Source organism: Euprymna scolopes, chromosome 3 (assembly GCF_053919585.1).
Source record: "Euprymna scolopes isolate OS-2025 chromosome 3, ASM5391958v1, whole genome shotgun sequence".
Taxonomy (NCBI): Eukaryota; Metazoa; Mollusca; class Cephalopoda; order Sepiida; family Sepiolidae; genus Euprymna; species Euprymna scolopes.
Window position 1 is genome coordinate 74,929,013 of NC_136484.1, and position 72,089 is coordinate 75,001,101.

The following is a 72,089-nucleotide window of genomic DNA, read 5'->3' on the forward strand; positions in this document are numbered from 1 at the left end:
CTGCCTAATCACTAACCGTTTCAATGTATTTATGTATTAATTTAAAAAATCCTGATGATATATATCAAAAAAAGAAACCCAGTAGTGCTGAAATTTAATGGTGAAGTAAGGATTGTCTAATCATTATCCGTGCCAATGAATGTATGTAATTATTTGGAAAACTTGTTGAATGCTGTTTCAGAAATAATATATTTGCAATTAAAATGATGGTGTCGGTAGTTGAGAGGGAAAACACACAGTGATGTTGAATTTAATGAAGAAGCAAGGGTTGCCTAATAACTAAGCTCCTCAATGTATTTATGTATTAATTTCTAAAACCTGTTGAGTAATCAGATATTAAAAAAAATCCTCTATCCTAAGAAAACAGGTATGTTTAAAATCAATTCATTTTTCTCATTGTTTTATACTGTCCCGAGCTACGCCGGGTAACCCTGCTAGTTACAAAAAATAAAATCAATAAAAGTCGTTAGGTCAAAAAATTTAACACAATTTATTATACGAAAATTGATACATTGTGACATGCCTACTAATGTAAAAGCACGTGGCAATAACAGAGTTTATCTCACTGGATATGTTTTAGCATAGCGAGATAATAATTTGAGAATATCATCTCACGACTCTATCATCTTCTTTGGGAAAGCTTTAATTTATAATGTATTGAAAAAACAAGACGGCCAGAAAAAACTCTCCGAGTCAGTGTCTTATATGTCATGCTTTTATCTAATCTAAATCCGTTTTTTGTTCGGCTATTTCAAGGAGTTTCCTGATCTAACCGTCTTTCCAACAACCAACAGGTAATTAACAGCTTTCATCGTAACTTTGTATTGTCTAGCGTTGATTCATATAAATGTTAATATTATTCTCTTTCTTAAGAAATTCTCTTACAAATCTAAAACTGATGTGTATTTCAGTTTTTAACCAGTGTTAACTGTTTAAAAAAGTTATCTATGTAGTGAATAAGACAATATAAAAGAAATGACAAAATCTAGACATATATGAATATATAAATTTTATTAACGATGAAAACTAAAATATTAGTAGGTAATTACAGTTTAAACCATCTAAGAACATTTTAGGTGAAGAATTGATTTTGCATATAAGAAGAATTCAACTAGTTATGTTTGTTTCGACTAACATTGTATGAATTTGCATGTTATAGCGTGTAGAGTGGTGCGGAATTATAGATACTTGTGTATATTACGTTACCTCTGTTTTGTCTGTGATAGAATGCGTGTATACGTTGCCGTCATTCATACATTAGTTTGTGAATATTCCGTTGTGTCTTACCCTGGCGTTCACGCTCAAAGCTCTAGGTTATTTTGCGACGTACACGCGTGTTGAATATAAAATGTCCTATTTGTATAAATCTTTATCATTTGACGTTGGAGAGATCAAAATTAAGACGTCTATTCGACTGGTAGATTTACCAAGCGTTGCTAGATATATACAGAAATTATAACTAAAATAATTACAAATGTAGTAATCTCGGTATTTCTAGCTGAAATAACGCGACTATTGTTCTTCTAACAACTCGTTTACAAAGTAAAACATATGTTTAGAAAGTTGATTCTTAGCATCAAATTACCGAAAATGATGATATGCCGTTAAACAAAATAATTATACTTTAGTTTAATAGAAAAAAAATCGTCAGTAATTAATGAAAACCAGACTAAAACATCTACAGAAACTGATGATTCTAAATGTACTATTAGTTTTGAATATGCGTCAAATCTATCTATATATCTATAAAAACAGAGATGTGTGTGCCACAGACGATTTCTGATTGGTTAATCCAATAATCACATCTCCTAAAAAACAATCGTTTCTACGCTCTTACCTTTACCATAAAATATTATGGCTTTATTTATTGTCCATCTTGGAAGGGTTTAATTTTTTAATAACTTGTTATTTACAAATTAAAAAAATACGAAACTATTATGCGAAACTAAACTACACGAAATACGCGCACACACGCACACACACACGTTCACTACCGTCACGTTATTATGGCAACCAAACCCGCTGACTTCTTTTTCTCATTTCACTCGTGGTCTTAAATTAGGTTCGAATAAGTTGCCAAAAAACAAATATATAACAAATAAATGTTATCAAAGGCAAGTTATTAAAAAATTAAACCCTTCCAAGATGGACAATAAATAAAGCCATAATATTTTATGGTAAAGGTAAGAGCGTAGCAACGATTGTTTTTTAGGAGATGTGATTATTGGATTAACCAATCAGAAATCGTCTGTGGCACACACATCTCTGTTTTTATAGATATATAGATAGATAGATATAGATAGATATATAGTTTAATTTTTTAATAACTTGTTATTTACAAATTAAAAAAATACGAAACTATTATGCGAAACTAAACTACACGAAATACGCGCACACACGCACACACACACGTTCACTACCGTCACGTTGTTATGGCAACCAAACCCGCTGACTTCTTTTTCTTATTTCACTCGTGGTCTTAAATTAGATTCGAATAAGTTGCCAAAAAACAAATATATAACAAATAAATGTTATCAAAGGCAAATTTTTCGTGTTTTTATTCAATTTAACATGTTTAATCAGCTCGAAAAGCATACAGTGTTTACCGATGTATTGGAAAATTCAAGATGGCGGCCGATTCTCTCTTTAACACGGTAAGTTTGGAAAAAGGTGTAATAAATAAAAAACCGGTTAAAATACTGTTAAAAACTCGCTCAATATATGTTACCGTGACATAGGTTGACATATATTCGGCGGGTTTTTAATAGTATTTTGTATAGTTTTTTATTTATAACACCTTTTCCCAAACTTACGGTGTTAAAGAATGTGTGAGACGCCATCTTGAATTTTCCAACACATCGGTAAACACTGTATTCTTTTCGAGCTGAATAAACATGTTAAATTGAATAAAAACACGAAAAATATATCCAGTTTTTATCGGTTTTTTACCTTCTCTGCAGAAGTACAAAAAAAAAAAACAAAAAAAAAAAAAAACGGAAGGTACTTTTACAGAATGTTAAACTAACCCTAACCGATGTTTTATGTTTAGTTTAGGAAAAGTCAGAAGAAATAAAAGTCATTATTGCATGAAATATACGTATTTAGTTGAAGTATTGTTTATGTCAATTCTTTCGAAGAAATTTAGCAAGAATACCTGTAAACCAGGAAATCGGTAAAATGTCATCAGGGATGAATACTTGTCTATTATAATTTCTACCCTTGACAAAAACTTAGCCATAACAAAAGAGATTTATTGTTCAGATTGTTTTTGAGATTGATTTCTAAAAAGATATTTTATAAATAAAATCGACTTTAAAATTAAAGACTTAAATTACAATAATTGAATTTAAACATTCTTATTTCAATATTTGGCACATAACACCTGCAAAAATGATCACAATGTCAGGATTTCATTTTATTTCAGAATCGATGGCAAATACTAATATTTAACATTAGTTTATCATTTAAGCCGATAAAAAGCCCTTTTTTTTTTCGAGTCATAAAAGGATTTGGAGTTTCCTAATCAACCTTTCGGGTGCAGTTGCACGCTCTCAAAATAACTAAAGTGTTGGCTTTAAAAAAATTGGTTCATTAAAACTAAACAGGTTTAGTTTTAATAAAAAAAAAAAATTTAAAAAAAATCGCTTTGGTAATTAGATATGTCGTATGGTTATCCCTAATCGCTGAATAAAACCGCTAACGAGTTGAATGATTACGACATAAAATTAAACTCGGGTTCCTGAAACGGAAACTTCGTTTGTTTTTGTTTTTTTCTTATCAATATATTTACATTGTTATTTTGTTTTCATTTTCAATCATTCGAACAGTTTTCTTTTTCAAGTAATCCAAGTTACAAAATTCCCACTGTTTACTATGCTAAAATCACAATGACTAATGTATACCTATTAACCCTTATCCTTGAGTGGCCTCTGGGCCTTGATAAGTGGTGACACCCATGTAAAATAAAAAAAAATAAAAAATCACTCGAACAGTTTTCTTTTTATAATGTACAGTTTTAAAAGTTTAAAAACTATATAGTTTTTACTTCAGGAAAATTAATGGGTCAGTTTTTACGATGTGCCCTGTTAAAATACTGTTAAAAACTCGCTCAATATATGTTACCGTGACATAGGTTGACATATATTCGGCGGGTTTTTAATAGTATTTTGTATAGTTTTTTATTTATAACACCTTTTCCCAAACTTACGGTGTTAAAGAGGGTGTGAGACGCCATCTTGAATTTTCCAACACATCGGTAAACACTGTATGTTTTTCGCGCTGAATAAATATATTACATTGAATAAAAACACAAAAAAGATATCCAGTTAGGTAGAAAAGTAACTTATCTTGCCTTTGATAACATTTATTTATATATTTGTTTTTGACTATTTTTTCGAATCTATGTGTACAGTAATCTTGCCAGGATGCGGAGGAAAATGAATGAAGGGGGAGGGGAATAAAATAAAAACATTTTGGAAACAGAGTAAGTTTGAAAGAATTGCTTTGCACAGAAAGAAATTAATGAAAAAATAAAATTAAATTTCTTTTCTTTCTTGATTTTTTTTTTAGTTTTTTATGAAAAAGGAAGTCAAAATTAAGACTATAAAAAACAATTTTTATTAAGAGCGAACCTCAGTCGTCAGGTCTGTAAAAAAAAGACGTGGAATAATAAATGTTTTCTAATACAAATTGTTTTTACTTATGTGTTCATTTGTCTCTTTGAAGTTCGTTTGTTTAATATATCGGTTTGCAATATAATTTTGTCATTCTGTCAGACTCAAATTTTAAATCTATATATCTATAAAAGTTAAAGTGTGTGTGTGTGTGTGTGTGTGTGTCTGTGTACATTTCCCTACGAAATAACTCTGTCAATTTTTAGTCTACAGACTCGAAATTTGATATACAGGGTACTGAGATTTGGAAAAATCTATGTGATCGGTTTTTAGCCAGAAATTTGGCGATTAAGGGGTCAAAGTTCAACGATTTGAGCTTTGAGAACTCTACCAAACTTCTCCGACAATTTTGGGTCTACACACTTTAAATTTTAGATATAGCTTCCGTGGACATGAATCTAACTTAATAACTTGATTTGAGCCCAAAACAATAAATTTTCAGGGGTCATAATAGGGATCAAAGTTTAAAAAATTACCCCCTTTTTTTTGCTCAGCATACACCTCCAAACACCCGGGCAACGCCGGGCACCCATGCTAGTATTAAATACAAATGTGTGCACTAATCCACTTAGGCATTGTTGCTTCATATATACATATGTTAAGCATATTGATGTATTGGTCATACCACTAAGTACATCGCGAAATATATTCTGCATAACTAAATAAATAAGCATCTTTAATTCATTAAAATGAATTAGTTCTGTTGATCATTACCATCTAGAGTGATTTGGCTGTCATATTGTTGTTTGCATCTAGGGATAAATTCATCGCTACAAACGATCTATAATATTGGAAATATTGATTCATCAAGATTGATACTATACAATGAACGTCAATTATGAAAGCAGTCAAAATATAAAAGATGCGGATGCAGAAATCTGCTTACATAACCAACAAACTCTGACGCGGAGACAGTGATAAATGGAAATAATGAAAGTAAAATAGAACACGCGCATGCGTTGGCACAAGCCTTGTCTGATACCACACAAAATTGTTGTGAAACGTTGACAACGATGGAAAAGCTAACTGGGAGAGCACCACCTAGTTTTCTACTAGATGGGCACACTAGTACCGGAACTACAAGGAGACTTATTGTTATTCACATTCCAGAGAAGCCTAACAGACGTTGCTAGTAAGACATTGATGGTACATGATCATCCAAAATGATCGGCAATGGTTATTGAAAAAGGTGGAGATTGCTGGAGATCCGAGGAAACTTATTCGTATCATAGGTCCTACAAACGTTTATCGTTCGTGAGTAATCACTGACAATGGCTTTTGTGAAAAGGCATAGGTAGTAAAATAATTACTATTAATAAGCTCAAATAATAAAAATTATCACATCTGTCATAAAGCAACTTTTATATGCCGGATGTAATACAAATATAAATACTAGGCATGTTGCTTATTAATACCAACAGATTTTGCTAGCTTCCTGCGTAGTGGATGTCGAATATTCACGCGAATACACCTATTCTTAATAGATCAACGAAATTAAGCGGCGTTGAATCAAGTACTAAAATGGTAACCGTTTTGTATAACATGGGCTGTATCCGGTTCCCGCTTATCTCGGTATTGTTTTTTCTGCGCCACACAAAGAATAGTAGGTGTTGATAATTGCGACGTTCTTGCTTCACAATTTCGCCTACATACATCCTCATAATACTGACAGGATACCATGATGGGCAGAAATAATAATAATAATAATAATAATAATAATAATAATAATAATAATAATAACTAGCGGGACCTGTGGAAATTCCACAGCAGCATTTTTCATATGTAATATATTGTTGCTGGGCATGCTGTGAACGTTCTGTTCAGCATGAATTAAGGCACAATCATATTATTCTAGTTTTTTATTAAAACTGTATCGCCCCCTTACTAAAATAATAACTCTGATATATTTCTTGGGCTGATTATTTCATTACAAACACACCGGTCAATTAACTCACATTTTATCATTTTTCATAATTATTGAATATGTTACTGTGTTCGACAATAATTTTGCATAATTTCAACCCACATTATCGTCTCTCCCTTTACTAAAATATTGAATTTGATATATTGTATCGGCTTATTATTTTATAAAAAAACACAACTATCAATTAACTCACATTTCATCATTTTTAATAAATCTTGGATATGGTAGTAATTGTGACAATAATTTTTCATCATTTAAACTCACCATATCGCACACCTTACAAAAAATAATAACTTTTATATATTGTCTAGGCTGATTATTTCATTACAAACACACACATCAATCGACTCACATTTTATCATTTTTCGTAATCCTTGGATATGTTACTAACTTCGACCATATTTTTTTTATAATTTAAACAAACGTTGTCGCCCAACCTTACTAAAATGATAACTTTGATACATTTGCTGGGCTGATTATTTTATTACAAACATACTTATCAATTAACCTTCATTTCATCATTTTTCATAATTCTAGGGTATGTTACAAATTTCGACAATCATTTTTCATAATTTATACCAACATTAATAAAATAATAGCTTTGAAATATTGTCTGGGCTTATTATTTTATTACAAACACACTAATGCATGAAATCACATTTAATCATTTTTCATAATTCTTGGATATGTTACTTATTTCGACAATCCTTTTTCATAATTTTAACCCACATTTTCGCCCTTCCCTTTTTACTAAATAATAACTTTGATATATTGTGTAGGCTGATTATTTCCTTACAAACACACCAATCAATTAACTAATATTTCATTATTTTTTCGTAATTCTTGGATATGTTACTAATTTGCCAATAATTTTTCATAATTTTAGCTCTCCTTATCTCCTTCCCCTTTACTTATATAATAACTTTGATATATTGTCTAGGCTGATTATTTTATTATAAACACACCAATCAATTAAATCACATTTCGTCATTTTTCGTAATTATTGGATATCTTACTAATTTCGACAATAATCTTTTATAATTTGAACCATCCTCGTCGCCCTCTCTTACTAAAAAAATACTTTGATATATTTTCTGGGCTGATTATTTCATAAAAAACATAACTATCAATTAACTCACACTTCATCTTTTTCCTTTATTCTTTGATATGTTACTCATTTCGACAATTATTTTTAATATTTTTAACCCACATTATCAACCACCCACTACTAACATAATAACTTTGATATATTATCTGGGATGATTATTTCATTTCAAACACACCAATCAATTAACTCACATTTCGTCATTTTTCATAATTATTGGATATGTTACTTATGCCGACAATCATTTTTCATCATTTTAACCCACATCATCGGCCCACTTACTAAAATAATAACTTTGATATATTGTCTGGTCTGATTATTTAATTGCAAACACATTAATGCATTAAATAATATATTATCATTTTTTATAATTCTTGGATATGTTAATATTGACAATTATTTTTCATAATTTAAACCATACTTATCGCCCTCTCTTACTAACATAATTACTTTGATATATTTCCTGGACGGATTATTTTATTATAAATACACACTCGATAACTCACATTTTATCTTTGTTCATAATCCTGGATATGTTACTAATTTCGACAATAATTTTTATAATTAAAACCCCACATTATCTCTCTCCCTCCTACTTATATAATATATTTGATATATTGTCTGGGCTTATTATATCATTACAAACACACCAATCAAGTAACTGACATTTCATCATTTTTCATAATTCTTGGATATGTTACTAATTTCGACAATAATTTTCATAAATTTAACCCACTATGTCGCTCCCCCTTACTTAAATAATAACTTCGATATATTGGCTGGGCTGATTACTTCATTACAAATAAATCAATCAATTCTGGGTATTCTCATAGTATATATGTTTCACCTATCTTATCCAATCCCGGTGACGCCGCATATTCTGCTAATATATATCGTTCACCTATCTCATTCGATCCCGGGCGCCGCTGGGTATTTTGCTACTATATGTTTTCCACCTATCTCATTCAATCCCGGTACTAACTTCATGTCCGCCACCCCACTGTTGAAAATATACATGAAATAAAGTAATGTTTTAATCGTAAACTGTTTCAGCCATTTCCGGGACTGACTTTATATCCCCAACCCACTGCTAAAAATATACATAAAGTAATGTAATGTCTAAATAATAAACTGTTTCAGCCATTTCCGGGATCGACTTTATATCCCAAACCTACTGCTAAAAATATACATGAAATAATGTAATGTCTAGATAGTAAACGGTTTCAGCTATTTCTGGAACTGACTTATAATCCCCAACCACTGTTGAAAATATATATGAAATAAAAGAATGTATAAATCGTAAACTTTTCCAGCCATTTCCGGGACCGACTTCTTATCTCCCATACTACTGTTAAAAATATACATTAAATAAAGTAATGTGTAATGCGTAAACGGTTTCACCCATTTTCGGGACTGATTTAATATCCCCACCCCACTGTTTAAAATATATATGAAATAAAGTAATGTTTAAGTCGTAAACGGTTAGAGTAATTTCCGGTACTAACTTCATATCCCGTAACCCACTGCTTAAAATATATTTGAAATAAAGTAATGTTTAAATCATAAACTGTTTCAGCAGCTTTTCGAAAGTAATACATAAAAACATTAACACGGTAAGGGATTTGGCAACCATTGCTTCAACATGCATTTCTGAGTGTAGTATTAGTTTCAGCATTCCAATGACTTAAATCCCCTCTTTTTTGGTTTTGGTTAATCGAGGAGAAATCCTTCATTCCTGATACAATTCTTATTTTTGCTATTGACCAGAGTGCCGCTTTTGGGGATCTGGTTTCCCAAAAAAATTTTAACCGACCTCATGTCCAATTCCGCTCTTGTGGAGAGGCAAGTAAACAAAAAAAAATAATCAGAACAGACATTTTCCAGGGCATTTTATAATTAATCAGAAGTAACATTTCCAGAGCATTTTGTAATTAAATCAGAAATAACTTTTTCCAGTTACTTTTTTAATATTAAAACTTTGTTACATTAAACATAGTACCTATTCACAATGCCTCCCCACGGGACAGATTTAGACACCAGGGTCGTTTTTTAACGTGGAGAAAAAATGTCTTAGTCGTAAAGGATTTCTCTTGCACTGAGAAAGAAGAAATTGAAATGTAGCACCCTCGGAATAGATACTACACTTTGATCTTAGCCAAAAGGCCAAGAAAGACAAATCATTTTTATTAGTTTTGCCTCAACAGCCACACCAATTTCTTGTTTTCAAGGTTTATTTGGAATATTCCATTTTCCTTTTTTAGGGATGCACAGCATGATAACGGACGGAGCGATAAGCGTAGCAGTAGTAGTAGTAGTAGTAGTAGTAGTAGTAGTAATAATAATAATAATAATAATAATAATAATAATAATAATAATATTCATAATAATAATAATAATAATAATATTCATAATAATAATAATATTCATAATAATAATAATAATCATAATAATAATAAAGTTAAGACACCGGTTTCCGTTAGATCTTCGACGTTTAGCAACGTTCAGCCTGGTTAGTACTAAAATAGGGCCTTCGAAGTAACAAGTGCTGTATGTGCATTGTTTACGGTCGTCGTGGATTTTTAATCGCCGCTGGAGTCAAGCAATGCGAATTCAAGAGAAGTCTTGTTTGGGATTATGCAACTTTGCTTCACAATTACACACGCAGCCACCTATACGGAAGGTATCCATTGATTCTCCAAAGTGAACAGAGACCATAGTACGTACTAAAAGTAACATTCTATTTATTTACTTAATATTAATTGGCGAATGAAGTGAAAACTTTCTGAGCGATATGGTTATCGGCAATCTGGTACATACTACCTGCTGTAGAATAACTGTTACTATTAACAGTGTGTTAATTGTAGATGATTACATATATTTATTCATGCTCTCCTTATCGACTTCCTGCGATTTTATTGTTCTCGGATGGTGTTCTTTCTTTACGTAGCTTTGAAAGACACGGATCGACGATAAACGATTTCTTGCAAGCGGATTTATTATTTTCGGTAAAAAGATATTTAATCATCTACTTCCTTTTTTATTGTCAAATTTATTGAAGGTCAGATGTAGTTCATCTATTCCTATGGAACATATACAACTTCCTGGTGAAATCATAGTAATGGAAGGATCATTCAGACAAGCATAATTAATTCCTTTTCACGAAGTGTCGGTTTCTGATATAGAGTTTCTGTCGGTTTCATTTCGTTTGTGGACTGTATAGCGTATCAACAATCTTATGTTACTTAATGACGAAATATGACACTTACTAAAAACAAATTCATTGTATTCGTATAATTGAGCATAGGTTACTATTTAATTTTATTTTTTATTTATACGTGGACAATTATAGTATGTAGCGTGGCACAATGTAATGCGCCCTTTTGTGGGAGATGGATTTCGTCATAGTTGGTAGCCTTGTGTCTTATTTTGGTGGTTCTCATGGGGAGACTCTTAGAATCAATAAGGTGCCATAAAAACACGAAGGACAACACCGTCCCTCGTTCGGACAGCTTGGTTACATAAAAGTGACGGTTGCTGACTGAAGGGTTAGATCAATGTTAGCTGACTCTGTATTCTTTAAATATTAAAAATCGAGATAACCAGAAAAAATTGTCGTTTCTCTTTGTTTTTAATATGTATCAATGTTGACTTGTTTTGTCGAGAGAAAGATATCGATTTCGCAGTGGCCGGTTGTAAAAATAAAACTCAACCACGATTCGAGTTTAAAATGTGTTCCTCCTGAATGCTGAAATATAAAATAAATAAATCATATATTTTTAATATTAAAGTGTGTTTCGTTCGCTCCTCATTACAAGATTTCAAATACAGTCCTAGCCCAGATAATTAATTCTCTGAAGAGATCATCCTGACGATTAAAAAGACCCCAGTCAATAAAAGGCCCATCAACTCAAACAGGTCGAACTGTTTGACTAAAGGGGGTGTCTAACTGAAGAGATGGCTGCCGCGCGCTGGACGTAACATCTGCTTCAGATATTGGATGGAAAGACCCATTCATTGTAATTGTTTGTCGTGTATTCCTGTCCATATGTTAAAACTCGTTTTTTTCATTGAATAATACCCGCCAAATATCGCAAAACTGCTATTGTTTATCTTAATTAATAAAATAGAGACAATTTTTCACGCCTAGAAAAAATACACTATAGCAATATAAATACAGACGTTACATATAAATTCAATAAACCTGCAAATACCTGCAGTATATTTATCAGATATTATTACTCGATTTTATTCAAAATTGTAAATTCCTGTAATATTTCTAACCAGAGTCACTCTTCAAAATAAGTAATAATTTGGAAAAATAAGCGGTGGTTTCCCCCTTTTTTAAATATCTACTGTTACCACTCCCAGAAGCGACCATGAACTTTTCTTACATTAGCTTCATAATACCAGTCCCACTGTAAGTGTTTGTATTTTTCATTCCGTAGGTTTATATGTATTAATGATGCATAAATACTGAACGCTCCCTTACACTGTCATTATTACACTCCGGGCTATTTGATTGGCTGCCTAAGATTTAGTCAGATTGCTGGAAAGTGTTTTTGAACACAACTAGACTAGACACAACCATGAACAACATGGTGCCAGTTAATTCCCCTTTTCATAAACATATTTTCTAATATAAAAAAAGATAGTATATTTAGCTTATATCATTGAATATTTACATGTACTTACGTAATGAACATATATTTATCTCTAAAGAACAAAAAACAATAATCAATTTTGACTAGTCAAGGATATTATTTGCCAGCTTCCTTAAACAAGTGGCTATTCGAGAATATATGCTAAAAACACACTAATCAAATGATCTACACTGATTAGAGTTTATTATTATTTTTGCTCTTCTTGTTCGGCTTCGTCGCTAACGGAAAGGCCGCATTCTAAATTTTGAGGAATCACACTACTTTTATTTAACAAAAAATTACTTATTAAATCTTGAGAAAGTTACGTTTTGCCATCTTGTTCTATCTTCTTCTAGGCCCATTGCATTTAAGGTTGTCCATAATTTTAATAAACTATCAGAGAATAAAAGTTTCGCCAACAGTTTTTACGTTATGATGAGGGAGCATAGTCGATGACTTCCTTTTAGTTCGTTGTTATACTAATAAAACATTTTCTATTTCAACCACTTAAATTTGTAATTGTGTACAATAATATTCAATCATTCACCACGTGTTTCTGGTCAGGTAAGCTCGCTTTTTACCTCGACATCAAAATCAATAATGACTTTTCCCTGTTGATTGAATCCTGTGCAATTCTAGAAGATTCACTATCCAAGACTTTGCCCTCTCTCTTTAAGAAGAGATGAGTTCATTACTATCATTATTACCGAAACATCCGACTATTAGTTTGATGCAAAAATAATGTCGTTTTTTTGACGTTCTATGAAACAAGATCGACATTATTTTTGCACCAACCTCATAAAATACTTTGAAACTGAAATGCTGATAATGAGAGAAGATTGGAGATTATTTATAAAAATAAACTTATTATTTATAAAAATACACGCAAGAAAATAAAGAAATACAAGTGATAAATGAACTGCTTCAAAATAATGACTCATGTCTTTTCATTACCTCGCCTTCCTCGAAGAACGTCATAAATTAACAGTAACCCAAATATTGTTTTCTTAAGATTTCAGCTGTTTTTTGTCAGCGCTGCGGTTTATATGATATCAGACAACCAGTTGGTTATGAATATATCATAATATTTTTTCAAGATTTTTCTAACTGTTCCGAGTGCTCCAATAAGCAGTGGCATCAATTAGTTTTATAATTTACTATTCTGTTATGGTTTTAGTAAGTTCTGTGGATTTATTTAATTTTGCTTTTTTCTTTAGTGATTTTCTCGTACGGCCAAATTTATTATTTGAAAGTTTTCTTTTGTTCACTATCCTATTATTAATTATCAATATCAATGTTTGTAGGATTGCTGTAAAACTAAACACAAATGAATGAAAATGACTATAATATTGTCCCTATATTTGCTGTGTCTTTCTGGTGTTTCCTAAATTAAATGGACATTGCAAAAAAAACGAGCGCCTATTTTAAATGATATTGACATTTGTGAATCACTATATCCACCGGATAAAACAATATATCTCTATTTCTCCCTCCATTTCTCATTCATATATATATATATATATATATATATATATATATATATATATATATATATATGTATGTCTCAAAAGTCACTAAACGATTTTGAACTTAAATAGAATCTTTATTTTTTTATATCTTTCGGTAATTTAAACACAATCTGACTAAAACATTTGGAAATTAAAAAACAATTCAAACTTCAAACAATCTTTATTAATGAAAAATAATGTCTTTTAAATGTTGCCCATTTTCAGCTTCGCATATTTGTGCTCTTTCCAAAACATTATTCATGACAGATTGCAGAATCTATGAATTACGATTTAACTCCCTTATTTCGGTTCTGATGTTTTCCTTCAATTCTTGAAGTATTTGGGATATGTTAACATAGACTTTTTCTATCTTTTTAGAAAGACAATATGCAAAAAGATTCTGTTTTAAACTTGGAAAGTGCCACAGACACGTATGGAATGCTTCACACTGCTTTTGGACCATCTTGCATGAATCGAGCATCAGTTTTTGAGTGGAATAAGAGATTCAAGAAAGGCAATGAGTCCTGGGGGATGATGAGAGGTGTGAGAGGAGTAAGGAAGTCAAAACACCATAGCTACTTAGCAAAATAAAGAATTTCATTGATAAGGACCGTTCTGCGTCTGTACAGACATTAGGTGCACAGTCTGATGTGAGTGTGGTAACTGCACATACAATTATTCGCGAGAAACTGAAGATGCGGAAGATATGCACCAATACACGAGTCCACAACTCCATTCTTGTAACAGACTATTTGACTAATATGGGCATCTCGACGGTTTTTCAACCTCCCTATATTTCAGACATTGCTCCCTGTGACTTTTAGGTATTCTCTCAGATCAAGGAAAACCTTAGAGATTGTAGTTATGGGGCAATTGAGGAGAATAAAAACGGCTATGATGAAGGCTATTGGCACGCTCACACAAGATGACTTCCATGTGGACTTTCAGAACAAGTGTATTGCAGCCGGAGGAGATTATTTTGATCTGGACTCTGATCTTTCACGTGTGCACTATCAATAAAGGTGTCCATACGAAAAAAGTCTAAAAATTTCTGATAATCACCTCGTTATATTGAAAAAGATAAATAATTAATTAATGGAATGAAAAATACAAAGTTATTTGCAGATGACTGTCAGTAAACTAACAATAATGAAATGATATCCCTTTCGACGAAAGGATTAACACCTTTGAAATGTACATTGGTGCGCGTAGGGTTATTTTGTTGCTTATATATCTATATATTTATATATATATATATATATATATATATATATATATATATATATGATTTGTGTATAGACACATATGTATTACTGTATACTAGAATAATATTTGTTCCGGGACAGGTAAACTTAATCCATAGAGAGTGCATCAATTTTATCATTGTAAAGATTAAAATATTATGTTATCTGTACAATCTTTATTCCAATTGCGATCAAAATCCATAAAATAAGTTTGATTTCAGAAAATGTCTAAAATTTAATGTTTAAGTGGTAAATGATGACTATGGATAATTTTTTAATTTTTAAATGGTATGCTGTAATCAATCATCCTATTCTCAGTCGCCCTCAAGAACGTTAAAAATTAGTTATATACAAAATATTTAATGACGAAAATAATTACGCCATCTCTAACTTTGCGTTATATTAAGTAATACATTTTTAAAATGCAGTGCGTGCATGAGCGTAAAAAATGGGTTTGGTTACATTCTAAGCGATTGAACTTACCATAATGCATTATCAAATATGTATTCTTGGTAACCGTGTATGTAACTTGGGATTATTGTTTTTTGACTATACTATTGATGGGTACAACCTAAACCGCACCATACGCACTCGAAGAGAGAAAAATACATAAATATTATGAAATATTGCTATATATATATATATATATATATTAAAACCATAGTGCAAACCGTATTCTACTATTATAAATATATATATATATATATATATATATATACTCCTATAGATTTGTTTTTTGTTTTGTTGTGTGTATTGATATTTATATTAAACCCCATCTTTTCTATTTATTTAAAAAGAAAATACAATGTTCTTATATATTGGTTGTGGAATTGCATTCACTAGCAAAAGATCTAGCTAATTTGCATATTTTTTTAAACATTCATTTTAATTAATTCGCTATTAGTTTTTTCGGTTTTCTTATGGGATGATCATCTTTAGTTAACTATTACGTGTAATTATATTCATGCAGCTATTCTACATGATTTATACTTGCATAATACTTGCGTAAAAAAGTTATAGTAAACACTAACCTCTTTATATTATTTAATTGGAATTCATTATTGACATGAGTATTATTTATTAATTTTATTTACTGCGGACTATTATCCTCATCTTTTCTTAACTTGAAAATATCATCTAGTCTGAGTCATCATGAGATCAAAGGATTTCGACACGTTTCCTCAGAACACGCACAACCGGCGGTGCATCTTAGTTCCTTCAGATAAGAACTGCATAATTAAGTGTTACATTTCTTGCAATGGCATTTTATGAGTTTGAAATTTAACCCGTGTCAATGCTTCATCGTTCATCAGATGAGGAAGTATATTTCCAGCTGTGCAGTCCTGGTTCCAACCATTTTCAACTAGGGGAAATATGTCTGGCCGTGCGATCAGTGAAGAGAGCCAAATTGTACTCTGATTAGGTGCAAGCTGAATGTGCATCTTTTTTGGAACTCTTCAGAAACATTTTTAAACGCACATCATTGATGTTTGTGTCATTTTCATTGTTTGAATACAGCCTGCAGATAAAGTTCTCCACGTGAGTTAGAGTTTGTTCCGAAAGTATTCCTGTCCGTGAAATCCGAATGGTATCCTTGATGGTATGTGCTTCATACCTATCAAATACATCGACTCTGGAGCACTAAAGTGACTGAAGACTGAGGCTACAAAACGGTCTGCGAGTTGCCCCAAATTGTAGGCATTTGCAGGCTTATCAATTGCTTGGACAAGTGTCTGATCATCGATAATCACACAAGTTTTCAAGTTTGTTATTGTCAGTTGTTTCTATACAGTTGTGCTTTTCTGGAGAATGTTGCCCAAAGCTGTTTTGTTTGTGAATCGTATTACTCCGGAAGTGTCTGCAAGTAAAAATGAAACTGGCAGAAGATTCATAGCTGAGGATTTCCTTCAAGTCAGCCTCATGTCCAGCTTCTTTGGACACGAGCAACCGTTGGAAAAGGTTTCGGTCTGCTTTGGTCGTCTTTTGCTTGAGAGCCGGATTTTTTTTATCTGGACTTCATGCATGTTTTTCAGGGTTGGGCTTTTTGACTGTCGGAGCTTTTCATGAAGTCCATCATCATTCTTGATGAGACGTGAAGCAACAAATTCTCGTGTGTGTGTGTGTGTGTGTATGTGTGTGTATGTGTTTGTGCTGTCGGAAGAGATTCCGTAATTTTAGGAGAAGCATCTCGAGTGGCCAGACTGACAACACTTGGTGTTGAAAGATGCCATATCTCTTCAATTGATTGACAATTTTCTGAACATCATGCTCGTCCCATTTTATTCTTGAGGGTCCAGTTTGTTTCACATATGAAGGACTTTATCTGCAGTGTGCATGTTCAGCATAACATTGTCTCATCAACGATTCTGCTTCGCTCATTGAATGTGAAACACCATTGATCTCTTACTCCTTCTGATCTTGTTATTCTCACAAGGCCATCTGCAACTTTGTCGACTTTGTTGACGTGCTCCAAGACTTGATTCGTTGACAGCTAATTGAATGCGTTGTTGTCTTCTTGGCCACAAAATTTCCATTCATGAACTCTGGGTTGTTTTTAGGATCATGTAATCAACAAGGTACACTGCTCTCCAGCGGGTGTAATTGACATTGTCATATTGAGCAAACCAGAATAACATTTTAGCAGAGGACGATTTAGGCAGGCTCCAGCTTCAGGTTCTCTCTACACGCAGGAACCGGAGTAAGATAGTAACCATCTTGATGTACGTCACTCAAAATCTAGAAGTCGGTGGTTGTATCTCTTGGAAGTCCTTCAACAATCTGATGATTCTGGACAGAGGTGCATCCAGTGCTTTGACATTGTTGCAGATCACATCTCACTTGTCCAAAGAGTCTATGACGTATTGGAGGGCATCTTTGTCTACTTGGTGGTCCTTTTCTCATTCGATGAAGAGGATTTTCCAAACAGCTTCAAATGTGAACTTGTGTGCTCGAATGGCTCTGTTGTACGATTTGGTCTGCATGCTGTACTGAGCCGTGTTTTGATCGAAGAGGGCAATTTTGGTCCATACTTCAAGGAGATCAGGGTTTACAAAGTGATTTCCAATGGCACACATGAAATTCTTGGCAATGTGGAAGCCCCCCAGTCGCAAGAATATTGTTTTGCATTCACCACTGTTCACCCACTATATTTCCTTGGCTTTGCAATACAGCTGTTGGTCTAAAGTGATGACAGTAGATTGACCAGGATTTATAATGCTAGAAATTCTCAAGCATCGCATCATAAGCATCCATAGCGTGTTGTCTTCGAGAGCTGGTGCACTGAGTAGAGGCAAATAACCGAGAGTGCAGAGCTCATGTTTGTCTCGAGTTGTGAGTTGGTTGAACCCTGTCCACGCAGGAACATCATTACTGTTAAATCCATGGATACGAGAAAGAAACCAAGCCATATCTTGAGCAGAAGCTTCGTCGCACACCTGGTTATATGGGGTAAACATCGTTTCGTTCAACGAGGCTCTGCATTTTGGATCCTCGCGAGGATGTCGGCGTCAAGTTTTCAAGGACCTACAAGGACTTAGATTTCTAAGAGGAAGAACTTCCTGTTGTTGATGATGATAGGGTAGTCCTCTCTGGTACACGACCATCTGTGCAGTATGAAATGTTCCTATGGCATTCAACGTTTCTTCAATAATATCGACATTGTCAGCAGCATACTAACAGAACAGAACATTTTCAGTGACACATTTTCGGGAATAGGTGTGTTATTGCTATCTGCCGACTTTTGCAGATTGTGAACTCTAAAAGTTGTGTCCAGTCTATAAACATGGTCATAGATGGCACAGTGGCCAGCGTAATGGACAATTTCAATCAGCGATTTCAGCCAGGTCGCCTGATGAATTGGCAGGCCAAGTTCGACATGTTTTGGTGTAAGCTTTTCATGTTTTGAGACGGCATAGACAAGGTATTTACTGATGCTCAGTGCACTCCGTTTCACAAGGTCGTCTTTCACTCCGTCTACTTTCCCTGACAGCAAACTACTGAGAAAAAGAACAAGCTCTCTGGAACAAGTTTTTCGGTATTTTTCTTGCTGACTGATGTTCAGTTATCTTACCATGGATGAGATTTGCCTCTAATGCGTAACGCACTGTGGTGCAAAGTCAGCATCACATCTGTCTGTGAAGACTGGGTTGGCCTGAGATCATCCACACATGTGTTGGTTTCCATTTCGTCAGATTTCTTTTCCAATGTCTGAACAGCAATCTTGGATGACTGTGTAGAAAACAACAACCGTAATTGATGTGGATTGAATTGTTGTACAATGTCGATCTGTAGTGTCTCTTTGAGGCGCAATTTATTGTCCGAGTATGGTCCAGCTTCAATGCCAAATTCGCTGATCAAGGTGGTGTACCGTTCCCAAACATCAAACAGTGTATAGATGTCATCTCAAGACAGTCTAGTAGATACTTCAGATGCGACTTTTTCAAAACAGATATCTATGGGCTTTGAATCTGTACTTGTACAGGAAGTGAATACTTTTCTGTTGAATTGGACATAACACTGAAGATGACAATGCCATCTGTCGCCACAAGATCGCTAACTTCTGCCAGACGGCACCGCATAAAATCGTCTGTTTGAGAACCTTCGGGAATTTTCTCAGAAACCTAAAAAGTGGCCACTAAATATGTTTCTTCGCTGCTTTTCATTTGGCGGAAGATGCACAAGTCAGTGTTCATAGTGAAAGATTTACTGCGTCATGATGGCTTCGGTGGTGAACTCTCAAGTGCATTGCTTGGTGCAAGGGTGCGTTCATACTTTGTTCTTAGCCGTGTTACTTTTGTGAAGGTAAAATAACAGTCTTTGTGATTGATGAATTCAGTCTTTTTGGTGATTTCTTAAAAATCAAAGGCTTAAATTCTTTCGATAGTGTGGAAGGTTTCAGCATCATTGTACTTCTTGCTTTACTCAGCAGATTTGCAGGTCCCTTGATCTCCAACCGTTCCAAGTTTTCTTGTAGCACTCTTTGGGTCTTTTTTCTTCTGACAGAAGAGACACAGGTTTCACTCAGTATTTGTATCAGAAGACCTCTTAAAGCTTTGGTTGCTCATGCTTGACTCCATGTTGCAGCTCAGCTCAGCACATACTGTTTGAGAAAAAAAACAATTAGAAACTGTGCAAATTAGCACATTAACCCTAAAAAGTATTAGCTAAACTAATCCGATGTGTTCATGCGGCATATAGTGTCTATTGTGGCATTCCAACATTTGACATGGTATTTCCCAGCCACTTTATTTATTTACTTTACAGAAATTTATTTATATGATATTCATCACATGAATACATTTCTGATGCATAGATTAAGTACAAGTGAATAAAATAAAAGATTTTAACAAAAATCACTTTTCACTTTCGTGACTATTTTTATATACAACCAATAATAAGGCCTGAATCTATGGGTATCCACTTGAAATATGTTGAGTAGCAGTCATGTTAATCATCTAACACGGCTGGCCACACCTAACATTTCTATATTCCCTACTGTGAATTTTAAAAATTTTGCCTCCAGTCTAATACAAGTGGACTCGTTTACCGATATTATCCGGGACAATAAAGTAACCCGAGAAACTCCTGCTCTCAAACTTGAACTATTGAATTATTTGCTGCTTATGGTTTTCTAATGCAAACTGTGGGACGTTATTAATAAAAAATAGCATCGAAAAAACTTCAGTATAAACTTTGCAAATTGCATAACATTTTTATGTAAGTTGTTCCAATATCTAATTTGGAAAAACGAAAAATAAAATGTAAGTAAACCTAAAAGTCGTAATTCTATTATTATACCAGAGATGAGTTAATCAACGCTTTGTGTTTGATATATCCCTTTCGTGGGATATTTTGAAGTAGCTGAGTGGCCTTGTGTACAATAGTCGAGTAATGATCTCGTAAGTCGAATTACTGAAATAGTGTTTGTAGTCAGAGCAGATATTCCTTAGCATAAGGATTTCGGCGTATCTTTTGACGTCTTTCCCATGCGGATCTACCATTCGGTATTCATAACTTAAACAGCCAATCATATTGTTTTATGGAGAAACATGAAGGTATTCCTATTTATTACATCTGTTTTTTAATACGTTTTTGCCTATGCATGTTATTCACACAAAATACCCGCTATTTATTTCTTATTTTGTCATATATTTATGTAAAAACAAAAAAAACAAAAAAGAAGTACTCGATAGAGAAAACTATATATAAGGGCGTTTAACAAATATTTGTCCCACTCCGTCATACTCTCTCTCTCTCTCTCTCTCTCTCTCTCTCTCTCTCTCTCTCTCTCTCTCTTTCCATTAATTGTGACTAGTTTCGTTTAAGCATTCTCTTACTTCCAGTGAGAGAACTTTACGACTAAAACTACAGCTACGAAGGAGAGAAAGTTAAAACGAAAGAGAATTTTAGTCTGTTTCATTCTTATGATATGTGTAACTGAATGTGAAGTTGTTATTTTCATACAAGCCGGTGAACTAAGTTTTGATTCTAGTTGTTTCTGGAAAGCAATCCTCTGTCTATTACTTTCTATTCGAGTTGAATTTTACTACTAACATCTAATTTTGTATTATTCCAACTTGACCTCATGGCGTACTTTACTTTGCTGCATTAAACTGACCTCGTGGCATATCTTGTAGGTATGCTTAGCATGCAAATAAAAACATGTTTTGATTTCTTTTTCATACCAGCCGTTTAATGTATGATTAATTTAGAAACGTATCTTTAATGTTTAAGTTATAAAGTAATTTAAGTATTTATACTTGCAAACGTAAAAGAAAAGTAACTCATTAAATGATTATCTATCTTCATAACTGTTTGAAAATTGTTTACGAATAAGAACAGCTATGTCCAACGAATACTTTCCTTTTACAGGAATACGTATTAAAAAAATTAAAGCAAAACAAAATATATCCCTACCAATAAGACAGTGGTAGGGAAAACGAAAAATGTACTTGTACCAACAAGTATAGATATGTCAAACAAATTTTTATTTGCATCTTCCTGTCAAAATCCGTTTATATTAATTTAAACATTATCCCTATGTATAATAAAAGTTTCTATGAGGACGTGGTGTAGCAGTTGATCCCGGATCCGTGTCGCAACCAACAGGTGTCCCGTTCGCACCCATGGTATGGATTTTTTGGAGGTTTTAACATTAAAACAGGGTTACGCCTTGCGATAAATACGTATGGCTTTCCGTGTTTTTTTTCTCCATTTTGCTTAGTTATTTATTTTATAGATTTCAAACAGTTTTATTACTTTTTTCCGCCTTTTATTTATTTATTTATTTATTTATTGTATCGAAATGAAACGATAAACCTTCATTTGTTTTCGGGGTGTTTTCTTTTAGTTGTTTTGGGGGGTATTTTATTATTATTATTTTGGTTTTATTTGTCTACTTGTTACGGTGGAAAGTGAACTATTTGAAACGCAGTACTGCATTAATTGATATAAAAAAATAATTGATAAATACACAAAAGAAGTTTCGTTTCATTTCCTTAGGTTAGGATTCCATGTTTTCGTTCTGATATAAATTTGGCTTCTTAATAACCACTAGAGACGAACTATTTTTAGTCGCAGAGGCCTGTAAGTGACCAATTAGCATTACCACAGCTTTAATCGCTAAATGTGAATTTTTTTTCACCTCTCTCAATCCGGGCTGCCTACTGCATTCCGATAGCGGGTCTTACTATGAGGGGTATGGGTGTCTATTCCGAAATCCGTTCGTAAAATAAGAAGGTTGGGGGTTGGGCAGCAGCAGTCCAACAACAACAACAACAACCGTACTTTAATTTTTTCTCGATGGGGGCACGCTTCCACCGAGCAAACCGGTTAGCTGGTACTGCTAGTATATATATATATATATATATATATATATATATATATATATGTGTGTGTGTGTGTGTGTGTGTGTGTGTGTGTGTGTGTGTGTGCATTATTCAGATGCAAATAAAACAAGGCGTTATCCTCTTCTCAATCGCTAATTGTTTCAAGTGTCACGCTTTCTGAGTAATGTCTGTGTTTACAGAAATTACAGACATGTAAATACATATACAGAAAGATGCAGCTATGAACATAGCAAGATGTAAATGCGTTTTTATGTGAAAAGAAAATCAATTACAATGAATTAGTAATTTCATTTATAAAAGTTTCTTTTAGTGGAAATATTCAGATCAATCACTATCCATGAATATTTAAAGTTTTAATAGTTTTTGTACATTTAATGTTTTCTTTTCCGATAAAAAGACTGTCTTTAAAACTAAATAAAAGAATATTTTAATGGCAAGTCGTTAATGGTTTTGATCGATGAGTTCACAAATGTCTCGCCTTACAAACGACATTATTATTTAGGTATGGAAATGCGTGTGTCCATTGTATTATTATTTAATATTTTAGGTTCCATCTTAGGTAGAATGAAGTTTGATCCGTTATACTGCAGTTTAAAAATCAATGGTGGTTAATTATCACTTACTATGTGTTGTTACACATGCCGCAATCAGGGATATATCACTAGGAAAAGAAAAAGGAAGCGTTTCCTGGAGAAAAAACTAGTCTCCTCAGATTTTCAGCACTCTTTGCTTATTTGAAGCATCATTGTAAATAACACTGCATACACGCAACAGCTGTTTACCATTCAGTTGTCGCAGCTGATAACGTTATCTGAGCTTTAATTAGCAATAAACCTCCTCCTGATTCGACTACTCTCTGTAGCCTTCGAACCAAAGCGTGGATGCGGCTTTCTTTCATCTGCCACTCCATTCTCTACATTTTACAAGAATTTCCTAGTGTATCAACCGACGTCGCTTTGAGGGATTGAGACAAAGTAATATTTCATGCTTTCGAATATATCTGCTCTAAAAATGTCAGTCGAAATTTTAAAATCAATCTCAGATAGCAATACATCTTATATATCACTATTTGATTCGGGCTAGCTTTGTTTCATTAGTTTTGTCACGAATATAGTTTTCAGTTCTTCTTTCTCTTAAATTTTTTTTTTGCTAAGAAAGATGTAAGAATAGAGACAAATTTGGAAGAGCCAGTGTTGACTAACGTAAAATTGAACGATTCTGTAATATGTAAATCGTTTTTTAAATAATATTTACAAAAGTAATCAATAGCTTGATAAACAATCGATTAAAAAATCAAACATTAATCTTATTGTATAGAAGTACCTTAATCTCCATTTACTACTAACCTGCTTAAGTGTATAGCAGCCGGCGAAATTTTCGTATATATTTTGTTTAAACAGTTTTTATTTATGTTCTCTTATGGTCCAATCGAATAAATATTGTTTATATTTTATTATTACTTATTTAAATGTTTCTTTGTCATTTGTTATTAATTATTTAATAGCATCAGAAATCAAATATATTTGTAGGAATTCTTCTCTTTGTGGTTTAATTTAATAAAACAAACTGGACGTTATTTTTTATCTAAGCCATGTTTTAGCAAAAATAAATGCCTTAATAAGTCCCATCATAGTTATGACAAGATTAAGTAGTTGCTTCAATCACGGGAAACTTTGATATTGCGGAAATTTTTTGTGTGATCGTAATGTCTATTGACGACATTATTATAAAATTATCATCGCTATTATCGTAAATTGAACTACTTAAATTAATTTTCTTCTAGTATAAAATTATATTTCAGTAAAAAAGAGAAATACGTTTGAAATTTTCATTTTGAAAGTAAAGAAGATACAGTAAGTGAAAGATATAGGAGTATACAGAGAGAGAGAGAGAGAGAGAGAGAGAGAGAGAGAGAGAGAAAGAAAGAAAGAAAGAAAGAAAGAAAGGATGCGTAAGTATAGACCACTGACGATTGATACCAAGTAACTGAACGATTATTTTCTTTTTAGATGTCTGAAAAGTTTGTATCGTGAAAAAAATTTATTCCTAGGATTTAAAAAAAAATTGTAGCACAAGTGTATCAGGAATTAAACATAAGAATATTAAAACAATGGAGAGGATTTAGTAATGACATCAGGTTACCTTAATGCTATGTGTACTAATAGTATATATAGTTAGAAGAGACACGTACATTCTTAGCTTAACGTGTGGTGTCATATTGGAAAAGACTGAGAATTTTACACGAATGATATCGTCTCCGCGTCTTGGAAGCTGAGAGAAACGCGACTTAAGCATAATGTAAAAACAACATTTTGCAGCCTCGATGAGAATTAACAACTCGTGAATAAAGTTATACAAATATGTGACTTCGGTTTAACATTTTCTTCCGGAGAAACCTTTAATTACAGACCACGAATTATGTGTCCAGCGTATGTTATATTTTGCCACGTGGTAAATAAACGGTGTTTATATGTGTAACCATTCTCTCGCAGCTGACACCTTAATAAATAAGAGCATTGCAGTAATATTAACTGAATGTATATATACATTATACTCACTAGAAAATAATAGAGACATTTATAAGTGTGTATGGACATACATTATACCCGTAAATATACACTCATCTTATGTAGGTCAGTATGCAACAACAGGGTTAATAGAGGTATAGTGAGAAAGCGAGATAATAAAAGAGAAACGATATTTATTGAGCAGTATTAATGACGTATATCAATAACAGCCTGAAATGAAATCAAATCAACATCAGTTTAAGATGATTTAATTTCAAAGTCATACAAAAAAGTATGAAAATATCTATATATTAATACGATAGCGTGTGTTTTATTTTTTGTCACGCTTACATCCGCGTCGTTTAATTGTTATGTACTTTCATTTCATGTCATAAATAATTTTATCAAGAATTCTTCATGAGTTTTGGTTTCGGTTTCGATTATAGCTGATGGCACTATTTTTTTATAAATAATTTTATTAAGAATTCTTCAAAAGTTTTGGTTTCTACTTCGATTATAACTGATGAATCTCCAGTAATCCAATTTTTAAGAATAATTTTATCATAGTCCTCTTTTTTGAAATTTAATAACATAAACATTTGCAAATAGAATTCCCAGTACATGTCTGTCTTTAATGTCTTTTAAAAGTTCAGCTAGATGTGCATTATACACAAGTCGATTTTGTGTAGGTACTGATAGCCTCAAGTATTTAAGGCCATCTTGGATCACATGTGTATGTAAGGAATAGGTTTTTCGTATTCACAGAAAGCTGCTTTGTACTAATTGCTGTGTGCTTATTTATACATGACATGTAAGTTATAATAAGTTCACCTAAAATACCCTAATCAACAAAAAGTACACTGTACTTTAACTATGATGGCATGTATGTAGATACTAATGTTTTCACCTGAAATGAGTAAATTTATAAGCTCTCTAATCAACAAAAGCACTATATAAGGTTACTTTGACATGACATGACATGTAGGTGATAATGTTTTCACATGAAGTACGTTGAGATTTGTACTAATTTTACATGATATGTAATAGGTAAAAATGTTTCCATCTGAAATGCATATTTTTAAAGACAATCCACAAAAGCACCCTTTAGTTTTACTTATTTTCACATTTAAGTAGATAATAATATTTTCATCGTAAAATGCGTTGGAATTCTTACTAATCTTAACATGGACATATAAGTAAGTAATAATGATTTCACTCGACATGCGTAGGTTCAAAATATCGCTAATCAACAAAAGTACCCTATGATTGTAAATATGTTGACATGAGACTTGAGTAGGTAATGTTTTCACCTGAAATGCGCTGAAATTTTTACAAATTTAAACATAACATGAAATTAGGTAATAATGTTTACACCTGAAATGCATGAATTTAGAAGATCCCTAATCAACAAAAGTGCATACTGTTTTTATTCATTTCGACATTGCAATTTAGTAGGTAATAATGTTTTAACCTAATATGCATTGGAATTGTTACTAATTTCAACACGACATGTCAGTAGGTAATAATGTTTTCACCTGAAATGCGTGTGTTATAAAGAGGCCTATGTAACCAATATGTACAGCATAATCACGTTGACACATCAGTTCCTGCTAGATCACCGAAGTTAAACAACGTTGAACCTGGTCAGTACTAAATGGGTGACCATATAAGACTTCTAGGTACTGTATGTGCTCTCTGCTTATCTCGGCATTGTTTCCAGTCGTCCTGGACTTCTTCTTGCCACTGGACTCAAACAGTGCCGATTCAGGAGAGGTGTGGTTAGTAATTGCCTCACAATTACACGCGCAGCTGCCCTGACAGGGGGTATCCTTTTGTCTTCCGAGACTGAATACATGCATAATTGGAGCAAAGCACATTTACATATTTCGACATGAAGCTTAAGTAAGTATAAATGTTTTTACCTGAAAGTCGTAGGCTTAAAAGATCTCAAACCAACAAATGCACTATGATTTTAATTATTTCATATGAGATTTAATTAGGTATTTATGTTGTTACCTTAAATGCGTTGAAATTTGTACTTATTTCAACGTTACATGTAATAATGTTTTCACCTGAAAGGCGTAAGTTTAAAGGATCTCTACTCAACAAATACACTATATGATTTATTTATTTCCACATGAAATATAAGTAGGTAATGTTTTCACATAAAATGTGTAGGTTTTGAAGATCCGTAATCAGCAAAATTAGTATCCGATTTTACGTATTAAGACATAACAATTAAGTAGGTAAAAATGTTTTCACCTGGAATGCAGAAATGTAAAAGATATCTAAACAACAAAAGACTATATGATTTTAATTGTTTCGACATGACATTAATGTAGTAATGTTTTCACTTGAAATGCGTTAGAATTTGTACTAATTTAAATATGCACTGTAAGTAAGTAATAATGTTTTTACTTGAAATTCGTAGATTTAAAAGATCGCTAATCAACAAAATCACTATATGATTTTACTTAGTTCGTTATGACACTTAAGAAAATAATAATGTTTTCACCTGAAATGCATTGGAATTTGTTCTAATTTCAACATGACATGTAAGTAGGGTTTTTTATTACATTTTCATCCCAAACAGAGCACAGTGCCACTTTGATGTACGGGGCTACTATCAGGGACATAAGTTGCAAAGATACTATGTAGGGAGTTTAGCAGCAAAATGTCTGTTCACATTACACTTCTGCATGGCAGTACAGTTGGGGAATCATCAAACCGGAAAGGAATTCCAGAGTTTAGCAGTTCTGAGGAAGAAATTATTAGTGTAGAAGGCTTTGTTTCATCTTGAGATCTCTACTGTGTAGGACTACGACTTTGTTGCTTATCGAGTTTGACGGGGGCATTTACGTTGAGGCGGTACAAGAGCTTGTAGATCGTCAGAGCATCCATCATTAAAATACTTGTAAAATAGGCAGTGGGACGAAATATTTCGTCGGTGGGATAGAGGTTGAAACTTAGATGATAGTTCAGGACCTAGCAGGTTGACAACTCTCTTTTGAACCCTGTCTAGGATCGAGAGACTAGTAGCAGATGCACCATCCCAAATGTGATAACAATATTCTACACATGGGCGAGTGGTGGCCTTGTAGAGGTACAGGATACTTTCAGGTGTAAGTAACTCTCTAGCACGGTAGAAAGAGCCCACTTTCTGCGCAGCAGCCTTGTCAATGCTCTCAATGTATCTATTCCAATTCATGTTCCCTGTAAACGTTAACCCGACGGGTTTGAAAGAAGTACTTTTAGGTAGTGTATCTTTAGCCTTAGCTATTGCTGGTTGAGGTTACTTGTAATTATTGAAGGAAACAAGCTTAGTCCTGGCAGTATTGAAGGTGACCATCCATTTTTGTTTCCATTCCACTACAGATTGGAGGGCTTCCTCTGGTGTTTCTGCCATTTTCTTAGATATGTGTTCATTTCTTTTCCACTCGTGCCTGTTATAGTATGTGGTCTCACCAACAAATATACCCATCTAAGAGACAATTTTATCAGAGAAGTCATTTATGAATATTAGGAATAATAAAAGTCCAAGAATCGACCTCTTACGCACACCCGCATTTATATCATAATGTTTAGATGTACGACTGTCGAGGACAACGTGGATTCTTTCTCTTATTTAAGAAGGATTTTAATTATGTTAGATATTCTTCCAGTGATACTGTATGGTCTGGTTTTCCTGAGAAGACCATCGTTCCATACTACGTCAAAAGCCTTATATATATCTAGGGCTACAGTTCTACTCTTCCCTGCTTTGTTCACTGTATGGTACTTGTGTTCAGAGATTACAGTTAGAATATCTACTGTAGAACGGACTTGCCTAAATCCATATTGTTGGTCGGTCAGAAGATAAGCAACTGTAAAGTAATAATATTTTCACCTGAATTGCGTAGATTTAAAAGATCCCTAATCAACAAAAGCACTATAAGATTTTACTTATTGTGACATGACACTGAAGTAATAATTAATTTTCGATATTGCATTTTTAGGTCGCAATCTTTTACGTGCGCGGAGAATCTTATTAACCAAAATTGCAAAAATACTTTTTTTTTCTAAAAGATCGATATTAGATAAAAATATATAATATCTCAAATGAATCAGAAAATATGACGAGTATTATTATCACTATTCCAGAAGCATTCATCAAATATTTGGTGAGTAAATTTAAATCTTGTTTATATAGCGTCATTACGGATTAATAGGCATCGCAAGTGAACTTAACTTCGACTACATTTCGGTGAGTCTCGCATTTCCTCTTTCGACTAGCATTTGGGGGAAGATCGATGCAGGGCGAAAAAAATAGACACTAAAAATAGTCAAAAGACTATTCGATTAAAACAAAATAAAAAAATAACCTCGAGGTACCTTTCGTCCCACCCTTGTGAACTGATCACGTCGGCAGCGATTAAAATAAAACAATTTACACAATTGAAAAATGGGGGCGAAGAGAAGGGTGAAACAAAAAAATTATAAAACTACACGGGGTGAATTGAATGAATGATGATATGTTGTCCATATTTCAGAACCTGGGACAAAATTAAAAAAAAAACAAAACAAAAAACAAGCAAAAAAACGTTAACTTGCCTGCAAATGAGTGCAGAAACAAGAAATAATGACGCAATGTAGGCATTTTTTCCCTTCCCGGTAAATCAGAGCTCTTTAAGCAGGTCTAATTTATGCGACAGCTCCTTTTGCTTACAGAGCGATGGTTTGCGCATTAGTACAGTTACGGCCTCCAAAATATTGAGATGTTGTTTGGAACGAGCCTTGTATACAATGCGAAAGCAGCTATCCAAATACGCTTCACCACATGCTTTATTGTCATGCAAGTGCGCACCAATTGATGACTCAAGAATAGGTGAGCGCCCGGATGTGCTCCGTAAATGCCCGGAAGTGTTCTGTGAACGTCTGGGTGTGTTCAACAATGTGTTTATTCTAGACCCTCTGGACTTTCGAAAACACGCAGGGACATACTGTGCCAATCTGACTCCCATCCGTTGAAACGTACGACCCACGTAGTCAGCATCACACTGACATTTAAATTGATATACAACTAAACTTTTTTCTAGTGTGGGAAGTGTATCGTTCTTAAAAGCTGGGAAAGCAGTTTTAGTGCTGAACACCACACGAGGCTGCACCGCATATAAATCGCTACACACAAATTTTCCGCATTTCATCCTCCTATGGACTCGTCAGTTGAATGTATGAAATTGATGTTATCAGGGGTTTTATATACATGATTAAAAGTTGACCAATCCGATTGTTTGTTATCTGAGCTCGCTTTTTCAACAGCAAATGGTCGAACTTTGAACAGTTTCGGTTGACTTGTATTTCACTTGATATTATTTTTGAAGAGTGTGTCATTCTTTTTTCTGTATTAAAAGATAGCATTGTTTTGACCTGGGTGTTCTTTGATGCGTTTGCTTATACAAGGGTCGTTATAAAAGTAAAGTCTATTATTTGTTAACTGAAAATATCGAAGACGTACGAAAACGTGTGTGGTGCCAGTAAATAAGCGAGCGTTGTGCTCCAGGATTGACTTTTCTATGTAGGCACCATCATCCTCAATGCAGTATTCCCAACGATGAAAGATAGCTGTGCATGGGCGTCCGGGGCCGATTTGTAGTACGAGAATCGTTCCAAAAGTAAAGTGTCCCATTTTTTTTAAATCAAATAGTTGAAAAGTTACGAAGACGAGAGTGGTACCATTAAAAGCAGTGACGTTTTGTGATGCCAACCAACGGCAAAGACGAATCAATAGGCTACATACATGTGGACCTTAGCGTGTTGTTTTCTGAGATCATACACGCACATAGTGTCCAAATTTGTGTTTTCTTTTACGGTTTTTACTTTTTATATACTTGTAAACTATTCTGCACTCGTCGACAGCTGCTAATATAAGTGAAAACGATACGGCCAGAGTAGAAAATGAAAGAGAATAACACCGTGGGAAACAGCGTTCGGGTCGCTTTTTGCTGTCCATCACGGTGAACACACGTGGTCTCATAACTGGTGAGGTGACAACGATTTCCACCCTTAATTGCCAAATAGATGGTAATATTACTGTTACGAATGTTGGCGTTTGCTGATCGAGATAGACCTGTAGAAACGTCTAAAAAGATGAGAACTAAGACAATAGAAAGTGCATAAAATCGAAAAGGAATTAAAAACGTGATCGAGAAAGGATGAAAAAAATTAGAAAGATGGTGATATGAAGAGATATGGCAGAAAAGAAAAACAAAGAAAAACAAAGAAAAATCGCGAAGAGAAATTTGTAGTCGGTTTTCTCTTCTCTTAAACTCTGCGAAAAGGTCGACTCGTTTTAAATATCTTAATTCATTTTGTTGTTTCATTCATGTTATTTAGTAAATAGAAACAGTAGATATACTGTATTTTTCTGTTAAAAATGTTATTTGCTTTTGTGAAGACTGTTTTATGATTTGTCTCCGTACAATTCGACACTCTCTTACTGCAAAGAAATGACTGAACACCTGACAAGTTCAGAGTTGTGGATAAAGTCCTGTGGATAGGAGGTGAGGAATATCCTCCCGATTTAAAAAAAAAATGACTTTTACTTGTTGGATTTTTTTTAGTGACATGGCTCGTTATCATTTGAGCAAGCATATCAACAAGCAGAATGCACGCCATTGGACTCACGTTCAACCCCATGAACATACAGATGTCCTGCTTAGCCAATGGAAAGCTACTGTCTGGTTTGACATTAGATGGCATGACATCATCGGGCCATACTTCTTTTAGGTGGATTATAAGAATCGAGTGAGACAGACTGTTACATTGCACACACTCTGATAAGGTTTATTTTCTGCATTTATAACGTTCAATTTCAATTAGATGTGAAAGATAACATCTACGATCACTCAGCTACTGTTTAATAGACAAATCTTCAAAACATCTCTTCTGGGAAACATATTAGATCCAAAATAAAATACGGTGTTGGATAATTGTACAATACTACTATCTCTTTTTATTTGCATTTACTTCGGTGTAAGTTCTTACAAATCAAGGAGTTTATTTCCTAGTGTTAACACCTGATCTTTATATAAGCTATATAAATATCTGTGTGTAATATTACAGTTCTACTCTATCTCCTAAAAGTTGAGTTAAAGAAGTGAAGAACATTAATTTCTCCTCCCAATTGACCAATTATGCCATAGTATACATTTTTCTGGTCCATTGATCTTGCCGGATTCCAGGAAAATAATTCATCTGATCTGAAAGAGTATTCAGCTAAGGCAACATCATTATGAGATGGTGCACTTCGTATGCGTTCGTGCATGGCCATGTCAAGAGAATCTTATTGGTGCTTCTGATACCTATTATTTTGAATATTTGATGTTTACATGTAAGATAAAGGAATGTTGCTTTATTATTGTCGCTTATTTACAAGTGCATGTATGGATTTAAAATAGGTATATTCAACCTCATTTTTCTTATAAATAGCTTGATAACTATTTTATCATTTGTGGATTCCATTTCCGTACAATTTTAAATCAGATTTTTATTTTTAATTTAATTAGAAGCTAAAAATTAACCAATTCTGTTATAATCATAGCTTTTTAGATGTAAGTCATTTTAGTTTTAGGAGATAAAATTAATCTAACGTTTGTTTTTGGTACTAAAATCGTCTTGTTTTAAGCAAATCCAAATATCACTCGCGTAAACAATATCCACTACATGTATATTTTTATACAAAAATTATTCCTACTTTTGCAAAAAGCAACAAAAAAAACATATGTTTATATTTACACAAAAACTATTTGTAGTTTTACTATAAAACATTCATTGTATATTTATTTTTATACAACAATTATTTAGAGTTATGCGAAAAAAACTTTTAAAAAATTGTTCATAGCTGCACAAAATATTTTCACCGTATATTTATGTTTATACAAAAAATTATTCATAGTTTTGCAAACAAAAATGTATCAAATGTTATAGTTTAGTTTTAGGAAAAATATAAATTTAAACTTTTTGGCAATGGTCTAGCTTTTGTACCAGACAATATTCAAACCGCTTTTTAAGCCCTGAACTCACCATACACTTACCCTTGATAACATTTATTTGTTAGCTATTTATTCTTTTGTCATCGTTTTTTTTTTTTGTCATCGTTTTTTAGTAATCTTTTTTTTTTGTTGTCATCGTTTTATTTTGTCAGAAATTATCGGCAATTTTCAAAGCACTGTATAATTCATATATTAATGCGGTAGTGTGTGTATTCTTTTGTGCGTCACGCTTAGATCCGGGTCGTTTAATTGTTACGTTCTTTTATTTTTTGTCATAAATAATTTTACCAAAAATTCTTCGTAAATTTTGGTTTCGGTTTCGACTATAGCTGATGGCACTTAAATCATCTATTTTTTTATATAAATAAGTTTATCAAGAATTCTTAATTTTGGTTTCGGTTTCGATTATGACTGAAGGAACTCAAGTTATATATATCATATGTTTTTATTTCGGTTTCGATTCAAGCTAATGCAATCAAGTCATATGGATATGCATTTTTTTTATTTTTGAAATCGCAACTTTATAATATATAAAAATCGATAGAACATTAACTCTATAATAATATATAAAATATGCAAGAATTTAAATATATTTAAGCATATTTTACGACCGGGTTTTATCGGGCGTTAGTGCTGGCTTAAATAAATACTTTTGCAGTTTTAACAAAAAAGCTACAGTAATATCAGAGCGTCTCCATTTTCCTGAACATCTACAGAATGTCAACATCAATACATTACATGTGAATGAGTCCCCCGTGGAATTTCCACAAGTCCCGCTAGTTAATTTATAATTTAATTTATTATCTCGTTATTCCCGCTTGCGAATTAAAATAGTGTTTCGATATATTTCAGCTGTTAACATAACCAATCGGAAAAAGTCGAACAAAAAATTGGGTTTGTCTAATTCATAAACTGTATTAGTATAGTATATTGTTGTCACGTATGCCCTTTGTATAGTTTGTATGGCTGTATGTTTCTTAATCTGATTAAGCAGTTACTACTTTTCTTCATTTTCGTAATACACAGTTTTACAGGATATTTTACTCTCATCGTGCTGCGTTATTGTCGCTGTTATTGTTAATCGCATGATCAGTTTCCCTTTCTAATTGTATCACACGTAATCTCTGTTCATAAATAGATTACCTTATAAAAAGTGATTAAGAGTCATTTAGATGTTTCTTTCCCTTTCGGTACTTGGACCTTGAACGAGGATTGAAGTTGCGTCTAATAGCCACACTCGACCATAAAGTTGTTAAGAACGATTAGTCTCACAGATAATCTTGTTGAAGCCAAACTTCCAAAAGCACAGATAATCTTGTTGAAGCCAAACTTCCAAAAGAGCGGAACTGATAGACTCGTTTCTTGTGAGGGCGACATCATAGTAACACGTGATATCATGAATATATGATCATCTTTTAATAAAGTAACACGGAAACGAGTATTTTATAATTTTATTCATTTGTAGACCAACTTCTAAATGTTCGATGGTGTGTGTTTATATATTGCCATGACCTCAGCTTGTACTAATTACTTATTCCATAGAAAAGTTTTAAAGAAGAGTGTGTGACATAATGGCTACGTCAGAAGTAAACTAATAAAAAACAATATGATGAGATTCTTGTTTTCAAAGAGCGATAACAAAACAAAGAATCACACACATACACACGCGCGAGCGCGTGTGTGTGTGTGTGTGTGTGTGTGTGTGTGTGTGTGTGTGTGTGTCTGTGTGTGTGTACTAGCAGGCCGACCGACATTGCTCGGCCGTAAAATACGCTTAAATATGATATTTTCATAAATGAAGATGTCGTATTTATTATTATATAATATTAAATCCAATATATAGCGATGATTTAAAAAGTTTTTAAAAAGTGACCCGTGCACGACAACCGAGAATCAAAGCCAAAATTTTTAGCTTACAATTTACATTTTCCTTTGATATTAATGCCTGGCCTATAAAGACATGTTTGCTTCAAGGCTAAAAATAAAAAAAAAGAATCAATAATTATAATGTTTCAGATGCATATTCGTGATGCCACCGTTCGATCTTCACTTGGCAAATTTCATTTATTCAATGTTTACAGATTTGCTTCTAATTTCCCCGGCTAAAACCCAAATATAAAGTTTCGCATAGGTTCGAATACCCTATATATTACGTTTAATGTCTGTAAACCAAAAACTGTCAGAGGATTTTGGTAGGAACTTTTTTAAACAAAAAATATACGCATATATATATATATATATATATATATATATATACTGGCTAAATACAGACCAATAAGCGTAATGAATTTAAAAAATAAAAAATGAAAATAAAGGTTAGCTAACCAGGTTTTGTTCCTTGCTTATCAAAGCTAAATCGAGGCAAATACGATTTAAAACAAAAATAAAGTCATGCATACGGCGGGGGTAGGAAAAAATAAAATAAATAAAAAGTGGGGGAAAATTACATAGACTAAATTAAGTCCGAGAAGATTTTCTTTTTGCTTGCAAAGAGAAGGTCTCAAAGACTTCATAAAAAGCATCTCTAAAATTTCCAAATGATAGGGAGAGTGCGACTTACTAAGGATCGTAAACATGTCAGCACTGAAATTCGTGGCACACGCATGGTTATTTATAAGATGGTTGCAAATCGCAGAACCATACGTATTACTCAGAACATCCGAGGGTGAAAAATTTGCATAACGAATCTTTGAAGGCACATGCTGTTTCAAACGAAAATCTAATCTTTGCGATGTTCGCCCAACATAGTGCGCATTGCAACTACATTTAAATAAATAAATAATAGAATTATTATGGCGGGGGGACTTTACGAATAGACGGCAACATAGGCCTGCTTGAAAACACAACACGTGGATTCGATACAAAATAACACCGTTGCAGTCGTTGCACAGACAAAGAAATTTGCTTAGCAAATCGGTAACTTATGTTACCTAGTCAAGGTAGACGTAGGTACACAGGACATCTATTAGCTATGATTTCTTTGGGTTTATGAAAATTAGAAACTTTCTTATTGATAGTAGTTTCAACAATATCCAAGGGGTAACCATTATTACAAAAGGTCTTAGTGATAAATTTGAGTTCGTCATCCAGATTAACTTTAGAACAAATCATCAAGGCCCTATGTTTTAATTAAATTATATGTTGGTTTGTAGGGCAAAAAGAGTCCCAACGCGTATAGAGACCCGTAAAAGTTGGTTTACGATAAACAGAAAACACGAGGATCTCTTGGATAAAAAACATCCAAAAAGGGAAGAGTTTTCATTTTTTTATTTTTTAAATTCATTATGTTTATCGGTCTGTATTTAGTCATTATTAAATTCTGTACCCCCCGGAAAATTTTCAAATGTAATATATATATATATATATATATATATATATATATATATATATATATATATATATATATAAAGAAAGACATACTGATGATGAGGCTTTGCTTCGAAATATATTTATGAATTTCAACATAATTTTCAAACAAAATAAATGTCTGTTTATTTTGTAATAATGTGTTGTTTTTGGATTCAAACGTATATAATACGCATTTATTTTATTCAAACTCAACCGGCGCTTCTAAGGAACAAAAAATCTTAACGTGAATATTTGGTACTATAAGTACGCCGATATAATTCATAAATTGTTTGTTGAAAAACTTCTCCAGAATATATCATTTTTCCTTATTTTCAACGCCGATGCCCGGGGGAAGGGGATATGGGCTTAGAGAAAATTAAGAGAAAAAAATTAAAACTAATGTCCTCATTTACACGAGGGCAGAGTTAGTCAGACACAAGGCTAATTTTCCATGTCAGCAAAATTCATCACCCATCCATCATTTGTTTGTTTATAAAATTTAATCGGCGTTGGCCAGGGTTTATTATAATAATTATACCATAGCAAGTGTGTTTAATTGCCTGCGAAACAGATTTTCTTTAAAATTTATTTAATATCTTAAATTAAAAATGGTAATTTTTTTACAACGTGACCCAGCGTCGTTTAACGCCCTAAAAAAAATTAAGACCTACTTTTGGGGGCCTAATATGTTTAAAGAGTCTTTATAAATAATATGAAAGAAGAAATTGTGAATAAAAAAGAAAATTAACATTTTAGCGTGGGGATCACTTTTCAATATAAATTTAACGAAAATGAGCACCCACTTTTTGGCCTCAAAGCATTAACCGAGACATGTCATCTCTAGCGTTTTTTCAAGGTTGGCGATAGAGGGGGGGTGGCAAAACATGACAAATAATTTTTTTATAACTTAATAATCCTTTATTTTAATTCTTTATTTCTTCTTTGCCTGCCCGGTTTTTTTATCTGGAATTTTCGTTTTGATCTTTAAATATTCCTATCTATCAATTATATCAATCTACTTACACATTCATATCCTGTATTATATTTACTTATATTTTACCGTATGCATTTACTTACTTGTTTTATCCAGAATTTGCATATACCGCCCAGCCTCTCCCCTTAAATTTTTATTTTATTTTTTATTTATTTTTATTTTTTATTTTTCTTTCTTTATTTTTTTCCATTTAGTGTCTTTTAATACCTCTTGCTGACATTTTCTTAAATGCGAAACTGCGAAGCTCGTTGTTTGTTTGTTTACAAACAGGCGATTTGAGCATTATAAAAGTGGTGGCTGGTGTCTATTTAAATAGACATTCCGACGAGTTATTTACGGGCGTCGCTTCCATGGTCGAGTGGGAGAACTGCTGACTGTCAACACGACGGTTCTAGGTTCAATCCTTGGCTTGGGAGAGATGCTAGTCTAGCGGCACCGATGAGTTGTGATACATATATATATATATATATATTATGGCGGTAGAGTTTAGTTTCCTAGAGGTATACCAATGAAACAACATGTGTCTACGAAAAAGTGCTCAATGAGTAAACAGAGCTGGTATATTAAGTTTATTTATACAATCATTAATGGCTACATATGTGCATACATGTTTCTGTAATCATCCGTGCTCAGGGAGATTACGTCTTCAGGCGATGACTTATCTTCGAAACCTGACATTTCAAGACAAAACAAAACAACTTTTCTTCATTTCGTTTACAAACTTTACAAATCTTGTCACGTAATATGAACGAGAATGATAAAAACAATAATAAAAATAAAGGGTTAGGATATTAGTAAGATAAAAACCTGTGATGAATGGATCGTTCAAGTACTTTGCTCATCCTCCTACACATAAACCCACACACCTATATTAGGTGACAAGATTTCTAAAGTTTGTAAACGAAATGAAAAAAAGTTTTTGGGGTTTTTTATGTGTGTGTATTTAAATGTCAGTTTTCGAGGATAATTCATGGCCTGAAGCCGTAATTTCCCTGAGCACGAGTGATTACAGAAACATGTATGCATATATGTAGCCATTAATCTTTGTATAAATAAACAATATATATATATATGTATATATATATTGATATGTAGATATATATATATGTGTGTGTGTGTGTGCGCGCGCTTGTTCGTGCGTGTGTGTGTATGAAATATTCTGATTTTAGAATAAATATTGTTTGAAGAGTCCAACAAATAATTATATGAGAAATATAAATGTTCCAATATGTATGGAGCTAAGTTTTCGAAAAGGAAATAAAAACAGCTGAAAATGTCATTTAGCTTTTGGAAATCGATTCGGAAATTATTTCTTCGATAGAAAGAAGGATGAAAAATTAGGTTATGTTGCCAAGTAAAGTACAAAAGTCGAGGATATACGCATTTGTTAGGCACAGGAGAATCTTTTCGTAAAGGTATAGATCTCGAATTTTGGCTTCATTATTCTAGCTGGAAAATAGTCCATGCGTTTAAGACTATGATGTCCGGGAGGGATATTGACGAAATATTAAGCTCGGAAAAATTAGGATTATTCTGCAGAACCGGTCTTACTGCGATGAAAAACACAAATTGAAAATTCTTTTTTTTTATTATTACGCTGAATGAAATTCAGGAAAATAGTGAAATGAAAACAATGATCTAATATAAAAAAAAAGATTTTTAAAAATAAATAATTAATTAAGTAATCAACGCTTGTTTTTTCTAAAGAATAGGCAAATTGGTTAATCCTCATGTACTTGCGTGCATATTTATTACTGGGTATATCAAACATTTCGTTTTAATAATTTCCAAATAGAAAAAATAGAATCCTAACATTTTTTCTCATCTAGATTTCGGCCTCATTTAGAGAGCGACCTGCTTGTTTTCGGATCCCATCAAGCTGGAATAAAGTGGGCGATTTAGACGGGGTTGGAAGAATCTTATTAACATCTGTTTTTGTTGTTCTCCACGCCAACGCAAATGATACTATTTTAATAAAACGATGTATTTATGTTCAGATTTATTAAATTTAAAAAATACATTAAAAAATAAAAAAATAAATCGATTTAAGGATCTTAAGTAGGACGACTCCTGAAGTGAATATAGTTTTATGGCGATTGAAGATTCTAGCTGGCAAAATTATAAACATATATGAGGTACAGCGACAAGGGTGACCATAGACCCCTCCTCCCAAACACTTTTAGAGGGCCTAGTGCTTAGTTTAGTTTTATAATTTTCAGAAATAAATACATTTTTAACAGTGTAGTATCTGTTCTGATGCTACACTTGAATAAATGTGTCCTTGTTAATATAGAGGATACCCCTCTATACTAGGGCAATTTTATTTTTGCCTAGTGCCAGAATGATCCTTTAAGGGGAGCTGGTTTTCCACTCACATTAAAAACGATATTGTGCCACATATTACTCTAGTGGGGAAATAATTAAATGGCAATAGAAAATGTAGGCTTTTTATATCAATGTCATAACGAGGCACCCGAATTTTCAGAAATGCATATATACGAGCATATCAGCCCGGCGTTGCCCGGGTGTTTGGATGTGTGTGTTGAGCAAAAAGAATGTGGTAGTAGGAAGGCAGGCTCGAACCCGTACCGCGAAGGCGAAAAAAAAAACGGGGAAAAACCTGGCGTCTTTGCTGTTACGATCAGCGGCAAACCGGAAGTGACGTAGGTTTAAATTAAGGTTAGACAATTGAAAAGAGGGGATGACTTTCGAAAATATCGGTGAAAAAAGCGACCCCTCTGTAGAAAAGTTCCCAGTTGAGGGTGAAGAAATTAATGTTTCTAGCCAATTTTTTGGTATTTGTCGATACTGAGTTTATGAAAATTCGTCGTCTCTGTCGAAAGTTTTAGATATATTGGTAGCTTAAATTTTCGACCCAAACCGATTAGAAAGCTTGTCCTATCTCTGAATACCATTTATGTAAAATTTCAAATGTTTAGGCCAGAAATTGTTTTAGTAATTTGGTTTTTTAAAATTTGACCCCTATTATGACCCCTCAGCATTTATTGTTTAGGCTCAAATCAAGTTATTATGTTAGATCCATGTCCAAGGAACCTATATCTAAAATTTCAATTGTTTATACCGAAAATTGGCGGAGGAGTTTGGTAGAGTCCTCAAAGGTCAAATCGTTGAACTTTGACCCCTTTACAGCCAAATGTCTGGCCGAAAACGGATTAGAAAGATTTTTCCAAAGCCTGTATATCAAATTTCGAGTCTGCAGACTGAAAATTGACAAAGTTATTGCTTAGGAAAATGGACACAGACAGACAGACACATAGACAGACAGACACTTTCACTTTATATATATATATATATATATATATATATATATAGAGAGAGAGAGAGAGAGAGAGAGAGATAGATATAGATAGACAGATTGGACGCAATACGTAGTAATGATTGAAAAAGTTTAAAAAAAAAAAAAAAGACTCGTGCGCCATCACTGAGAATCGAAATCGAAACGTTCAGCTAGCAATTTATTTCGCCTCTGTCGTCAATGACTGGGCTATGAAGACATTTATAATGCAAAGCTAAAAATTAAAACATGAACGAATAGCTACTACATTATGCATTCGTAATACCGGCGTTCGACCTTCACCTGGCAATTTTTTTTTTTTTTAATTTTCTCACTTTTTCACCGATTTTTCCCGGGTAAACCCCAAGTACAAAGTTTTGCATGGATTCAACATACCTTATATATGAAGTTTCCTGTATGCAGACCAAAAACTGTAGGAGGAGTTTGGTAGGCAAAATTTGTTAAACAAAAATATATAGATTGAGATTGTCGGACTGACTTCCTCATCTTGGTTGTTATTGTCACAACGCTTCGGCCGTTTTGCCCTCCGGCCTTCGTCAGGTGAACCGTTTGTTAGGAGTCTCGAACCCAACCCTTTATTATTATTACGGGGGTACCGTGTTCGGACTCCAGCTAGGCTTTGGGACATAGTTGCTGATTCTCTGTTTTTCAATGTTACTTTTTTTCACTGCCTTCGTTCAGGATTGAACTCAGCACCTTTGGGTAACGGCCGAAACGTTGTGACAATAACAACCAAGATGAGGAAGTCAGTCCGACAATCTCAATCAATGAAAACACCTCATCTCAAAAATACAGACAATTACTAAAAATATATAGATATGCATAATATATATGGAAAGAGTTTTGTTTACTATAAACTTTTTACGCAAATATTATGCAAGTATAAAGCATGTAGAATATCTGCATGAATATAATTACACGTAATAATTACACGTAATAGTTAACTAAAGATGATTATCCCCTAAGAAACCCGAATAAACTAATAGAGAATTAATTAAAATGAATGTTTAAAAGAAGATGTAAATTAGCTAGATCTCTTGCTATAAGAAAGTCGTATTTTCTTTTTAAATAACTAGAAAAGAGTGTTTTTGATATGAATATCAATACACACACAAAAGAAGTATAGATAAACAGAAAGAGAGAGAAAAAATGAGAGAAGGAAAGATCGAGGGAAATGGAGATGTTAGTAGAAAATAGGAATTACCATCAACAAAGCCATGTGTTCTTACATCGATATTCACTGTGTATTTTCGTGGTAAATTTATTCAAGATTATATATATATATATATATATATATATATATATATATATATATATATATATATATATATGTATATATATATATATATATATAATAATAATAATAATTATTATTATTATTATTATTATTATTATTATTATTATTATTATTATTATTTACTCTAATAACTATATATATAATTATTTACTCTAAAGACAATAGCGTTTTATCCTTTCGGGAATCATCAGTATAGGTTGTCAGGATTAACATCGGTCGATAGATTCGAACCCATCAACGGAAGCTATCTCTGGCTTTATTCGCAAGGGCCCAATCCATTCGGTCACCGTTAACCGCGAGAAATAATGTTGAAATTGTAACATTTATTTGTTAAATGTTTTTTAACGTTTGTCAGAGTTATCTAATCTAATATATGATGATCTGCGCATAAGAGCTAAATGGACCGACTTTTTATTTCAACTGAAAGTGACCAACGATAAGAAACGAATTTCCTAACGGGTCTGGAATAATTGTTTACTATAATAATTGTTAAATACCTACAGACACTAGTGTTTCATCCTTTTGGGAATCATCAGTGCAGAGTGTCACGATTAAATCCTCCACATACAGCATTGTTTCGTTGTATCACAACTCAGCTAGATAGGGAGATGTGCTAGTCTAGCTAGTCTGTTTCGTTGTATCGCAACTCATCAGTGGATGAGCTTCGTTGTATCGCAACTCATCAGTGGATGAGTTGCGATACAACGAAACAGTACTGTATATGGATAACTATATATATATATATATATATATATATATATATATATATATATATAGAGAGAGAGAGAGAGAGAGAGAGAGAGAGAGAGATGGGGGAGAGAGATCAGCGTTATACATAAATAAATGAATGAATTTAATAAAATAGTAAAATCAACTAATGTTCAGAATTTCAAGAATTTTCTGATACTAATTCACATTTAAATGAGTCTATATTTAAAATATTTTTTTTTTAATTATAAAATGCAGGTTTACTGAAAAATTCCGTATTTGTTATAAATATATAATACAAATTGCGACCAAAGTATATTATAATTGAAATCTTGATATAATAAATTCAATTTTAGTATTTTTGTAAAAGAAATAGAAAAACATTGTCTAATGACAGTTTAATGGCAAAGAAGAAATCTAAAAAATAAATTGTTTTAATATACTAAAAATCAAGGTCTGTTTGTGTTTGTTTACACTTACGTCAACTGATGTTCTAGAAAAGTCACTTCCGATTAAGCAGTTTACCAGTTTTCAAATATACAAACGAATATATGTTAGCTGTTTAAATTCACTTGTTAAAACTACTTACATCATTATAAACGGTAATAATGCACGATTTGTATCCGAAAAAAGAAAAACACATTTTGTTTACTTATTTCGCAAGTTAATACTAAATATCTTGACACGGTTCAAAAAGTAGATCATTGGATAAACTCTTTTGACTCGTAAAAAATTCCTATAGATATAACTGCAATTCTAGAATGGTGCATAAAGCATTACCTATGTTATTTTGTGAAGCAGTTTCGTAAAAAGACACGTTAAAATGATATGACCAACGATTGGATGTCCCTAACGGTCAAGCTAAGAAAAGGTAAAGCATACTCTATCTTATTAAAATCAAACCTGGTCATTGAAATGAATAAAAGGAAACATTGTTACTGTTTTCGTTATATGAAACAAATTCACAATGTTTATTTCCTTATTGTGATATGGCGAAGGAAGATTAGGGAAAGAATGTTATCAATGCAAATGATTGAGAGAGAGAAACAAACAGTGAATGTGTGAAACTGTTATACATCTGAAGACGCTTTAATAATGATATAATTAAAGTGTTTCTCTTGAATGAAATATGATCGAAACAATTACAAGCAAAAAAGGTTAATATGCTTAAAGTGTTTCTATTGAATCAAATGTGATCGAACCGCATACATGTTTTAGCTGTTGATGTCACAGACATAGTTAGTACTGAGTAGCGATCAGTGAGAAAACCCTTTTTATTTACTTAATAAGTAATAATTTACAGAATAAGTAAATCCTATCAATGTGAAATCCTATGGATTCATTGGAAATAAACAGTTCTGTAGTGTATCGTTTAAAGATGCTAATAAAACTGTGTATTGTTTGGGGTAAACAGTTTGAAAGTATGAAAATCATGAATGTCTATGTTTCTCTTAAAGCGAATAATGGCGGACTCCATATTGACTAGTATGAAACTTATTCTGAAACTGTTGGAAAATGTAATATCTTAAACCGTAAAACGAATCTGAGTAGCCAATCTAATTTAGGGAAAGGAATGGAAGGGATCGGTTATTATTTACATACTGAATGAGTATTAGATGACCGTTAATAAAACGAAATGAAAAGAATGAAATAATCATTGATGCGTGCAATAATTTAACCATGTGAAATATTTTTTACGGGGTAAACTAGGAGAGGAAGAGAACATAATAATGAGTGTGTCATTATTCTGCTAATGCCTGAAAATATAACTTCTTTAGTAGAACTCTCCTAGGAAATATTATTGAAAATTATTAAATGATATCGACAGCTGATAATCGGAAAATATGCATAAGGTAAAATCAGCTAGTGTGATTATTTTTAATTCATATGTGGCGTTTTTGCTTGCATTCGTATTATGCTTTTTTTGTCTATTTTTTAAATATAGATAATATCAATATCAAATAAATATCTATAGTAATAAAATTATGGACCAACTTTATATGTTTTGTCACGGCAATATTACGTCAATAATTACACCTTAAATTATTGTTTTTATTTATTCATAATTAATGAAATATTTAATGAAATCGGAAATGCAATAGCTTAAATTAAAATAGATTTTAAAAGCCGATTTCGAACTTCATTAATATTTGCTGGATTCCCTTTTTCGTCCACACAGAAGTTTGACATAACGTAGTTAGTTTTACCTCTTGCATTTATCTCGTAATAAGCACGCTCTATTTTATCGACCTGCTAGCTGATTTTTCAGCCCCACTCTCGTCCCAACCAGCCTGATCCAGCGGCAAGACAGGATCGAAACAGGAAGGCAAGAGCTGCTGGAAGGTGGAGTCACCCGCTAGTCACCCGCCTACGGGACTCCACTCCGAGATCCACGGCCGAGGTCTTCCTTTTTTGTGGTTCGCCCTGGTCATGAAAGCATGGAAGTTACTCTGAACAGAGTTCAGTCCTGGCCGTTAGTACAGTCTGATGAACTCTCCACCAATGTTGATCTGACCAAAGCCTTTGACAATGTAAACAAATAAAGCCTATGGAGAATAATGGCAAAGTATTGGTGCCCTAGAACATTCATTCATACGTCAGTTTCATGATGGAATGATCGCCAGTGTGCAAGATCATGGAGCGATCTCTGACCATTTTGAAATCACAAGTGGAGTGAAATTGAGATGTGTTTTGGCTCCCACCCTGTTCATCCTCATGTTCTCTGCGATGCTGACGGATGCCTTCGGAAATGCTAATGTGTGCATTGGAATCAGGTACAGATTTGACGGATCAGTTTTCAACCTCAGGAGGCTACAAGCAAAATCCAAAAGTTGCAACAGACACTGTAAATGAGTTGCAACAGACACTGTAAATGAATTTTTGTTTGCTAATGATTGTGCCATTAACGCAACCCATAATACAGGCATGTAACACAGTGCAACATATTCTCGCGGGCTTGTGAAAACTTAAGATTCACAATCAATACCAAAAACACCGTGCTGAAGCATCACCCTGCTTCGGGAAAACTATATGCAGAACCTAACATTTCCATCTGGGGGCAGACTCAATGCAGTTGACAAGTTCACCTACTTTAGCAGTACGCTCTCTCGCAATGTAGTTATTAACGATGAAATCAACACCAGACTCGCTAAAGCAAGCGTTGCCTTTGGCAGACATCTCAAGAATGTATGGGACAGAAGAGGCATCACCTCCATGACAAAGATCAAAGCCTATAAAGTTGTCATACTCACTACCTTACTCTATGGATGTGAGGCGTAGACTGTCTACTAACGGCACGCTAGAAAATGAAATCACTTCCACACCACCAGACGGAGGAAACTACTTGGCATGGGCTTGCAAGAAAATCCTCACTCGTACTTGGCTCCCAAGTATCCACGCTATCCTGACGATGGTTCAGTTTCGCTGAGCTGGTCATGTAATCTGTATGCCAGACTACAAACTGGCCAAGAAGCTTCTGTTTGTTGAGCTCCAACATTGCAAGCGGTTTCATTGCGGCCAGAGAAAACGCTTAAAATAAACTCTGAAGGCATCACTTAAGACCTTCAACGTTGATCCGTCATCATGGAAGCAAACAGCTTTAGATGGAACCAAGTGGCGGGCCGCTGTTCATGACGGTGTTCGCAAATATGGAAGTAACCGAAAAGTTGCTGCAGAGAAGCGCAGGAAGGACAAGAAGGGCAATGTGTTGAAGCCCTCGACATCTGCTACCATTTCCTGTTCTCATTAAAGTAGAACTTTTTAAGCAAAATTAGGTTTATCAGCCATGTACGCATTCACCGATGATGACTTTCCCCACTCTACAGGATGATAGATGGCCCTCGTCGTTCTGACGGACGAACAATAACAGCTGATTTGTCACCTCTGAAACGCAATGTATGCGCTAGTTCATATACATTGCGTTAGATGAGATATTTATTATATTATATATTATTTTAGTTAAAAATTTTTGCTTGCAATTTTTTATAAATACAGAAAAATAGCCAAACAATTGCTTTTTATTTTTTTTATTATTTGAGTAAATGTTTCAATCAAATTTTAATTAAAGGTAAATTGAGACAACAATACGTGAAATTGAGAAGAGGATAAAAAATGAGGGGGGTAGAGGACAAAGAATATGGAGATAATTTCATGTAATGTGGATACGCTTTTGCAGATTAAGTATGTATTATTGAAATATTGAATTAAATATGTATTCCCTTTAGGAGATTTTTGTTTAATTAATATTTTCACGTTCGTAAGCCAAAATAATTATTTTCAAGCAAACAGAATCGAAAAACAGTGTGCTATTGTAAAAGACATGTTAGAAAAAATTGACTCAGAAGAATTAAATATAAATATGTCAGTTATGAGGCCATTTAGGTTTAAATGGTAAAATTCCACTAACGTTCTATATTAGATTTAAGAGTTTAATAATCGCGTTTGAAAGTATGCATACCATTTAAAAACTAACAGTATCGAAAGAGTGAACGTGAAAAAACTTTCAGGTTACGCCGGGGTAGATACAACTAGTGCTAACTAAAACGAATAAGATCGAGTAAAGTTTACGATTAAAACTTGAACAATGGCACAACAATCTGATATGTTGTTTAGAGGGCAATATATTTTAATGTGTCAATTAATATTACATTAACTTAATTATATTTTGAATAAAGAAATCAAATATGTCTTTATTTCTTTTTATTCCATTTTCACCCCAAATAAAGCACGGTGCCACTTTAATGTAAGGAGCTACTATCGGGGCCATAAGTTTCAGTGATAATATGTAGGAAGTTGAGCAGCAAGGTGTTTGTTCACTTTGCTGTTAAACTTCTGCATGTCAGTACAGTTGAGAAAGCAAGAACTCGGAAAGGAGTTCCAAAGTCTAGCAGTTCTGGGAAATAAACTATTAGAGAAGAATGCTACTTGTTAGTTTTGTCCGGTTTGTCGGGGTATTTACATCGAGAGGGTATAAGGTTCTGTAGTTCGTCGAAGCATTCACCATTAAAATACTCATAGAACAGGCAGAGGGGCAGTGGCTGAAGCTTAGATGACAGTTCAGGACCTATCAGGTTGGGGACTTTCTTTTGAACCCTGTCCGGGAGCGAGAGACTAGTAGCTGATCCACCAGTCCAAATGTGATGACAGTACTTCATACATAATGGTAGCCTTGTAGAGGTACAGGATACTTTCAGGCGTAAGTAACTTTCTAGCACGGTAGAGGGAGCCAACCTTTCTCGCAGTGGCTATGGTAATTCTCTCACTGTATCCGTTCCAACTCATGTTCCGATTCTGTGGCTGGGTGAGAAGGTGTCTTGTAATTATTGAAGGAAACAAGCGTAGTCTTTGCAGCATTGAATGTGAACATCCATTTTTGTCCCCATTCCACTACAGATTGGAGGCCTTCCTCTAGTGTTTCTGCCATTTCTTTAGATATGTGTTCATTTGTTTTCTAATCATGCCTGTTACCGAGCGTGGTGGCATCAGTAAATATACCCATTCCAGAGACTATTTTATCAAGGAGGTTATTTATGAATATTAGGAAAAATAAAGGTCCAAGGATAGACCCCTGATGTACACCCGCATTAATACCATATTGTTTAGAGATACGACCGTCGGGGACAACCTGGATACTTCTCTTATTTAAAAAGGATTTAATTACGTTAGATATTCGTCCAGTGATACCGTATAATCTGATTTTACTTAGAAGACCATCGTTCCATACCCTGTAAAAAGCCTTAGCTATATCTGCACCTACCGTTGTTATATAGTAAGTCAAGCACAAGAAAGTATTTCTTATTTATCTGTCTGCCGATCTATCTATATATCTATGTGTATTATCGATATATCTATCAATCTAGTTATCTATCTAACGTTTCATCTATTTATCTATCGAGCTATCTACCTGACTGGCGTGATAAACGGGGGGGGTGAATAGTAGCGTAGCAAGGGCGGGGCGTCCTCCCCGGGCGGCACATTCCAGGAGGCGACAGTTTGAGAGGGTAAAAAATAAATAAAAATAAATGAAAGCTAATAAAAAGTCTGAAATTTTATGCCGAATAGGTTGTAAAACATTGGGACTTTTAGAGATATCGGAATAAGAAAAATGTGTCACTATTTTATGAGCGCCACACGTCAGGGGTGGCATTTTGAGAGGTTAAAAATAGAAAATAGAAACAATAACTAAAAACTAACAAAAACCGCATTTTTTTTTACAGAATAGGTTGTAAAAAAACAGAACCTTTGGAGGTATAGGAATCAGAAAAATGTGTCCCTATTTTATGAGCTGTCCATGTAAAGGCGGGGGCGGCATTTTGACGCGGTAAAAATAGAAAAAATAAATAAAAATAAATATAAGCTAAAAAATATCTTAAATTTTATACCGAAATTTATTTTTAAATCGGAACTTTTGAAGGTATAGGAATCAGAAAAACGTGTCCCTCTGGTACGAGCGGCATATGTAACGGGGTGGCATTTTGAGAGCTTAAACATTAAAAATAGAAAAAATAAATAAAATCTAACAAAGAATTTGAAATTTCATACTGAAAAGTTTTTTAAAAATCGGAACTTTTGGAGGTATCGGAATCCGAAAAAAATGTGTCCCTATTATACAAGCGGCGGCATTTTGAAAGGTTAAAACTTAAAAATAGAAAAAATTAATTCTAAAAAATACAAGCTAACAAAAATTTGAAATTTTATACCGAAAAGTTTGTAAAAAATCGGAACTTTTGAAGTATCGGAATCAGAAAATTGTGTCCTTAATATACGAATAAAAAAAACGATTGTTTTAATTTTTTTAATTTAATTTCTCATTATCGGTACTAATGATAAAGATTTACTGTTTAAATTGTCACTAAAACTAAAATGATAATAAAATCAAAATACGATGTAAATTTATTTTATTTGTAAAACAAAGCTTTAAAAAATTGCGTAATTCTCTAGATAACCTTTCAAAGAAAGCAGTTGATTTACATGTTCCAAAATATGTTGAAAAATTAAACAAAACATTTCAAACATCACTGATAATTAAATGATAGAATGGATAATTAGCAACAGAAATTACGTAATTTTGGAATTGTAGAAACATTAAGCAAGTACAGAATAAAAATAGACTGTAAACGAATTTTATGATCGTCATATCAGAAAATATAATTATAAATGGGAAGTAAGCGCTACATATCAAATACTATTTAAGTGGCTTTGTATTTGATAGTTTAAATACTGCTGAATTTATGTCAGGTTTCGAACAATCACAGAGTAATTGATTTTTTCAAGCTATTAACATTTTATAATCACTGACGTATTTATAATTAAACCGAAATTTATTATGATGAATTAATTCTGGTAATAGGATTTTAATTTTTTACATTATATTAATATAATTGTAAAAGATAATTCAAGAAAAATCGCCTTAAAACGCGTACCTAACTTCAAAAATCGACTTATTTTCAAACAAGGGTAAGTATTTAAAAATATGTATATTTCTGTGAGAGGTACTTGAACTCTATTTAAAACTATATCGTCTTTAAGAATGGTCTTAAATTATATCTTCAATTGACATTTATTCCGTAGATGCTTAATTTTCATACCTTGCCAAAATTAGTTTCCCGGTGACTTATTTTCCTAAATTTAATTAAATAAAAACACAAATATAAAAAGTGATTTTAATGTTTTTGATTCATTTGAGGTGTTATCTGTTTTTGCTTTAGTTAGCTGGTGGGTTTTGTCCAGTGCTTTTGTTCGATTCCATATGTGTACACACACACACACACATATATATATATATATATATACATACATACATATACACTGCGTGTCAAATTATTAAATCGTAATCGTAATTGCTGAATCCACCGTATTTGAGGTGTGTCAAATTATTTACAAGGCAATTTATTTCGTCAATAAAAAAGGTGGTAAAGGCGGTTTGAGTAGTTCTAAAAATAGTACTATTATAGAACAGCTGGCAAAAGATAAAACTTCCCTCGAATATCGAAAATGATAGGAAGGTACCATCAAACTTTGTCAATGACCCTAAAAAGGTACGTAAGAGAGCTGATAAAGGTAAATCTAGAGTTTTTACACGCCGTTCTCTACTCCAAATTAAATGTGAAGTTGTTAAGAACCCTGGGCAGGCAAACAAGTCGAGAAGTCTTTAACCAAGCCGGATTGAAGAATGTCTCAGAAAGTACTGGGTGTCGCCTTCTGAAAGAAGTGGCAAAGTCTGTTTAGCTTATGATAAAACCTCCATTAAAGCAGCATCACATACAAAACCCATTGAAATGGGCAGAGGACAACATGAAAGCGGATTTTTTTCAAAGCTTTGTTCACGGATGAAATGCGTGTCATTCTTGATGGCTTAGATCGCTGGAGCAAGGGATGGGTCCTAGATGAACGACATCGTCATCAGCGTTTAAGGCGCCAACAAAGTGGTGGCGGGATAATGATTTGAGCTGGGTTTATCAATTTAAGAGCAAAGGTGTCGTGGGATGCTCTCCAAGAGGTGTCAACCAGGTATCACGAGGAACAACTGTTGACGAAATCACAAATGTGACTAATGCTGTGGACCAAGGTCTTTTACAAGTCATACATAACAAAAAGGATGGTATATCCCCTACTAATTATGCCAACGTAGAAATTACAATATAATTATTGTGTTCTAAGCATTTTCCTAGTCCACTTTATGTTTGAAAATTATTTCAATAAACAAGTTATGGGTATATTGTGTTTTTTTTCTCAACCTCGTTAATAACTTGACACACAGAAATCAACAGATATTCCTATATTTTGCCATAGTTTCGCTAATACTGCTTTAAATACTTTTATTTTCTAGCTGGAGTAGCTGAATAGTATTGTAAGCACTTTCTCAAAGTTTCATGGATTTTTATTCACTGCTTCCTTAAATAATAAAAAAATTAAACTCGTTAATAATTTGATTCGCATTATAATAATTTGATACTTGATATATGTATGTATATATATATATGTACATATATATGTATATATATATGTATCAAAGGGCGAATGAACCCTTTTTCGGGGTCAACAACTAACTAGCACCGTGTGTATTTGTGTGTATGTATGTGTGTGTTGGGGTGGGCAGGGCTCCCTTAAGCCGTAGGGAAGGCAATCTTTCAAGGCGAAGCAAATCTCTGATTTAAAAAACCCATAAAGCGGGAGACCAGTACCCGCATTAAGCTGGTCTGCAGTTAACTTGTTGCTGGCTATCTTGCTCTTGCTTGTTGCTGGATCTCACCATTTTGGACCGAGAGATAGAGAGACTTAGCTGTCGTACAAAGCTAAGACTCTGTAACAGCATCTGTGTATAGATACTCCCTCAGGCATTTGTCTATAAAAATGCTCCTGTGGCAACTGAAGTCATATTTGGGCTCATGGACTTTAAGTATCTGAGGGAGTGGCACTCGTCTTACCATACGTTGCAATCATCATATGTATATATGTATATATATATGTATATGAATATATATGTACATATATATGTATATATACATATATATATGCATATATATGTATATTTGCATATGTATATATACGTATATGTGTATATGCATACATATGTATATATGTATGCATATATGTGTATATATATATACATGTATATATATAAATATTTATTTATATATATATATATATATATATATATATATATATATATATATATATATATTAATGTATATATGTGTATATACGAGTGATGGGATAATTCCAATTTTTCCCCGATTCCGATTCAATTATCGATTCTGTCTTAAATTCCTTATGCGATACGATTCCCGATTTCGATTCCGATTTTTTTTAATTTCTAAATATTTAATTGGTGATTTGTTTTTGTCTTTTCGAATTACTCTAAAACCTTATCATGTCTGCATATATTTTAGCAAACAAAAAATACGGGGGAATCTACATTTGAATTTGTCATTAATTGGCAAATTGGTATTTGATTATTTCATAAACAATTGAAAATAATTAACGATTGTTATGCAAAATAAAACGGTATGGGAACAGAATAGTTAACAAAGTCCCCTCCCCATTTTAAATATGAGTTGTAAATAACACAGTTACTATATCGAAAACAATTCTTAACTTAAGAACGGATGTGAATGTATTCTTAACTATTCTATACGTTCTTTCTGCCAAAGAATGTTCATGTGTTTACACTAATCATCAATATTCCCCTATTATTACTACTGACAAAGTAATAGTTATGTATTAGATTGATTTGTTTCAATGCAAAAAAAACAAAAAAAAACAAGATACAGATAATTATAATAGATATACTTTTTACTTATATTGTGAGAATTTTAGGCTAACACCCTTGGTTAAAAATGATGTTTTCTTTTGTTTTATTCGATTTTCATTTTGTTTTATGCGATTGCATATGGATACCTTGAATGTCTTGCCGGAAAAGCATAAACAATTATTTTTAAATTTAAACTTTAATTTAATCTAAAATGATGAATAATCATCATTTCTAGGCTACTCTAGCATTGTAGAAATGTTCACTAATCCGAAGTCTGACTGGCAATGTTGTAAAACTATGCGTAATCGCTTAGATCCCTACCCAAAGCTTACAGAATTTATTACCATGAGGAAAATAATAATTTTTGGTTAGTGCTACAATGTCTCTAAAATGAAAAATCATTTTACGTCCAATTAATATTGCTCAAGCGTTTCTTAACTGGAAGGACCTAGAGAACCGACTTTCGGAATGAAACATAGTTGATAAAGAAGGGCAACATCTTATCGAGAATCTGGCACTACGGGGTTACCGGTAAGACATCCATAATGATGAGACAGATAAAGAAAATAAAGGGAATTTTTTTAGAATTAGTAAATTTATTGGCCAAGTTTGTCCCTGTGCTCCGTGAACATTGGCTGAAAGTTAACCTGGGAAAAAAATCGCTATTTCTTATCTGTCACCAGAAATTCAAAATGAATTTGTGAGCATTTTGTCAAAGCAGGTGAGAAAGAAAATCATCGATCAGATCAAAGAAAGCAAATATTTTTGCATAATTTTTGATAGCATCGCTGATGTATCTCACAGGGACAAGATGACTGAGGTGTTGCACTACGTAAAAGTTGACGGAAATAAAGTGACAGCGGAGGAGTCGTTTCTCCGCTCCATCGAAACAAAAGGTAAAAGCACGAAGGACATTTCTAAACTTATTTTGTGAGAACTAGGGAACGATGGAATTCAGACTGTATTGGCCAGACATTTGACAATGATGCTATTATGGCACGCCAACGATCGGGTGTGCAGAAACGAATCTCCGAAATCAACCCAAAAGCTCTATTTGTGCCATGCACTAACAATTCATTAAATCTGGCTTGTGTACATGCTGCTTCTGTAGCGGTTCACTCTGTTACATAATTTTGGCATACTGGACCGGTTATTCTCGTTCTTTTCTGCATCTACACATCACTGATTCAGTTCACCGGTCTAAGTATCAAGCGGACTATGGAAACAAGATGGAGTAGTCGAGCAAATGCTGTAAATGATGTGGTAAAAAATTATTGGAAGTCGTCATTGTCCTGAAACAGCTCACAGAAGGAGAAAATGCAACCAAAAGATCAAATGCCTCTTTAATTCTCAACTCGGTATTGTCGTTTCCGTTTCTTTTATTTCTGAGCTTTTGGAGAACTATTCTCGCAGAAATCAATGATGCCCATAAGTATCTTCAAGAAAAATGGGCTGGAACTGCAACAAAGTTCTGTCAGGCTGACAGCGTTGAGAGAGTCAGAAATCAGGTTAGAAATGTCATCCGCGCTTTTACCTTTTGTCTCAATGGAGCGAACAAACGATCCTTCCACTGCCATTTTATTTTCGTCAAAAAACTCTGCTCTGAAATGGGGATAAGCATGACGCATTGTATCCGCAAAGAGAAACTAATGGGTGGTGAATGATAAACTGATGCAGCACTGGGGTTTGATACTGAGTTGAGACGGAAATGCTGCTTAGACAGCTTGACTGAAGAAATATCTTGCAGAGTTCACAATCTTGCAAGTAAATACGCTTTTCTTACACCGTCAAATCTGCTTGATGATAATTATGATTGTTAGCTGGGTTAAGTTGATGAAGATATAGAAAAAGATAAATTCTTTGCCGAAAGGAAGAGATTACAGTATTTTGTGAAAGCTTCAGAAAAAGACATAATCGATGGACGTCTTGAACTTTTAACTTTATTTTAAAATAGCATCGTTAGGATTCCGTCTCTAATATTGTGATCTTGCATTGCATTTTCCTTACCCGAGCTATCAGCGTTGCCAGCTGTGAGCGCTCTTTCTTGAAACTGAAACTCACAAAAAACTACTTTCGATCAAAAATGAGCCAGACAAGGCTTACAGACTTGACAATCCTCTCTATAGAGAGGGAACTTGTCGATAGAATGAATTTTGATAGAGTTATTGAAAACTTGGCCGAAAAAACAGTGCGAAAAGTATGCTTGTAAATTTTTAACCGACTTGATGCCTTGCGATTCTTCTTCCACCAAAAATAAATTTATAGCCTTATTTTCAATTCATAAATACATTCATTTAAAAAAATTTGAAAATATATTTATAAAGGATTGAAACATTATTAACAACAACAAATTTCTTAAATTTCACGCTGAAGCGATTGTATACACGGATTTCAAAAACCACGGATACAAGACGTTTTTTGTCTGTTCGTGAGGCTCGACCTCTTAATAATAACATTATGACGAAAAAGGAAAGAAAACCACATCGGACTATCCTCTCCTTGATAGAACCATGTTTTTTGTGAAAATTCGAAAATAACAACAATAAAAAAGTAAATATCATTTCTTAATCTTTTCATGTTTTCAAATGTTCTCATTTAAATTTATAAATTAAAATTTCAAATATTTAAATTCATAAAAAATGTTTTCTAAAATGTGTGACTTTCCATTTCTTAAATTTTGCGCTTTAACCGAGCGATTACACACAATGGTTTCAAAAAGCGCCGATACAAGCCGTTTTTTTTTCTTTTTGAGAGGTGCGATCTCTTAATAATAAAATTGCGAAGAAAAAGAAAAGAAAACTACATCGGACTATCCTCTCTTTGATACAGCCATGTTATTTGCGAAAATTCGGACTTTAACAACAACAAAAATGTAAATAAAAATGACTTTATTATTTCATAACATTTTCAGGTGTCAAAATGTTTTCATTTAAATTTATTATTATATTTGTTTGTGTGGCCAATTAATTTAATATTGTTATAATTTGAATTATACGTTTTTGTTTTGAAAAAAATATTTGGTTTCTTTTGTTTCATATTAACGTTTACATAATTCCTTTCAGATTAATGTTTACATACTTATTATTCAAATTATTAAAAAGAAATTGTTAAATTAAATTAAAATTAAAAAGGGTAATTGTGTAAAGGTTTTAACAGGTTGTCATATGCCAGCAGTGGGGGGGGCAAACATGTAATTATATGCCAGAGGGGAAGCAAAACAGGTAATTATATGCCAGCGGGTGGGGGTCAAAACAGGTAATTATATGCCAGCGGGGGTGGGTGGGGGGCAAATTTTCCGACCGCCGAGAGCGGTAAAAACTGATGCTACGCCACTGAGTGTGAGCTGTGTTTTGATATATTGTTAAAACATGTCAAAGTCACATGAAACTCGGTGATTGATCAATTGCACCGGAAGCTCTAAAAATAACGTAGCGGAAGTACGTGTATGTGATCACGTGTTATAGCTAATTGAGAAAATAGTCGGAGTTGGATGGGGGACGTTACCAGAATAAGATGATCTCAACGCGGTCTTCTCTCAAATGAGGGGAGCGTCACAGACGTGGGACGTGTGAGAACTAACCACCAAGGAAAGATCTGCGATCACTTCTCTGCAAGATTTCATGCCTGGGAGTAAATAAAAATAACAAACCATCGTCTTCAGTTAATCGCATGCGTCTTCTTGTTAAGAGAATCAACTCCCTCAAGATTAGAGAAGATTCTCTCGGAAAAAAGGCTTACCAGCAGAAACAGGTATGCCACGTTTATGTATTCTTGTTATATGTCAACACGCACGCATACACACACGCACACATACATACTAAAAGACACTACTTACGATCACGACAGGGTTTAAAGAGGTAAAGAAAAAAGTTAATTATACATAAAGAAAGTGTTAAGAACACACACATTAGACCATAACAAAATAACTAAGGGTTCAGATAGAACCACCATAGACATTATATGACACGTAAACACATTCAGATGAAGTCTTCGTCACATACATATGCACTATATCCATACAGTGTATATACAACATACTCATAACATAACATATGTTTGATTAAGTAACCTGATTAAGTGACTCCGTAACACCGCTCTACATTCCCCTGCTTTGTCCAGTGTATGGTATATACGTTCAGAAATAGTTAAAATATCTGCTGTCTGCTGCCTAAATCCATATTGTTAGTCACTCAGAAGTTTAGCAGCTGTAATGTACTGAACTAGAGATTGGTTAATTATGAACGCAGATATTTTGGCGGAAGCGGGCGCGGGCTAATGGGTCAGTTCTTTCGCCAGAATTCTTGTAAACTGGTACCACAGAAGCAGTTTTCCAGCAGACAGGGAACCAAGATTCGTAATACATTTATTGTAAAGTTTGGCGAGGGCTGGAGCAACATCGGCGGAGCATTTTGTTAATAGCACAGCCGGGATGAGATCAGGTCAACATGCTTTTGATGTGTCTAGGCTTTTTATGATGTTATGCACCTGAGAAGGGGTGATTTTTGGATTATCTAGTGTCGCGTCAGTCCGGAAAGGAAAGTCAGGGAGGGAGAGAGTGGTTTGCTGGATTCAATGATGTGTTTGAGGCAAACCGACTGGCAACCATGTTAGCCTTTTCGGTTGCGGTGCAAATAACCTTATGGTTATTTGATATTACGGGAATTGTTGATTACCCATTATTTACTATACTGTTGTAGATTTTCCGGAAATCACAGGTTCCTAATTTCTGTGCTCCGATGCGTTTTCTGATGGTTTCGGTATATTTTTTTCTTTGTTGTCGCTGTTTCTTTCTTACAATTACTTCTATAAACTTTTGTCTATTTTTACTGGACTTATGTCGGTAAAATCTGCGGTGTGTATGCTGCCTTTGGACAATGAGAGTTGCACAAGTAGAAGTACACCATTAAGGGGGGATTTGCTATGAAATTACCGCGTGGAAACATGTGCTTCAATTGCCGTTTTGAACCATTCGGTTGTCTCATTTGCGTACTGTTCAGCGGGAAAAGAAAGGATATTTCCTACTGGGGCTTCTCTAACTGGATTTTTATATATATTTTTTTAAACGTATAACAGTTAAATTCGTTTCAAACAACGGATAGCCAGTATTTTTTAACGTAAAAACAGTTATATATTATATATTTTTGACATCAATAAAAGCGAGTATCACTTTATGAAACGTATTTATTTAACATCTTACCATTTTAGTTGCTGATGCGACACAGATTTTGGAAACATTGATTTATAATGGGTTATATCGAAGTTTTTACCTAAGCGACATCAGATTAATCACAAATTATTTGTAATTAAATATTCATAATGTTGTATTATATAATTAAATGTTCATAATGTTGTATTATTACAACATTATTTAAAAAAGTGTCAACATTTAATTAAGTTGAAATGAAAGAACGAGATAACACGCATCGACCAATAAAGTCGGGTTTCAACTTTTGAATACAAATCTTTAGTATACGCAATAGTGTATAAACACGTAAACAAATTTCTCCCTGCCTTCTCTTCGAACATACTTCACTCACCACTCCCTCCATACAATATTTCAATCACATTATCCTCTCTCTCTCTCTCTCTCTCTCTCTCTCTCTCTCTCTCTCTCTCAATTCACCTGACATCCGATTTTTTACTTGAACTATTTCTATAAAAATGGTTTATTTTTTGTTAATAAATCTTCTCTAAAAAATGATTTATGTTGTCCACTAAAACGAGTCAGCAATGGTGCTAAGAATTTTTATTGGCAAGGCCGCTAAGTGAATTATACTATCTTATAGGCCTTTACTATAGGCGAGTTAAACCGGCTTAGTACGAATGAAAATGCTTTTGGGGGATATCTAATTCATAATTTATTTTAAAATTTGCATTTTTATTAAATTAGGCTTTTTACACATGATCAAAATTATAAGACCAAGGGTATAAATTATTAGATTTATGGTAATTCTAATGTGTTTAGTTCAGTTGGAGATTAGCAATCACTGTATAAAGGTGCTATCATGCCTAAAGCAAGAAAACTAACCGAAGTTGAGCGCTGTCGAATTCTAGGATTCCATGAGCAAGGTTTGTCACAGCGAGCGATAGCAGCTAAGGTAAATCGTAGTAAAACTATTATTTGCAATTTTCTAAAGAACACTAAGAATTATGGAAAAGCAAAACCCTTTATTAGGCCCCCCCCAAAAAAAAATTTCTCCTACATTGCGTAGGAGAATCAGACGGATTTTTTCTAGTCAAATTAATACGGTTACATATGCTGGTTGCAGTCCAATAACCATCAGATGACACTTACAACAAAAGGCATAGTAAATAAAAAGCATAAACAGATTCCTCGATTGCTTCCACGTCACAAAGTGGACCGCTTAAGATTTGGCCGTGAATACCAAACCTTGGACGAAGAAGAGGAAGAATGTCCTGTTTTCTGATGAGAAAAAAGTTTAATTTAGAAGGTCCTGAATGCTTCCAGCGATATTGGCATGATAAAAACATGCTCCTTGAAATTTTTTCCACACGTCATAGTGGTGGAGGGTGCATTTTCTTACAGAGGGACGATGGAGCTCCAGGTGTGCAGGGTCGTCAGACAGCAGCTGATTATGTTAGCATGCTACAAAAAGCTTCTTTGGTGATGGAGGGTCATCGTTTGTATGGGTATGGATTGTTATTCAAACAGGATAATGCTGTAATTCACACTGCAAGACAGACCTTGAGCTTCCTACAAGAAAATGGAATCCATATCTTGGGACATCCTGCATGCTCACCGGACGTGAACCCAATTGAAAATGTTTGGGGATGGATGACAAGAGAGGTTTATCGAAATGGTAAACAAAAAAATTGTAAACAAAAATAAATGAACTTCGTTGAGCTATCTTTAGACACTGGTGCAGAATCCCCCGCACCTTAATGGAACCCCTTATTTCTAGCATGCCCCAAAGAATTTTTGAAATCATCAAAAGCAGTGGAGGTAGAATTCATTATTAAGTTTGATTGCTGAATGTTTTCACACACTTTTCATACACTTTTTGTACAATTTAATAGAATTTTTGACTCTGGTCTTATAATTTTGATCATGTGTAAAAAGCCTAATTTAATAAAAATGTAAATTTTAAAAATAAATCTTTGGAATGTAGCTTTTTGTTTCCATAACATTTAGATTGTAGTATTGGTAACCTTATATCGGAAGAGTTTAAACTCTATCCTTAAAAAAGGGTTCTTTAAAAGATTTTTAAGTGGTCTTAAATGTTTGATCAGCAACGGCGTTAGATGTTCGCATTTTTTGAAGATATGTGTGTCGCTATATTCCTACATATATTGTCTGGTATTTCCGAATGGTCATCAATCTAGTACTAAACAGCTTCGTAGTTGCTAAGCATAGACGGGGTATCAACGTATTTATGCTGTATCTGCTGTCTTATGTCCCGAGGAAAATTTTTTAACATTACTTCAGTGTGGAAATTCCACTAAAATCTCATTTTGTAAATGTACGTGAATGTGATAACTTATGTACGAACGTAAAGGCGCCTTATTAAATATAATTCTTGCTTATTGTACAATGCATTAGATTTACCACCGAGCAATTTATTATTACAACTTTCCCATTCAAACACTGCAAACACATTCTATTTCAATGTCTACAGACAAGTTTTTCTAATGATCAGACATTTTTACATACTGAAGTCTTATTACATGGTTTTAAGTATTAGAGAAAGATTGTCTTTGTTTAGGGGGTCTCGTTTTAAAAGGCACGCTCATGTGCCAGTTTAATTTTTTCATGCTAAGTGTTTACTTAGTTTTGTTAGTCTGTCAAATGATTTTTATTGCGTAAAAAATCCAATAAGAATCGGTCATGGTTGATGAATACTTAGGAGCAAATATGACACCATGCAATTTATAATGTTTTTTTGAGGAATGATACTTACATAAGGAAAAGGTGTCATAGACTCGATACGTTGCTAGGCAACTTTTGACGTCATTTCGCAAAAAAAAAATATGAATAAATCGGCCACATTTTCCTCGGAGAATTTCTTTTATAGCTATTTCAATACATCACATGATGCGTTGATTTTCTGGATAAAATATAAAATAGAAATCAGGAATAAACCACAATCTCTTTCACTATCCCCTTCTCTTTCTTTCTCTCTCTCTCTCTCTCTCAATCTATCTATCTATCTATCTATCTATCTCTCTCTCTATATATATATATATATATATATATATATATATATATATATATATATATATATATATAATTAATTGGTTTGTCTCCCTTAAAAATAAACACCTCCTTAACTCCATAACCTTTTACATCCAAAATTATTATAAATCAGTTTCTCCGATCCTTTTAAATAAGGCTCTAATCTTTGCTAAAAGAAATTCTGACTTAACTAATTCAGAAATTAAATTAATTCTCCTAGCGAGAAAGTCCCTTATACAATTTAACAATAAGTTTTGGACAAGAAAGGACATCCCTGATAATTTTGACATCTTGATGGACGGTTCTGACTCTGCAGAAGTTACCGATTTAGTGGGACTCTTTTTACTGAAAGAACTTAAATACCACTTTAAACATATCCAAGGGGGCTTTTATAGAGATTATGCCCTTTTTACCACAACAGCCAGACCAATTACAAAATTACAAAATTACATAACTTCTTTAATAACTTTCGCCTTTCTATAATTATCGAACCAAACAGAAAAACTTCAAATTTTCTAGATGTTATACTTCATCTTAACACTGAAACTCATAGCACCTATCATAAACCCAACCTTACGCTTTTATTTTATACGTCCATAAATCTTCTAACCACCCCAACTCAATTATAAAATCTATAGTACCATCCGTCTCTAGAAGAATTTCTGCTCTTTCTGCTGATAAAAACACTTTTAATCAAAATGCTACTTTCTCCAATAATGCCTTAAGGAACTCAGGACACAAGGGAAAGATTAAATACAACCACTATGCTCCTCCTGCAGGCCGCCTTAAATCTGTAATCACACACAATATAACTCGCAAGAAACCAGTTCAAATAACAAGATCTGCCGCTATCAATAACAATGAACCAGTCTACATATATAATCAAAACCAAAATACTAATAGTAATACCTCTAACCCACCCAGTCGCATCAGGAGAAAGAACAATATTTGGTTTAATCTTCCATTTAGCGTAAATGTCAAAACTAATATACCTAAGGAATTCTTCAACATTGTACAAAACTCTTTCAAATACCCACACAGATATAGTTCTATTTTCAATAAAAACTCAATCAGAATTTCTTATTCAACAATGCCTAATTTAGCACAAAGAATCTTAACATCTAATAACAAAAAAATTAAATCAGCCCCAAAAATCCCTTTCTCAATTAACCCAAAACAAACTGTAATTGTAATAACAAACATCCTTTCCCACTCAATAATAATTGCATCCATAAAGATGTTATATATTTATGCACAATTACTGAGCTCCCACGCAATCCTCCCATAACAGACACTAATATTACGTCTTCATGTTATTCTTCTTCCCATCCTCCATCTGATATAGTTACTAATCCAATACACCACTCGAGCAGCCCCTCCATCTACAATCATACAACTAGCAATAATAATAATAATAATAATAATAATAATAATAATAATAATGAGAATAATAATGAGAATAATAATATTTCTCCTAACAGCTATCCTAACACTAGCAACACTCATTATCCCCTTCAAAATAGTCCTCGTGCAATCATTGTCCCACCCTTTGTTGAACACTATGAACAAAATTCAAACTATTTAACTAATACAAAGCAGCAAATTAATATTAATATCAGACCTCAAGTTTTTAATAATTTGTGCATGAATATATAACATCTTTATGGATGCAATTATTATTGAGTGGGCAAAGATGTTTGTTATTATAATTACAGTTTGTTTTGGGTTTAATTGAGAAAGGGATTTTTGTACATACATATATTGGCGCTACTTCAACATTTGTTAAGAAAAGAATATCAAACCACATTTCTTCTTTTAACAACCATAATTTTTATAATAACTAAGGATCTAATAATAACGAAGGATCTTCTCTAACCACTTTAATTAAAAAAACTTAACTCTAATAACACCCCCTTCTCAATCAAATGGACTATCATAAAAAATATTAAGTCTTAAACTACAGGCTCTAAGTCATGTCGCCTCTGCACAACTGAAGCTATAACTATAATTACCTCCCCCCATCAAAGTAACAATATAATAAATTCTAAAAACGAACCGATCTCTTTCTGTAAACATAAGTCCAAATTTAATTATGGTAATTTTGAAATTACATAGTTATTACTTTAACCTTTCAGATAGATATATAATTTTTCTTTAGCATTATCGTTTTTTCTACATACTTTCTTAATACTTTATAACTTAATAATCCTTTATTTTAATTCTTTATTTCTTCTTTGCTTGGCCGTTTTTTATCTGCAATTTCCGTGTTAGTCTTTAAATATTCCTATCTATCTAATATATCAATCTAAACATGCATTTATATACTGCATGTATATTTACTTATGTTTTACTATATGCATTTACTTACATACTTACTTGCTTTATCCGGAATTTGCAGATACCGGCCATCCTCCCCACTTAAATTTTTAAAAAAAATTTTATTTTATATTTTTTTAATTTTTTTATTTTTTTATCTATTATTTATTTTTTTATTTATTTATTTATTCAATTTATTATCTTTTTGTCTTGCTGACATTTTCTAAAGTAATAACCTATACATTTCAATTGACCTATTTTGTGCCCTATATTTTTCGCGCCTTATAACATCATTTTTTCTGGGTCTTTTTGACATTTGCTTTTTTCTCTCTGCAACCGTGTCAAACGCATATCTAATTTTTCTTTTATTTATATTATTGGAATTTTCCCCCTTTTCCTTGCACATATTTGTGAATTATTCCATGGATTTCGGCCTTTTGCATTATTTTGGATCATCTTCCAATTACTTAATTTCCTTGGATTTTACTTGTGCGAATGGAAATTCAATTAACTTTCTTGAATTTATAGTTTTGGACTTTACCGTCATTGGATAATTTACCTTTCACCAGACTATCCATTCGCGTGAAATCACCTTCTTCTTCACCATGTTCCCTCTGCTTCACTTTTTGTTATCAAGTAAGATCTTTGACTTACTTGCAGTTTCATCAAATACTTTTATATGCAAAATCCGATCCTGCATTTTGCTAATTCCTACCCTCTGATTAGAAGGAAAATATTTCTTCGAAACTCCGCGGATTAAGGACTATCCACTGATCAAGTGTTTCCTTTTCAGATTAAATATGTTTTAACTTTTTTTCAAAGTGTTTTTAACATGTTTTATTAACTATTTGCCCTTATATATATATATATATATATATATATATATATATATATACAGTGTTCAGGATTCCATTGTTGAACATCAGCCCCCAGGAGACATTCCCAGCAAACCAAAAATCCAATGGCCTAAAGGTAACCAGAAGGCTGTTTGGTCAAATCTTGATGAAGAGCTCTCGTTTTTACTATCGGTTCACCTTAAAGGTCCCATTGAAAAGCAAATGGGCATATTTTGCAAGATCACATATGACGTTTGTTATGATAGATTTGGCATAGTATCCGGCAGAGGAAAAAACGCGGAAAAAAAACGAACAGACGACAAATGAAAAAAGGAAAATTAAGATCCGAACAACGGTTATTAAAACGCCGTCTTAAAGAATCTCATTTGCAAGAAAAAGAGGGAATAGTAATTCTCTTAAATAAAATTAAACAAGAAATTCTAAAAATATCAAGAGCAGAAAACTAACGGAAGAAACAATAGAAAAGACGCCAGGCCCGGAAATCATTTTATACGAATCCATGTGGATTCACTAAGAAACTTTTCGTTGACTCAAAAAGTGGCCAACTCGATGTATCACAGAAGGAAATCGAGGACCATTTATATAAAACATATACAGATAAGTCGAGCAATATTCCAATTTCTTTCATGGAAAACCTACCAATACTAAAGGACCCAATTAAATTTGGGGAAGTCCTTGATTTCATACGTAAGGCTCGGGCTGGTAGTGCCCCAGGAGTTAATGGAATTTCGTATAAATTATATAAAAATTGTCCTCGTGTCCTCAGAAAGTTGACTGGCCTCCTTCAGAGGACTTGGAAGCAGGGTACTGTGCCACAAGACTGGTGCCTTGCTAATGGTATTTGGATACCAAAGGAAATGAATTCAAAAGGTATTCCGAATTTTCGTCCTATATCACTTTTAAATCGTGAAGGAAAAATATTTTTCGGTGTTATTGCTCAACGAATGACATCCTTTATAATGAGTAATAAATATATAGATACATCAGTACAAAAGTCTGGGGTTCCCAGGTTTCCTGGTTGTCTGGAGCATGCGGAAATGATTTGGGGATCAATTATGTCGGCCAAAAAGACAAAGTCAGACCTTCATGTAATTTGGCTTGACCTAGCCAACGCATATGGGTCGGTTCCCCACGAATTAATTGATATGGCATTAAACTATTTCCACCTTCCGGAAAAGATTAGGGACATTATAATGAAATATTTTCGTTTGGCTTTCATGGGGTTTACAATGAAAAAATACACTACAAGATGGCAGTCACTTGAAATCGGCATTATGATGGAGTGCGTCATCTCCCCACTATTGTTTGTGTTAGCAATGGAACTTATATTAAGAAGTGCCGCTAACACTACAACGGGGGTTACGACTAATAAACAAATAATTCTTCCTCCATCAAGAGCGTTCATGGACGATATTACCATCATTGTTCCTTCCAAAACAGCTGCTAAGTGTTTGCTTGACCGGTATTTTGATCTTCTTACAACGGTGAAAATGAGGATTAAACCAAAGAAAAGTCGAAGTTTGTCAATCATTAAAGGTTCTGTAAGGCAAATTAACTTTAATGTCGGGGAGGATATTGTGCCGACAGTTAAAGAAAGTCCTGTGACTTTACGAAATTCCACTAACAGACAGACATCGGGGTATGGAATTGCAAAACGTGGCCCTGAAGGGACTTGAGGCAATAAATAAAACTTTTTTGTCGGGAAAGATGAAAGCTTGGTGCTATCAATATGGATTAGTACCCCGTCTTTCGTGGCCCATGCAAATTTATGAAATAGCACTATCTCGTATTGAACGGATAGAACAACACGCAAATAAATATCTACGTAAATGGCTTGGAGTCCCCCCCTGTTTTTTTAAAATAGGGTTATACACGAATTCTGACAGCCTGCAACTTCATTTGTCCTCATTAGTAGAAGAATTCAAAGTTGGAAAGGTGCGTCTTCAAATGATGATGCATGACTCAAATGATGAATTTGCCCGGGAAGCACATCCAACTGTAAAAGCTGGCACCAAGTGGTCAGTTACAAAAACAATCGAAGAAGCAGAATCCAGTCTTCGAACTAAGGAAATAATGGGTCTTGTTCAGGTTGACAGGGCTGGTTTAGGATCCACAAATTATGAGCCATTTTCCAAAATGGGCATTAAAGATAAGAGAAAAATGATGACCGAGGAAATAAAAATGTTTGAGGAGGAAAAAAGAAAAGCTACTGCTGTTACTCAAGCCAAGCAATGTGCGGGACAACATGGAGTGATATTGAGCCAGTTAAATTATCATGGGACACCTTAATCGAAATGGAACCACTGGTGATATCATACCTTTTGAGGTCTACATATGACCTACTGCCATGCGCATCGAATCTCAAATAATGAGGATATATAGATTCTGATCTATGTACTATATGTCAAAAAGAGCGCGGTACCTTGCGTCACGTCTTGTCTGCATGCTCAAAATCCCTACCAATGTTTACATGGCGACACAACCAGGTTCTAGAAGTGCTGGTTGAGATAATATCATCCCAGTATATATTAGCTAACAAACAGCCTGTAACAAATAGTGAACCCAGGGTTCAATTTTGCCAGGAAGGCAAATGTCCATCAAAGAGGAAAAATGGCAGTTCCACTTTAGCCACCGAAACTGTGTCATCACCTCTGGATAGCGGCTGATGAGGGCAAAGTAAAAGCACATGTGGTCACATGTTGTATGTAGAATTTGAATATATATATATATATATATATATATATATATATATATATATATATTAGATCCGTTTGGTAATACATTAGGCGAGAATATGATTGTTCAAATCAGAAAAATGTGGGTTTTCAAAGGATGTTCCATATAAAAATTAAAAGACAAAAACAATGATGAGCCTCTTACCGAAATCTTTAACTCCCTCTCTTGCTTTCGTATTTCTTCTGCATAGCTACGGATAAATACAATTAATATATATATATATATATATATATATATATATATATATATATATATATATATATATATATAGTGAATTACCTAAATTGTAGAATTATTAAATCCATACTTCAGACCAAAATCAAATTATTTCGGTTAGAAAGAAGTCCGTCTTAAAACATTTACTTTAGCGTCATCTGACGACGCAAGTAAAATATTATACTACTTTAAAAAAGAGACGGTGATAGTTAAGAAACAATGGTTTTCAATTTTACTTTATTTTTTAATACTTAAGGGTTTATATACCATAATACTTTTAATGTACGTTGTATTATGTTTAACTAGATACAACACTCGGTACAATGTTGCTATTCAGACAACATCAGGTAGAGAAGCTTACATCTGTGGAAAGTAACCATTTATTAACTCGCCTGGTTTAAACTGACAATTTGTCTGAAACATTAGCATGTGTAGTGTCGCGACCATGTAATTTTGTTAATATTAATAAAAAAAATGTATTTTACTCATCTTTTACTGAGCAAATTTAATAACCCTGTTAAATTAATTAGTTATCAATTTTACTGGTTGAGTGCATTCCACTGACCAAAGGAAAACTCAGTTCACAATCATAATTACTGCATTTTTTTTTTTTTTTTGCAAATGCCTACAGTTTTTATATCTTTTTTACCCCCTTAACCACAGTTAAAACTATTGTCTTTGATAATGTGGTGAGAGAAAAAAATATAGACCGAAATAAAAACTGACTGATATTTTCTTTGGCAGTCAATACTATTTATGCTCTTAAGTCAAACTAAACTCTATCGAACTTTTCATTTAAAACAATTTGGACGATATTCTAAGTTATATATATATATATATATATATATATATATATATATATATATATGTGTGTGTGTGTGTGTGTGTGTGTGTGTGTGTGTGTGTGTGTGTGTGTGTGTGTGCAGTAAATAAACTCAGAATTATAAATTATTCAATAATTGAAAGTATATCTTTTTTCAAGAAACATTCATCACAACTTAATTAAAACTTGCTTCAGTTTTATTTCTTATACAATTTCTCATATTAATTGGTCCCCCGACAAAAGGATGGTGGACCTGTAAATTCACCCTTTTCTGTTCCTCCGTTTGTCTGTCCGCACTTTTCTCAATAACTGCGCCTTGGAATTTTTTTAAATTTCGCACAAACATTAAACATGATATGAGTAAAAATGTTACAGAACGGATTTTACGGGAAAACTCCGGTTACTCCCCCCATAAGTGCCATTCGGGTTAAAATGGCTAAAATTTACACTTTTGTGCTTATTTAAAAAAAATGACGCTTTGGATTTTTATAAAACTTTCTGAAAAGTTGTAACTAACTGATTTCTATATAATTTTGTTTGTCTATATTTCGTGATAACTCTTGAGTGTGACCCAATAAGCCCTTTTAGGGCTAATAAAAACACTCCATTTTTGGGACTATTTTTACCATATTTAACCAGAATTTTCTGTGTAGGTCTCATCAGCAGTTTTGTATGGTGCTAAACTCAAATTTAAATACGTTAGGGCCTTGGAGAATTTTGGGGCTAAATGGGAAGGCGTCAAAAGGTGGTTATGTCATTTCGTTTTTAGCATTGTGCAGAACTCAAATTTACATATGTTAAGGCTTAAAATTGCACCGTTTGTTCATTTTCACCAGGATTTGAGTCCCCTGGGGACTTTGGGGCTAAATGAGTGTGAGAGGATGCTGAACTTAGTCACTTTTTTAATGTCTCGTTCACTGTGCACTCACGGGGACTATGCATGCTTCACTTGGTATTATTATTATTATTATTTTTATTATTGTTATTATTATTATTGTTGTTGTTGCTGCTGCTGTTGTTGTTGTTGTTGCTGTTGTTGTTGTTGGTGGTGGTGGTGATGTTGTTTTAAAACGTTATTATATATATAAAATATAAATAGAAATATATATCAGCATATATCTCCATTTATAGCAGCTATGGAATTACATAGCAATACCATAGCAATACCATGTAAATTTATAATATTTATTAATCTTAACACATTATTCCAACTATATAACCGAAATTTATTTTGAAACACTGTGTCTATTTTACGAAGTATCGTCTAAAGGACTTGTTCAATGCCTAGCAAATCATATACGTGTATGCCCGCACATGTGTGTGTCTAATAACATGCAATTGTTTATAGAAGAAGAAATAATCAGAAAGAATGCGTGAAAATGGTGATAGCAAGGTATCTATAATATATATCTATTCGCTAATAGACCTTCTTGCATTTATACCTGTTCGTTTGGTCATGTGTTTTGCCTATTTGCTATTTTTATTTGTAAACTCAATTTGTATGCATCCAATACAATCAAAAGAATGGCTTCAGTAGAAGAAGATTACTTTTTGGAATAAGGCAATTCAACATTCGTTTAGTGATCTGAAGAGGGCTGCACAGGATATGTTATTACAATCTGACACACTTAGAGTATATTTGAAAGAAGAGTGGAAAATATTGTAAAGTCAAGACGCAGCATGTTAATAGAACTATCAACGAAAAAATGCGTTTTCTTTTTGCATAACTATTAGATATTTTTTGTGGATTATAAATGAATAGCACCAGCAGCCATTTCGTTTTTGTGTTCTTTGTTTTGTATATATTCGTTCCTTGTTCTTTAGAAATAACATTGTTTATCGTCAGCGGATATAAAGATTTTCACAGTCTATCCATCTTAAAACATAAGCTTCTTTATCATATATATATATATATATATATATATATATATATATATATATATATATATATATATATATATATATATATATATAATATATTAGTATATTTAGGCAGCATTTTGTCTTTTATGCACGTTTCAGTAAATAGCACATACAACTCTTGCTTGTTTTTCTTATAATCCTCCTTTTCTCTTTGTCGGACCATTTTTCGAACGTTTTTTTTTTTTTCGAGTGAAAAAAAAAATTTCCCATAATCGCGAACGTTTTCGATCTCCATTGGTCATCTTCAGGCGAGTAGTAAAAAATACAAAAATGAAAATAGCGAGATGAAATGAAAAGACGATTAAACGACGATGAAACGGAGGGCGCGCTCAAGTGCTTTTGAGTATTTTAGTGATTTTAAGCGATTTTAATCGTCTTTTTATCGTCTTTTCATTTCATCTCGCTATTTTCATTTTTCAATTTTATTTTTTATAGTTTATATTTTACTACTCGCCTGAGGATGACCAATGGAGGTCGAAAACGTTCGCGATTATGGGAAATTTCTTTTTTCACTCGAAAAAAATGTTCGGAAAATGGCCCGACAAAGAGAAAAGAGACAAGAAGAACAAGCAAGAGTTGTCTGTGCTATTTAATGAAACGTGCATATATATATATATATATATATATATATATATATATATATATAAATATTACAATTCTTAAAATTTCGCCTGACATGAATCATGTACGAAAAAGCGAATATTTGATTAATCTTTTCCTTTGTTTTAATCATTTCTGCTTTCTCTTACTTAAAGTATGTATTTTTATGATCAAATTTCTCATATAACAACATTATATATGTTTTATATATAATTATTTTTACCAAGAGACGTTATTATTTTTTGCTTACTTAATCACCAGTGTAGAAAATAATAATTTCTGCCAGTCGATTGATTCGAACCCAGTTACAAAGTCATCTTTGTTTCTGCAGCCGTTATTCAAACTGTTAGGCCAAACTAAATTATCGCGAGAAGTGTTGATGGAATTATGTTCTATATAATATCGAGACAGCGACCAAATGTAGAAACGTAGTTAAATAATGTTTGTAATGCAGACACAGACACATTGCATTACGCTATGATTAACGTATTAATATAACTCTTTAAAAGAGTTCCTATCCTACATTAAGGTGTCTTATAATAATTATTTTATAAGCAAATATTAACTATGATTACAAACATACATTAGTGTTTTATACTTACGCAATCATCAGTATACATCATTGTGTACGGCTTAACCACGTTAACACACCGGCTCTCGTTAAATACCCGACGTTAAGCAATGTCTAATTATTCTATTGTGAAAGGATGAACTTGCTCCAATGCTAACAAAATCGTTCAATCGCTGCTTCCCAATATGCTTCTCAAAACTTTGGAAAACTTCGACAATATTTTCAGTATTTCAAAACACGAGGAATCGATCTTCTGTCTGTACAAAACAATCAACCTCCTGTGCGTTATGAGTAAATTGCTTGAGTGTGTTCTAAAGAAAGAATTGTTAACCACCTCAACAAAATAACTTATACAGCGAAATGCAGTTTAGTTTCCGTACAGATGGATCAACTGCCGATGTGCTGGCCGCTATGTCAAACATGATTAGTGAATCTATAGACAAAGTCTTCGTTTTTAGAG